This window comes from Silene latifolia, chromosome X, assembly GCF_048544455.1.
Source record: "Silene latifolia isolate original U9 population chromosome X, ASM4854445v1, whole genome shotgun sequence".
NCBI lineage: Eukaryota > Viridiplantae > Streptophyta > Magnoliopsida > Caryophyllales > Caryophyllaceae > Silene > Silene latifolia.
In genome coordinates, this window is record NC_133537.1 from 156,604,293 (window position 1) to 156,676,381 (window position 72,089).

Here is a 72,089-nt window from a genome sequence, read left to right on the forward strand (position 1 = left end):
GTATGTTCACTGCTTAATAGCCTCTGTGTTCCTGACTTGGTGGGTTTATATCCAAATTGGGGCATGACCTCGTTACTTATTTTGAGAGTAAGTGGTCAGCTTAAGTACTAGCCAACCCTTTGGTGGACTCCTTAGGGTACTCACTTTGTTTTAGAAAAATTGTGGGTCTTGGGTGCGGTGGTGTGTATCCGCATGTCTAGGTCTGCGCAGATTTAGTACTAGGGTTGTGTTGTGTCTTGGCCATGTTTTGATAGAACCTCTGAGCCAAGATACCGGTTCGATTACCTTCCCTACCTCGTGGTATAGACTCGAGTTACAGAGTGACTATTGACGGGACTAAGAACTTATGCCTGTCTTTGATATATTGCCCTTTCTTGTTTGATGATTCTATGAATCATAGAAGGTGAGATGCAAGCCGGCTATGGTTGATAGAGTTTGGATTCCTGGATGTTATGTGATTCACATGATAGTGTAGTATGAGTCGGTCTAGTATTCACATGCTAGGACTATGTGTTGTTATATTGTTGTTCACATGATAAGCACGATTGTCTAGCATCTATATGCTAAGGCAGTGTGTGATTCGTATTCATATTCTTATGTTTACATGTTATATTAATTATGACATTTCGTGTTCGGGGAGAACTCGGAGTTACTCCCCACGATTGTGGCTTTCGTATTTGTATAAAATGCGAATGACAGGTTGGTGATGCATATATGGGGTACATGGACGAGCTAGCGAGCAAAGTAACCTTGGAACCTAGATTGGCTTTATTTTATTGTGACCCTTAAACACTTTTTATGTCACATACATTTTAGGGACATATGTCTCCCTCTTTACATTTGGTTGTATAATTTGCTATTCGCGACTTTAGCGATGGTTATGTTATGACACTTCTAGTTAGACCTTGTATGTTTGACACCTTCCAATTTGGATATCTTTATAACAGTTCAGGTTTTAAAATTACGGGTTTTACCCAATTGAACCTATTACAAACATATCCATGCGGTTTTATTCTAGAATTACGTGTTTACTTTTCCGCGATAATTGAGGGTGTCACGGTTGGTATCGAGCATATTTGCTCCCGACGCACGTTTGTGCACCCCAATATAAATAACTTGACCTTAAAATAATAAACTTGAGAGATGGGTAAGATGGGTAGACTTAGGACCTTATGTTGTAGTCTCTTTGTGTTTGCTCTTTGTTAGGTACTAACTTTGTTTGTTGATAGTCATTTAATAATTGTTGCGTTCTTGGATCAATGACCGTGAGCTTATCTATAGCTAATGGAGTTATTACCCTTATTATAAAAATTTTTGAACTAAAGGTTTTGAAAATATTTTAATGTTTTTCACCGGTTTTAACGTCAATTAGTGTTAAAGCTTGTTATTGGAGACGTCTGATAATTAGTTTTATCATTTGTTGGTGTAAAAATGTATTTTTATGTCTTTGAATTGGAATATTGATGTTCTTGAGTGATCGCCAAGAGTATCTCCGTTCCATTGAGAGGACACTTATATTTTAAGAAGATCAAGATTTAGTGCCTATTCTTTGAGGATTGAAGATTTGTTCAACCTTTGAAGAATGCTTCTACTTCCTTGAAGATGTTTCTCGTTCTTTTTGTATCTCGCCTTATTCTTAATCTCTTGGTGCTTATCCTCCTTCTAAACTCCCTTCTGTTTTACTTTAAAAGCTAAGCTTGTACTCCTAACTTGTCTTTTGTTCCTTGCTTATCCTCCCTTAACGCCATATGATAGTACTCTTTCTTGTGAGGAATGTTGACTTGGGTTGGAAAATTCGACTTTTGAGGAGATTGTTTGTGTCTGACCCTTAACCCTGGCTTTGAGAAGTCGTGATGTTAGAAAGACTTAGGTAAGGTGATGAGACATACTTAGTGATTCTTATACCTAGTTCCTTGACAAAGTAAGTATAATCGATTGGTGGATTCTTTGTGTTAGGAATGAGTTGCCTATGTGATTAAAGTTATAGAACTTGGCTTTGTTGTTTATGTTTGGGATTTGAAAGCTTAGTAGGTTGAGCGTCGTCACCTTAGGAGTAAACATGAGATAAGTTTAGAATATGAATTTGGAAGAAAACCCATTTTTAGATGTTAACAATCCCGTATAGATTGGGAATGTGATTTGGTGTTAGTTGTTTCTTGAGAACTTTGTTGAGAAGTCTTTGTCAATTCATTCTTTGGTTTTTAAAACATTGAGGTTGTGTCGAGTGCTTGAGATAAAGAGATGCTTTTATACTTGAGTGGTAGATTTGATTTAGGGAAATCCTAATATGTGATAAGATAGGTGGAAGAAGTATCTAACTGATTTATCACCCCTTAAGCGAGCGTTTATTTTACCTTGACCCTTGTTTGGGATTTGGTCGTTTTGTCATGAAGGTACAATACCATAATAGGCGTGACCTTGTTAGAGAGAACCTTAAGTTTTAGGAAGCGTATGGTTTAAGCCTTAAAATCCTCTTTCATACCTTTAATCGTTTTCCTCCCTTTCGTTCATACTTTGGTTGGATTTGATTCTTAAGTATAAAAGTTTACTCGTTATTTCCTTGTCTTGAATACCTTCCTAATTCTAATATCTCTTACTGGTTGGTAACTAGTTATCTTTATGATTCGACTCTTTTAGTCTCACACTCTGATATGTTGCTTAAGTTTCCTTGTTGTCTAAATTCCCTTTCTCCTTGATCATAAGCGTTACCGTTCATACCTCATTTCCTCGCTTCATCTTGCTCCTCCTTTAAGTTTGACACTCGTATCTTGTGAAACTCTATCTTTGACATCCTTGTAATTTTGACTTCAATTTCTACCCTATGAAATTCATTATAGCTCTCTTGAGGCTTAAGTTTGAGCTCTCTTAACATACTTTGTTTTTATGCTATCTAAGTTACTTTCCTTTTTGTACAACTTCTAAACTTTCAAGCTACCAGTTTCGATTCATTTTTAAAAGTTTATGTCACTTCTGCAAACCTAACCTATTTTAAAGATTTGAAAATGAAAATTCGATTTAATTCTCTAATTATTCTTTGAGTATAGACTTCTTTATCATGGTTTTGAGTTGCTAAACCTGAGATTTTTGTAAATTTTATCCAATTTCTATTCACTTTGATCTAATCATGATGCCTTTGTTAAAGTTTAATATTATATTTCAGGAATTTAACTCCCCTTTTAGTTTAAAGGTGAAACCTTTATTTCTATTTTGGCTTTTTGCAAAAGAAAATTTGAGTAGATTACCTTTCTCTTATTTTGATTTTAACGTTGATGGGATGTTAGGACTCGTTATTAAAGGCGTCTAATAACTTGCCCTGCGCTTATCGGCGAATGATTTTTATTTTAAATATGTCTTTGACATGAGAAGTTAGCGCTCTTGTGTGCACGACAAGGGCAATTTCGTTCCATGAATGAGACTTATACATTTGAAAACTTTTCATTAATGTTTCTGAAAGTATTTTGATTTTCGATTTATACAAATGATTTGCCTTTGACCTTATCTTGGATTTGGAATGTGATGTTCTTGAATGCGCAACGAGAACACTTCCGTTCCTTTGATGAGAATCGGTTATCGGAAAATTTTATTTGAAACTTTTGAAAGAATTTTGATTCTTACGATAAGTGACCTTTTAAATGTTTTGGTTACCGATTCCAATTTCAGTTTTATTTTTATAACCTTTCATTTATACTTTCAAGTTTCGAGGACGAAACTTTTTAAAAGATGGGGTGATTGTAACACCCCGTATTTTATTAAGTTGGATAAAATTCTTTTAATTGCTATTTTGAATTTAATTACATCATTTAACGATTTATATATATATGCTTAGCTAATATTAATTAATTTCATCATAATTCGATACGTTAATTTTAATAATCATTAATAAGTTTATTTAAAGTTAGTTCGAGTTTATTGAAGTTAGTTCGAGTTTATTTATTTAATAAATTCCGTTTCTTTACGAGTCCTTATGAAAGTTGTTTTAAGTGAACCCGAGATGGATTTTGGGAACAAAACCGTCCAATTAGCTATTTTGAGCTTATTTCACTAAATTAGCAATTTTTTATTAATATTCGTTAGTTTCGTAAAAATCGCTAATAATTCCGTTTCAAGCCGATTTCTTATTATTTACGTTAACTAGCTGAGTTTATTTTATTTTCACTCATTAAATTTATTTATTATTGATTCCGTTTTATTACTGAAACTTTTACTAAAACCTAGGTTAAATTTAACTCAAAGCGGTTTTAATAACTATCGAAGTTTCTTAACAACGAAGAAACGTACGTATAATAAATAGCGGTCGGCAAGTTTCACGCCTCATTTCTTCATCCCTTCACGTCTTCTTCTTCCCTTCTTTGTTCTTCTTTTCCTTCGTTTTAATTTTGATCTTCAAAATTGACACTGATGCTCCGTTTGTCATCCGTTTTCAACTATTTTTGTTCCATAGCGCTCCTTTTCGTTCTTCGTCAATCCGTTGTAAGTAAAATTCATTTTCGTCATGTATTTTTACAAACCCATTTATATTTTCAGCTTTATTTATTATAAGACGGTTGTATGTACTAAAATAGACGGTCTGGTAGAAGATTAAAAAGGTAACGATAACGGATTACTCGATTTTACTTGTAAAATATGTTTATTTCGAATGTTGGTTAGTCTGTTTTATAATTGAGACGGTGTATAATTATATATAGGGATCCTTATGGATGTTAATTAGTCAGTTGTATAGTTGAGACGGTGTATACTGATATGTGGAGATGATTGAGACGGTGTATACTGACCTCTAGGGATCATTTGGGATGCTAGCTAGTAAGTGGTATATTTAAGACGGTGTATGCTGACATGTATGGATTGTTTTGGGTGATAATTGGTGTGTTTTATAGTTGAGACGGTGTATACTGACATGTAGGGATTGTTTTGGACTGATTTGGACTCTGTGTTGGGGCGATTTTTGTAGTCTTTAGGGTCTGTTTTTGAGTTGCTTTATACTTGTGGATTTCCGCTCTAAAACCGTTTTAAATCTTTGACTTAGTTGGCTCGGCTAGGACTGTTTTTAGGCGCGAGAATGGAGTCTTAAGGGGACGATTGGTACTGTTTTGGGCGGCGGGACGAGAGAGCGTCATCGTGGGTTTTCACTTTGCATTTGAGGACCTGGAGTTGGGGTCGAACTTAGGCATCTTTTGGGTTCTGTTTTGGACTGATTTTTGGGTCGGGTTATGAAGTAGTGTGAAGGGTGGCTATGGGTAGTCGGGTGGTGGTCGTGTCGGACCGGTGGCCTAGCGTGGCTTTGGCCGTGGCCTAGCTAAGTCACGAGTTTGAGGCCATGTGTAGTTGGTGGTTAGGCCGAGTTTGAGGTTGTCATAATAACTTTTGAGCCGTGTCCATAAATTGTTTTGACGCTAGTTTGGTTTATTTAAAATATAATTAAATTAATTTTCGTCTCATATTTTATATAAAGATAATTCGTTAATATCGTCCTTTCACATAATTATTTTAGGTGGCTCATATGTGGTTGAAGATGAAGAGTAATTTTGGGTTTTAGAAGCTTTCTCAAGTTATTACTTGTCTCTTTGCTAGCGTAAGGTAACTATTCCGAGTTACTCGACGAATTAATGTCACATTAGTAGTTAATGTGTGCCTGTTGTTTGTTAAGTGTTTAGATGATTGATAATGTGTTACTTTCGTTTTTCACAAGATAGAAATTAGAAATAGCATGAGAACAATATTGCGATAAAATTTGTAATTTGGGCCAAAGCAGGCCAAGACTCTTGTGGACAGCGGGCCGCCCACGGGGGCGCTTGGTGAGAAACGAAACGAGCGTTTGCATTTTGTATGGAGTCGCCACCAATTTTTATGGGAAATTGGAACCGTTCGAATACCTCGTGTCATGTCAAGACACAAAGTAGAGACATGAACACTAAGCAATCGTTACCCTTAGCATTCTATGTCTAGAATGACTCTCGCGGATGCCAATGAACACGGGTGCTCACAGATATCTGGAGTAAGGGGTGAGGGTACGTATTAGGAAGCTCTTTTGATCGAACACCTAATCCCGCCCGCCTCGATAGCGGCCTCTACTAATGATTAGGGAAGTTATTCGTACTTGATATATCATCGGCTATATGCATGCAATGCAACATCCAAGTTTTAATCCTAGCATGTGAGAATTAATACTAAGTCGGTTGACAATTAGTTAGCAAACAATTGGGTCGAAGTAGGATTTAATGCTCATTTACATGTGAGAACATACAAATGATGAAAGAAAATTACAATAATTATGAATTACAATAATGAAAATTACAATAATTACATTGGAATAGGCGATTTATGTCGAAAATACCTTCAAAACGGATAATTTGAGAAAACAAATAAAAGAAAGAAAGAAAGAAATTAACGAACAGGACAGAAGTGATAATACGGATAATAGTTAATTAATACGTAAGCTAATTAAACTAGGTCAAGGCAGAAACGGAGTTCAGGGACAGAAATCATCCTGGAACAGCGCAGCAGATCGCCCTGGAAGAGGCGCGGCCCGATTCTTTGCGTCTGTGTTTCCATGGGTGAGTTCTCGCCGTGAAGTTTTAATCGCAAAACCGTTAATTTGAATTGATGAATTTAATGATGGATTAAAATATTTACTCGGACGGAAGTGATTAATAGGTTAATTACATGTGAATGATGGTCATAAAAGCGATAAACATGGATGGGATGAACCGGAAACGGATTATTTACATGAAATTATGATGAAAATATTAATGAGTCCTCTATTGAAATAAGTCAACTAGGCCAAATACAACGGATATACAACGAATATGTGACGAACATGCGAGTAAACAGATGAAAACTATATCAATGACGAATTCTTAAACTCAATATGAACAAATTGAATCTCTAAAATCCGGGTTTGAATTTAATGACGAAAACCCGCAAATATGGATTATTAGGGATTTAAGTCGGATTTATGATAAATTAAAACATACTAATGATGAATGATTATAATACCTATGGATTATTATGATATTAAGACGAAGAATTAACAGACGAAACAAACAAAGGAAAGAATTTGAACACGAATTACATAGGACAAACGAAGAAGAAAGGAAGCAGGAACTGCGGCAGCCTCACGAAGAGGCGCAGCAGAATCGCGCTCCTTCGAAGAGGCGCAGCAGTTGCTGCGTCCTTTCTCGACGGTTACTTACAGGAAATCCGCAAAAACAGGTTTTAACAAAGGGTTTTAGAAATCGGTTTTAATGGTATTTTCGACGTAAACCTTACAATGGATGATACGAAAAGTAAAATACAATAAATAAATAAGGATTATACACCCTCAGACTTACATGTTGACTTTAACGAGAAGAACTAAGATATCGATTAGTGATGCTCGACGCGAATGCAAAGAGAGTGCCCTCGTAAGAGGAAAACGATTGATTAATTAAGTGGATTGAGTGTAGTTGGTCAAATTGGTCGGTCATGCAACGGAGAGGCTGGTACCCGGAAAGATCCGAGCTTACGTGGTCGAAAGTTCAAGCACGTAGGCGCCAATAAGTAAGAACAAAGTCTAGAATGCAAAGGGAGAAGAGAAGGGCGGACACTCGCGTGAGAAATATGAGGAGCGAAGGCTCCTATTTATACTAATCACGTGAAGGAATTAGGGTTTCGGAGACTCTTTGGAAGTGAATCTCGGAAAGATATGAAAAAGATACGTGAAACATGCGAAAAGGGCTCGAGAAGAGGGTGCGGCTGACCCACTGCGTCTCTTGGAAGAGGCGCAGCCTTTCTTTGCGTCTATTCCTGTGGAGGTTTCCTCCTCTTTGAAGCAAGATTTCGCGTTTGAGTTATGGTAGGACGGAAATAATTCGAATATCTTTAATATCTTATATGAATATTACGGGATATTATTTGCCAAAAGATAAAATTTATGAAATTTGGAATCGAAATATCAGGAACATTCGAACATTCGACTCGGGATTTAACAGATTATCGGGAAATAGAGACGGTTTTTGACCGGACTCCGAATGTACTCTAATTACCGCCAAAACGACCGTATCGGTGCGTAGATGACATATAAGAGGTAGACATTTAATATTTGAGCAATCACTTGACGATAATCTTACGAATTGTCACAAATCGTTCGCGTATCAAACATGCGGCCCAATCATCACCGGGTGGTTTGCGGGAGGTGCGAAATGAGGTATCTCTGAGCCCCCACTTTGACCGAGGCTTGGACAAGGCGAAAGTCAAAGTATAGCCATCAGTTCAATCGAAGATTACAACTCGACGACTATGGCGACGCGAGGCGCTCAAGGGGTCCGAGCCAAGGACCTGTCGTCGGGAACATTTTAGAGTCTGTCGACTATCGGGAGGGTCGTTTAAAGTCCATTAGACTACGTAAGGAGGCTCGCCTTGACCATAAGAAGAGACCATACCCGAGACTCTTCTCGAGATGCTTTCGGAGTTGCGTAGGAGCTAAGGTTGAGCATGGGAGCTAAGGGTAAGACCTAAAGGGTATATAAGGATTATGCTAGGGTATGGGGCCCTAAAGGAAAGCATTGACGGGAAGGAGGCCTAACAATAAGGTCAACTTAAAGGTGGCTAAGGTTTGGGTATAGGAACACGGAGAACGACACCTGTCGAACTCCGCGAGGAAACACAAAATATAGTGAGGGTAGCAGGACGTCGGTAGAAACTGCTGGGGCATCCGCTTGCGTCGGTCTCAAGCGAACTCTGGCAAAACTTGAGGTTGAATCTGCTTGCGTCGGTCTCAAGCGAACTCTTGTTGGGGAATATATTGACGATTAGGAACATCTTGATCGCCATGGAAGAAATCTTGAGTGAGCAATATCGCAAAATATCGCCTTGGCCGGATATAAGGATTTGAGCAATACTGCAAAATATCTTTTCTTATTTGGTGAAATGCGGGTCGGAACGAAAGAAAATCGTCGAAATGGACCAAGAGAGTAAAATAGTATCGAGGAAGAGGCGCACCAAAGATGGGCCCACAAATAACGAACTTATAACGAATTTTTGAAAATCCATGAGGAGGGAAACAGAAGGAAGAGGCGCAGCAAGAGCTGCGTCTCTTGGAAGAGGCGCGGCCTCTGCGTCTTTTCCCAATTTGGCTTTCTGCGTAAAAACGCGAAATCGAGGGATTATGTTCATTTGCATTGAAACATAAATCACTCATTTCCTCTCAAATCTTCACCATTTCCGCCAAGGTTTGATTCAAAAGCTTGCTTTAAACATGACTAATCGAGGTATGTGTCTTGATCTTGCATTAATCTTCTACATTTGTCGAATTTTGAGTCGCGAACATTAGGGTTTTCGACCCTTTTGATCGAAAATTTGGGGCTTTTCCCCAAATGGATTTGCCTTGCCAAATTGACACTAGAAATGGATAGGAGGTAGTGTTAGGAACACAACCATGCATTCGCTTCGAATTTTCATCAACTTTTGAGCCCTTGAGTGGAATTTTGAGACGGTTTTACAGCTGAACCGTAAATTGCTTCGAAAATAGCCTTAGGATTGCCCATTTGCGATGAAATTTGATATTTGGGATCCTTGAATGATGGGTAAACTTTCTACCATCTCGGAATTTTGGTTTGTGACAACTTTTTCAGGACACCTTTCTAGGGCATAATCACCGTTATAGCGAAATGCTGCCGAATTTTCGACTCGAACCCGGAACTAGGCTTCGAATTGGACTTGACTTGACCCAATTTATCACATGAGTGATCGGGTTGATGGGAACATGGCCAAGGATGGCACGGGAGGAGCAGTTTCAGGGCTTTGAAGGCTCGAAAACCTCTTAACAAAGGCTCGTCGTCATATGACGCGGCCTGAATTTGCTTTGCAGGTGATGAGGCTTCTACTTCTGGGAGAGCTCCCATGGAGATAGACGCCACTGTTGTTGAGGAGGCTTTAGAGCAGGCCTTCACCGCTGCGGTGATGGCTGCTGGAGACGAGGCTCACGAGGAGGAGGCCGTCGAGGAGGAGGAGGCCCCGAGACGGGCCAACGTCGGGCGAGGAGGTCGTCAGCTGAGAGGAGCTCCTGCGTGGGCTGAGACTTGGGAGAGTAGGCACCTCGTGTGGGCTACGAGAGGGTCACTGTCCTGGGACGGTGAAGAGCTTGGTAAATAGGAATTCACTACTCACACCTGTCCTCTTTCATTCTTTTTGTCCAAATTTCTTTCAAATTTCATTCAAAACTAAAGATAGCTTTGTTTCAAATCATAATAGGAGGCCGGGAACATCAGGTCGTTTTCGGGTTACACGACAGCGATGGAGCACTACGAGCAGCTGTCGGCGGAGGAGAGGGCCATGATCGAGCGTGGAGCGTTCGGTCCTCCGGTTCGTGTCCTGGAGGGATATCGTGAAGAGGAAGTTGCGGGCTAACCTTAGCCTGGTCCGCGCTTTCTTGGACCGATTCTGGGATACGACTTCCACGTTTCACCTACCTTTTGGTGAGGTGGGAGTCACTTTGGAGGATTACGGCATGATTTCTGGTCTGCCGTGTGGGGACCGAGGAGATGGTGTGGGAGGCGCCATGAGGGCGGACTCGGCCGAGGCGAGGAGATTGATCGGATGGAACTTGTCGCCGAAGGTGTTGCGATGATCGGGTTTGGTGCCCGTTCTTACGTTCGAGACTACTGCGGGGAAGACCCCGCGCCGGTGACGATCGATGGGAGGGAGACGGCTCCTCCTCCCCGCACACCGAGCAGAGGGCTCGCCCGTGGCTTTGGTGGTTTTCGTCTTCGATTTACCTCGGAGACAAGGGCGAGAGGTCGTCGACGAAGCTCCTTCCCTTCCTTTCCGACCCGAGTTCCCTAGGGCGCCGGGACCGGGTCATCGCGGTTTTGCGGTCCTCATCCGCTTCATGAGGGCCATGGTTCGTCCGGAGTTGATGGAGAAGGGACTTCTCCCCGGTGTCGGACGGACTGGACTCTTGTTGGAGGTATGAACCTTTAGACCAAAGTAAATTCCTTTCTTTATCAAACTACGAAAGATCGTCATTGATTATTCTTTTTACAGCGTGGGTGTACTCTTACTTCCCGAGTCTCGCGCCCAAGAGGACGGAGCCGTTGGAGAGGGCCTATCCAGTGGTGAGGGATTGGGTCATGTCTTGGGACGAAGAGCAAGCGTTCTTCTCACAATGTCTACCGGCGGGACGTGAACGCTCTTCAGCTGAGCAGCGTGAGTATCCCATTTGTATTCATTTATTCTTCTTATACTTTGCTTTTAATTGATCATAGGAATGATCTGTGCCTTTATATTGTCATAGTGGGTGCCGGACTCGGGCGGAGTACGTTGGAGCGCCTCCTTTTGTCGCCGAGGTCCTTCGACCTAGGAGCCCGAGTCGGTTCTTTGTTGAGGACGTCGATGGGTCTGTGTGGTACTGGGCGAGCGGTTGGCTCGTCGGTGCTCGCGGGGACGCGTTGACGGTTCCGTCGATCCTCCCAGGACGATGTTTAGGGAGCCTTCGAGGCCGAGAGGAGGCGGACTTGGTGGTGCCGTGGCGACGACCTTCTTCCTCGTCTGGCGAGGACTACTCTGCGTTCCTTTACGGGAGGTTGGCGATCGGCCGGTAGTGGTGAGTAGTATTTTTACTTTTTTCTTGATTTGATTTCGAGAATTGCGACGAAAGATCATCGATTAACGAGAGCTATTTGTCTTTGCAGGAGGTCGAGGCGGCGGGCATCGAGCCCCTAGAGTACCCCGAGACCCTCGAGTACACCGACGCGATGGGGATGACGACGATCTCCGAGCGCGTGATTTTGACGTAGCGTGACGGATCTTTGGCCTAGGCGGCGGCAAGATCGATTCGGAGGGTGAGCCTCTAACTTGTATAACTTTTGTGTAAGAACACATTTGATTGAGTTTGCTCAATTTCTTCCGAGAATTTCTTTTGATAATGCGCAGTCGCGCCGTCCCGGTTCGCGTGGCGCTATGTAGGGTGGCCAACCTGCGAGCTATCGCCATCGAGGCACTCGTCGGTGGTCGAGGTCGTCAGGTATGAACCTTATTTGACTTTTGATTTTGATTTTTTGATTTCCAATTTTGCTTGAATCGATTGACATGAGCCAATTTGTTGTTTGTTTTGGCGACCGCGAGCTGGAGCGAGAGTTGACCCAGTCTCGGGAGGAGACGGCTCGCTTGCTGAGGGAGCTCGAGGTTCGGGACGCCGAGATCGCCGTTCTGGTGGCGAGAGTTGCGGAGTTGGAGGGCGCCCAGCAGTAGTTTTGTGTAGTTTTGTAGACTTGTACATTTGGACATTTGATTTTGAAACATTTTTGGACTCTGTTTGGGGCGCAAGCCCCCAGTTTGCTTGGTCTTTTGGACTCCGTTCGGGGCGCAAGCCCCCAGTTTGCTTGTACATTTGCTTTGTTTGGTGTATATACGATGGCCTGAGTGCCTTTGTTGCTGGGTTGTGTTGCTTGTACCTGCAAGTTAGTTCTTGAACAGTTTGGTAGACAACGGTTTACGTCAAATCATCTTTCGCCGAAATTTACATAGAAATTACGCAAAACATACATTTTATATTCATAAGGCCTTTAATCAGCGCAAAATGAGACGCAAAAGATCACAAAAGTGCAAAAATTTTGCCGGAAATGACCGGACGGTAGGGAGGGTTACCCCCTAAAAAAAGAAAAAAGAGAAATCTATAAGTTTAGAAGATGAAATTAAATAAAAGAAATCAATATACACAGGCTAAAATTAAAGTGAAAATTATGTTTAAAATGAAATATGTGAATGTGATATAATGGCATAAATGTCGATGTTGCCTCGAAATGCGTGCCCGCGAATCTAGGAGGCCTGAAACATGGTAAACTTCTCGTATTTACCAAAATAAAACCCCGCAGGAATAAGAAATCATGCGTTATATAATTAGGAAAGATCCAACGCGGAAATCACAGAAGTGAGGCTGGGGAAGAGGCGCAGCATGAGATGCGTCCTTTTGAAGAGGCGCAGCAGGCGCTGCGCCTGTTCCCAAGCTTGTCCGTTCTGGCGGATTTTTGGAAACAGCAATTAGTATAAATAGAAGCGTCGACGGGGCGTTAAATTCACACAAATCTTTCGTCTCTTCTTCGTCTATTCACATAAAACTCCCAAAATAAATCTTCAAAAAGAGAATTGTCATCATGAATACTTTGGAGATCCGCTTGAAGGAATGGACTAACGAATTTTCAAATATGGAGAAGCACGACATGGGTGCTTATAACTTTGGGTCTTTGTTGAGTTTGAAACTCATTAAAGTAGTAAAACCGTTCTTGGATGCTTGCCTTGACTATTGGGACCCGAATTATCATGTTTTCGCGTTCCCGGGAGGTGATATTTGCCCATTTCCTGAAGAGATTGCTGCTATTGGTGGATGGGACCCCGAACATTTACCTGCCATCCCTTCTACTTCACAAGGGTATGAGAGTAAATTCAGAGACTTGCTTGGATTGACTAGACTCGAGGTGGACCATTTAGTTACCCCGAAAGGCGTGAGAATGTTGGACTTTATAGACCGATTCATCAACAGGGCCGACCCTACTGTTTCTCATGTGGCCAGGAGGAGGGCATTTGGCTTTTGTTTGCTGCACGTGTACGTCTTCCAGGGACACGTTGATGAAGATTTGAGAGGTGATCCCCGTCTTTTGGGTCTTATTGAGCAAATGGAGCTGCACAGGAGCCCAGCTTGCTTGTGCTTAGGAGAGATCATTTTGGGTTTGGACAATAGGAAATCCAACCGCGATCTGCCGTTCTTGGGGAGTCCCGTCATTTTGCAGGTAAGAGACATCATTTTTTTTTTCGTTTTTTTTTTTTTTTTTTTTTTTGATGTCTATTGCCTGCTCTTGGTAGGTTTGGCTTACGGAACGGCTCCGATTGATCAAGCCCCCAGTTCATGCACTTTCCTATCATGCTCGTTCGATTGCGATGAGGACGCGGTTGTACATGGTGGACTTTACCCGGGTCTGTGACTATTGGAAGAACAAGCTGAAGAATGATGATGGTCCGTTGATTAGGTGGGTTGTCCGTGGTGGCACCTCAAGTTCACACCTTTGGAGTATCTTCTTTGGATCCCACTAGGTCCGTGCGCATTCCGGGATTGGACTTTATGGTATGCATCTTTCCGGAAAGACTGATGAGGCAAGTTGGGCTGAAGCAGAAGATCCCTAGGCTTGATACCGTCCCGCAGACTGCTATGGCACTTACTACGGAAAGCCGAAGAGAGTGGGCTATTAAATGGGCCCAAAGAAACATGTGGTTCTTGAGCTTCTCCACCAATGCTTTGTGGGTGTCGGATTCTTATCTGAGGTGGAGAAAGGCTGCAACTCCGGAAGAGCGCAAAAGACTAAAAACGTGAGCCGCGATTACAAAGGTGCGAGGGAGAGAAAGAGAAGGAGAAGCATCGACAGAGGGAGAAGAAGAAGCCGGGTTTCAAGTCATTCATCCTTCAAAGAAATCAAAGACTACTCCTGTCGCAGAGGTGGTGGTTGGCAAGAACGGAAGAGTCAGGCCTCGAGAAAGACCGTTGGTGATTAGGTCTGAAGTGGTGCAAGAGCGCCCGGCTCGAGGTCGTGACAAGAAATATGACAAGAATGACAAGGGCAAGGGGAAAATGGAGGAATAGCCCAAGTCTCTTTATTATTATTTTATTATTATTATTATTATTGTAATAAAAAGGAGGGATTTTTAGAATCCTAGCCTATTCTATTTTTATTATGTAACGTACTACTATTATTATTAGAAAGTGAATGAAATAAAAAAGGTTAAATGGTTATGAAACCGTTGAGATTTTCCACTTATTATTCTTGTCGAATTTCAAATGCAATGCAAATGTCCTTCTATTTACATTTTAGATATAATGGGTTGAATCCTGTAAAGGATTGCCTACGTATTCACTTAAAAAGCGAAATCAAACCCTTGCGCGTAGTTCGAGTAAATGTAAAAGAATAATTGTTCGAAGCAAGAGCTTGTAATGAACATAGGAAATAAGCATGAGCTTTTGCTTACTCTGGAGGTGCGAATTTAGTTTGTTTGATGATATGAGGATGACAAACTTGTCAAAATGCAAGAGCACAGTGACATTTAGCTTATTTCAGCTTGGCCAGGGGCCGTTTATTTAGTGCCACAAGAGCGACACATGGGTTTACGCGAGGCGCGTGTTTGTCCTATTCTAGGCATAGTACCGTTTCAATTGGTCAAGGTTTGTGGGGTTTGAAAACTCATTCCCATCTAGGTCCGTGATTCTAACCGCACCCCCTGGGAGTATGGATTTGACTAGAAATGGTCCGCCCAATTAGGTTTGAATTTTCCCCTTGGGTCGACAGGTAAAAGAGCTCTAACCGATTTGAGTACTAAGTCTCCTTCTTTGATATTTCTTGGCCTAACCCTTTTGTTGAAAGCTCGTTTGATACGTGCTTGATATGTTTGGACATTATGTAAGGCGCGTAGCCTACGTTCATCTAGGAGGATGAGTTCTTCATACCTATCCCTCTTCCAATCGGCCTCCGGGATTTGACTTTCTAGTAGAATACGCAAGGATGGTATCTCTAGCTCGACTGGTTGTACGGCTTCCATGCCGTAGGTCAAATAGAAAGGAGTAGCCCCAGTGGGCGTCCTGACAGATGTACGGTACCCCCATAAGGCGAAAGGTATCTTGCTTGGCCAATCTCTATAGTTGTCAATCATTTTCTTGAGAATTGTGACAACATTCTTGTTTGCTGCCTCTACCGCGCCGTTAGTCTGTGGTCCATAGGGCGAAGAGTGGTGATGCTTGCTATTGTATTTGGCTAGCAATTGCTCGGTTTCAGCTTGAAAGTGCGACCCATTATCGCTAATGATCTCATGTGGGCAACCATATCGACGGATGATGTTATTTTGTATGAATTTGGCCACATTTTTTGCCGTAAGACCAGTGTAGGAAGCCGCTTCTACCCATTTGGTAAAATAGTCAATTGCCACTAGGATGAAACAGTGACCTCCTGTTCGGTGGGTTATTTTCCGATTATGTCAATTCCCCATGCAGAGAATGGCCAAGGAGATGTCATCGTGTAGAGCAACGAAGGAGGGACATGTTGTACATTCCCGAAGATTTGACAATTGTGGCAACGTCTCACGTATTTGATGCAATCGGATTCCATTGTGGTCCAATAATATCCCAAACGTGTGATTTTCTTTGCCATCATAGGCCCGCTCATGTGAGGACCGCATTCTCCGTCGTGGACTTCTTCCATCACCTTTCATGCCTGTGAATGATCAAGGCATCGTAGGACTACACCAAGAGGTGTTCTTTTGTATAATTCTCCTTGCATCAGAATGTATTGGGAAGCTAGTAGACGTATAGCGCGTTGTCCCCTCTTGTCCATATCTGGTGGATAGGTACCATTAAGCTTGAAATTCAGGATTGCTTGGAACCAGGGTTCCTGTGCGATTTCCTCTTCATCGGTGATTTGATGGACATAAGCCGGCTCTGACCGTCGTTCGATACACAAAGGCATTTCTATCATGTGATCTGGCATATTTATCAGAGATGCAAGTTTCGCAAGAGCGTCTGCAAATTGATTTTCCTCCCGAGGTAGGTGTAGGTATGTTACATGATCAAAGAATTGAGCGACTTGGTCTATCTTAGCCTGATAGGGTGCGCTTTCACTTCGGATTTTCCAAGATCCTGTAACTTGGTTGATGATCAGTGATGAATCCCCATGTACTCGGAGGTTTTTAATGCCTAAGCTTACTGCCGCTTGTAGTCCAATGAGACAAGTCAGATTCTGCAAAGCATTGTTTGTCACCTCGAAGTCGAGTTTTGACAAAGAATCGGTGTATGCTCACCTTCGGAGAAATGAGCAACACTCCTATTCCGAACCCTCTTAAGTTTGATGCTCCATCAAAGTATAGGTCCCAGGAGTCTACATCAGTTTGAAGTATGTCCTCGTCGGGGAATGACCAAGTATCTATGGTTTGTGCGTCATTGATAGGATTTTCTGCGAAGAATTCGGCGACGGCGCGACTTTTATAACTTTCAGTGGCACATATTTGAGGTCGAATTCTGAGAGCATCAAAGTCCATCTTGCCAGACGTCCGTTAAGGACGGGTTTCTCGAAGAGGTATTTGACTGGATCCATTTTGGAGTATATCTTGACGGAGTAGCTAAGCATGTAGTGACGTAGCTTCTTCGTTGCCCACACAAGAGTGAGGCATGTCTTTTCGAGTTGTGAGTATTTGCACTCATATTCCAAGAACTTCTTACTTAGATAGTAAATAGTTCTTTCTTCGCTTCCTACAGTTTGAGCCAGCATGGCACCCATGGCGGTTTAATTCTTTGTGAGATATAAACCAAGAGGTTGATCTCGTTGTGGCGGCATGAGCACGGTGGTTTAGCCTTGATATCTCCTTAATTCGGTCAAACGCCTTTTGACAATCATCATCCCACATGGTATGGTCTGTTTTCTTGAGTTTCTTGAAGATAGGCTCACAAATCATCGTAAGTTTCGATATGAATCGACTTATGTATTGTACTTTTCCCAGGAATCCTCTGACTTCTTTTTCTGTTTGAGGTTGTGGCATTTCGATCAGAGCTTTGATTTTTGAAGGATCTATTTCTATATCGCGCTGGCTAACGACGTATCCCAAGAGTTTCCCAGATGTTACCCCAAATGTGCATTTCTGGGGGTTGAGTCTCATGTTGTACTTTCGTAGCCTTGCGAAGAACTTGCGAAGGTTCGCAATATGTCCCTCTCTTTCCTTGGATTTGACGATCATGTCATCTACGTATACCTCAACTTCTTTGTGCATCATGTCGTGTAGGAGTGTAGTTGCGGTGCGTTGGTATGTAGCTCCGGCGTTGATCAATCCGAACGGCATTACCGTATAGCAATAGATTCCCCATTGGGTGACAAATGCGGTCTTGTGCATATCTTCCATGGCCATCTTGATTTGATTATAACCCGCATACCCATCCATGAAGGATAGTAATGCATGGTCTGCAGTATTATCTACCAATATGTCAATGTGAGGTAGAGGGAAGTCATCTTTTGGACTTGCTTTGTTCAAGTCCCTAAAATCAACACAAACACGGATTCTCCCATCCTTTTTGGGCACGGGTACTATGTTAGCTACCCAGTCAGAATACTCGGAAACTTTGATGAACCCGGCTTTGAATTGCTTGTCAACTTCTTCCTTAATCTTTAGAGCCCATTCGTTCTCATTCGTCAAGCTTACGTTTCACGGGTTTGAAATACGGCTTAATCGGAATTCTATGCTCGGCAATATCCCTGTCGATTCCTGGCATGTCTTTGTAGGACCAAGCGAAAACGTCTTTGAATTCATTTAGGAGGTCTATGAAATCGGCCCTTTCGGTTGAGCTCAAGGTAGTCCCTATCCTAAGTTCTTTGGGTTCTAGTTCGGTTCCTACATTGATGGGTTCGGTGTCCTCTATTACAGGTCCCCCTTCCCCTTCCTGTAGTATTTCTTTGGCTACGTAGGGAGGTATTTCGGTCAAGTCTGGGTCTTGGTCATCCTCGTATCATCAAAAACAGAATTGCACTCAAGATAACACAAAGAGTAAGCGTAACCCGATTTATTCACATTAAGATTTGAGTAAAGTTGAAACAAAGAAGCCAATCGATCCATGGTCGGTGGTGGCAAAGGGACGATGGTGGGGCATTTCCCGAACCTCGTGACTACTCGAGGCTAAGCTAGGAGAAACGAAGGGAGTGGGGATGACAACAGAAGTAGACTCTCTAATGACTTCTCTAGACTCCGACTCGACTCGACTCGACTCCGACTCGACTCGAACTCGTCGTCTTCGGTTCTCCTTTGAACATCTCTCCTTCTCAAGTGGTGAGCTTGAAGAGTCTTCCTTGGTTGTTGGTCCATTTGATAGATTTTCTCCATCCTTTCTCCGCTTTGTGTCGGTTTCGTGATCAACGCGGTGGGGTTGAAGTGATCGTCAAGTATCATAGTAATGATCTCATCCTGCGACCCTAACGAATCGGTCTTCTCCAAACAATAGGCTAACAGCTTGTTCGTCTAAGCAAGGTGCTTGACGGGTTTTGACGGTAGGAACCGCTTTTCGGAGGAATGAAGTAGCAATCGTGAAAGATTTCAATTCCGGCTAACTTCCTCTCAAGATAATGCCAAGGTTCGGGAAATCCATGAAAGAGTTCTGAACTTCCTTCTTGAACAAAGTACCCATTTAAAGTAGGGAGATATGGCCTCATTTGGACTCCCACGTGCTTGCGGTTTTGGACTTGGGCTAGCATGTCGAGAACTTCTTCTTTTGTGGGTTTGTACCCACCCAAGTGGTATTCTTGTTGAGTTGCCTTCCTTGTATGGTGCGAAGGTATTCTTCCGAATAGGGTTCAAAGGCATTTCGGGGAAGTATCCCTGGGATTTGAGTATGTGGTTGACCACCAAGTTGGAGTAGGGATTATAGTATAAGGGTGCCAACTCACTCTCTATGACGCTTACACTTTGGAAGCCCCCAAGTTCGTATACGGGATCCGCAAGGACTTGTTTGTTTGATTGCTTCTCGATTATTGCCTTGATGGGTGACGAAGTGATCGTCACTACTTTGCCATTTAGTGGAATCTTGATCTTTTGATGAAGGGTGGATGTTACCGCTTTGGAAGCATGAATCCAAGGCCTTCCCAGAAGTATGTTGAATGAAGCTTCGATGTCCACTATTTGGAAGTTAACCTTCCGTTCGATTGGTCCTGTGGCTATGGTTAGGCTAGCAAGTCCTACCACTTTTCGTCGCGTACCGTCATATGCACGAACACCTTGATTTGTAGGAGTCCAATCCGACTCTTTCATGCCTAGTTTGTATGCCGTTTTGAGGGGTATGACGTTGACCGCGGAGCCATCATCCACCAAGGTCATTGGCACATTTTTCTTTAGACAGATGACAGTGATGTATAGAGCAAGGTTGTGACTAGCGCCAAAAGGTGGCAAGTCTTCATCCGAGAAAGTAATAGGATTACTTAGCTTAGGTGATTCTTGGAAGACCAAGTTGACTACATCTTCAGGAGTGGAGTTATGTGCTACATTCAATTTGGCCAAAGCTTGTAGTAAAGCTTGGCGATGCGGAAATGAGCTTGCCACTAGTTGCCAGACTGAAAGATCAGCCTTGGTCTTCTGTAATTGCTTGAGCAAATGATCAGTGGGGTCATCTTCGTTGTCATTTGGTGTGATGACGTTGGTTGGACCGTTTTGAGTAGTGCTTTGATATGGGCGACCCGAACGAGTTAGGTGATCCACATCTTGGTCTTCACCATTTTGGACTATTTCCTTGACTAGGGAGTTTTCAATGAGATATTCGTCCTCATCGTCATCGGCCCAAACCCTATTAACTGCAGCTAGTTCCTTCATTCTCATGATGTCACCTTCTAGTCGTATGATTTGATCGACTAGTTTATCAACCACGGTGACTACTTCTTGCATAGTGGCATTTTGAGAGAAGGTCAATGGTACACGTTCTTTAGGTATTGCGTTGGGATTGCGCAAGGTCGTTACCATGCTTTCTAGTTCCCACACTTGTCTATCTACACTCCTTGCCCATGTGATGAAGTCGGAAATGGTAGGGGAGATAGTAGAGTAGAGCCTTTCCTTCTCAATTGCATGAATTTCACTTTCGGTGGGAGAAATGAGGTATGAGCAATCTAAGGTAGATTCGTCACTTGTAATCACTAGAACTCCAAGAGGATTCTGAGTGTTGTTGGGCTTACCTCCTGGTGGAATTGGAAGTCGACCATCTTCAATCATATCTTGAAGCACGTGTTTCAACTTGTAGCATTTTTCTGTGTCGTGCCCTTTGCCCCTATGGTATTCACAAAGATGAATTTTCATCCCAAAACTTGGACTTCCTTTCGGGTTCGGGAGTAGGTCCAATGGGTTGGAGTTTACCTTGCTTCATTAACCTTTTTAGAGCGTTGGAGTACGTATCCCCAAGGTTTGTGAATTTCCTTGGTGGAGTAGTTTTCTTAGATGGCTCGAGAAGGTTAACTTCGTCGGTCTTGCTAGTAGAGCCGTATGAACGACTTGTGGACCCTTGATATCCTCGACCTACCGTTTTGGACAAGAGTCCTTTACGGATGTCATCTTCAATTCGCGTCCCTAATACGGTTAAGTCCTTGAAAGTCTTGATGTTTTGATATCTCAAATGGTTGGCATATATGGGCTTGAGATTATCCACAAACTTTTCCACAAGAGTAACCTCATCCGGGCGTTCAACTAGTTGAGTACTAGTCTTCCTCCACCTACTTAGAAAGTCGGTGAATCCTTCTTTGTCATTTTGGGTAAGAACCTCTAGAGTACGCATGTTGACTTGGATCTCGGCATTATCCGCATATTGTTTAGAGAACTCGATTGCGGCGTCTTCCCAAGTAGCGACCTTCTTGTGATCTAAAGTGTAGAACCATTGCCTCAGGATGGTGTCAAGAGATGAAGGAAAGATCCTTAAGAACATCTCGAGTTTGATGCCTTTGATAGACATGTAATCCTTGAAGGCGCAGATGTGATTCAAAGGGTTCTCATGCCCTTTGAACTTAGGGATATCCGTCATGCTAAAGTTGGTTGGCAATTTGGAATTGACGGCTTCATACTTGCGATTGTTTTCCCTATAAATGCCATCCCCCTTAAGGTACATCAATTGCTCCTCTAGGTATTGGAGTTTTTTCTCATTTGCGATCGTCCCTATGATAGGATTCTCATCCCTAGACTCGTCATCGGAATTACGTAGTACTTCACTTTCATGAGGAGGTAACCTTCCCTCCACGGAAAAGATACGGCCTTCGATAAGGTCAAGGCGGGCATATGTTTGGTCTTGGGTAATTTGCATTTGGGCTAGCGCGGCGAGGATTTGATCATTACTATCTTGAATTTGTTGGAGATTCGTTTCATCACTTGATCCGGGCATCTTGGAAACTGGATAAGAGATCGGCGACGAATCAAAACACGATCGACCATTCTATCACACTTGCTAAAAGAGGAAAAGTTTTGACTCGTGAAGTGGGTGTGTGCCACTTGTGTTGAGGGAGTTTTGAAGAAAGACAAGGTCTTTGAAAATGTGTGTCCTAGTCAACTGTAGTGTAGTTGTAGGAGTGGACTCGAAGTGAGGCTTTGAAATGGGCTTGTGGCCCGAATTTTGACACGAAAAACGGACAGAGTTTTGACCGGATTTTGCGCTAATTGAAGGCCCTTTTTTTTCGAAATTTTGTTTTGAAATTGGTTTTTGATTTTTGAAAATTCGTCATGATTTTGTTTAGAAGTGGTGATCACATAAGGTTTACACATTTATACAAGCATTATAACGGGATCTTTGAGTGCATTTAGAAGGGTTTTGGTTTAAAGGGTGGGTTGCCATACCGAACCATCAAACCCGAAGTCGTGGGAGAGGCTCGTGCCAAACAAGAGTAAGGCCGATTCTAGTCCATTTCCTCAAGTAGTGAAGGCCCTAGATACAAACAAGAGTAAGCATCATGGTATGGATGACGTCAATCGCTATCCATCCTTAGGCCCAAATAAGAATTAGGACCGTTTAGACGGGACGATTGGTCGAATGGGTTGGGTTGGGCCTAGGAAGGCCGAATTAAACGGTCTAGGAAGACCGATTTATGAAAACCGACAATTGTCTTGTACAAACTATTCCCTAACCTTGTTCAAGTTTCACCCTTGGCTACACGTAAGTGTATTTCCCAGTGAGTCGCCAAAGTTGACAGCTGGGCGGGCCGCCACGGGCGCTTTGGTGAGAAACGAAACAAGCGTTTGCATTTTGTATGGAGTCGCCACCAATTTTTATGGGAAATTGGAACCGTTCGAATACCTCGTGTCATGTCAAGACACAAAGTAGAGACATGAACACTAAGCAATCGTTACCCTTAGCATTCTATGTCTAGAATGACTCTCGCGGATGCCAATGAACACGGGTGCTCACAGATATCTGGAGTAAGGGGTGAGGGTACGTATTAGGAAGCTCTTTTGATCGAACACCTAATCCCGCCCGCCTCGATAGCGGCCTCTACTAATGATTAGGGAAGTTATTCGTACTTGATATATCATCGGCTATATGCATGCAATGCAACATCCAAGTTTTAATCCTAGCATGTGAGAATTAATACTAAGTCGGTTGACAATTAGTTAGCAAACAATTGGGTCGAAGTAGGATTTAATGCTCATTTACATGTGAGAACATACAAATGATGAAAGAAAATTACAATAATTATGAATTACAATAATGAAAATTACAATAATTACATTGGAATAGGCGATTTATGTCGAAAATACCTTCAAAACGGATAATTTGAGAAAACAAATAAAAGAAAGAAAGAAAGAAATTAACGAACAGGACAGAAGTGATAATACGGATAATATTTAATTAATACGTAAGCTAATTAAACTAGGTCAAGGCAGAAACGGAGTTCGGGACGTAAATCATCTGGAACAGCGCAGCAGATCGCGCCCTCTGGAAGAGGCGCGGCGATTCTTTGCGTCTGTTTCAAGGGTGAGTTCCCAGGCCGTGAAGCGAATCGCAAAACCGTTAATTTGAATTGATGAATTTAATGATGGATTAAAATATTTACTCGGACGGAAGTGATTAATAGGTTAATTACGTGTGAATGATGGTCATAAAAGCGATAAACATGGATGGGATGAACCGGAAACGGATTATTTACATGAAATTATGATGAAAATATTAATGAGTCCTCTATTGAAATAAGTCAACTAGGCCAAATACAACGGATATACAACGAATATGTGACGAACATGCGAGTAAACAGATGAAAACTATATCAATGACGAATTCGTAAACTCAATATGAACAAATTGAATCTCTAAAATCCGGGTTTGAATTTAATGACGAAAACCCGCAAATATGGATTATTAGGGATTTAAGTCGGATTTATGATAAATTAAAACATACTAATGATGAATGATTATAATACCTATGGATTATTATGATATTAAGACGAAGAATTAACAGACGAAACAAACAAAGGAAAGAATTTGAACACGAATTACAGAGGACAAACGAAGAAGAAAGGAAGCAGGAACTGCGGCAGCCTCACGAAGAGGCGCAGCAGGAACTGCGCTCCTTCGAAGAGGCGCAGCGATTCTTTGCGTCCTTTCTCGATTTGTTACTTATCGGAAATCCGCAAAAACAGGTTTTAACAAAGGGTTTTAGAAATCGGTTTTAATGGTATTTTCGACGTAAACCTTACAATGGATGATACGAAAAGTAAAATACAATAAATAAATAAATAAGGATTATACACCCTCAGACTTACATGTTGACGGAACGAGAAGAACTAAGATATCGATTAGTGATGCTCGACGCGAATGCAAAGAGAGTGCCCTCGTAAGAGGAAAACGATTGATTAATTAAGTGGATTGAGTGTAGTTGGTCAAATTGGTCGGTCATGCAACGGAGAGGCTGGTACCCGGAAAGATCCGAGCTTACGTGGTCGAAAGTTCAAGCACGTAGGCGCCAATAAGTAAGAACAAAGTCTAGAATGCAAAGGGAGAAGAGAAGGGCGGACACTCGCGTGAGAAATATGAGGAGCGAAGGCTCCTATTTATACTAATCACGTGAAGGAATTAGGGTTTCGGAGACTCTTTGGAAGTGAATCTCGGAAAGATATGAAAAAGATACGTGAAACATGCAGAAAAGGGCCTGAGAAGAGGTGCAAAGACCATCTGCGTCTCTTGGAAGAGGCGCAGCGCTCTTTGCGTCTATTCCTGTGAGGTTTCCTCTATTTGAAGCAAGATTTCGCGTTTGAGTTATGGTAGGACGGAAATAATTCGAATATCTTTAATATATTATATGAATATTACGGGATATTATTTGCCAAATGATAAAATTTATGAAATTTGGAATAGAAATATCCGGAACATTCCAGAACATTCTGACTCGGGTCGAGGGTTTGTTTTTGAGGTAAGATTGGTTGTTATTGGAGGTTTTATGTTATGCCTTGATATTTGTAATTATCATTTCACATGTTGGTTGTTGGATGCTTTGGATGCCTTATGCTTGAGTCTTGTTTGCCTTTAGCCATTGTAGTTTATTCTCATGGACTATGATATTGATGGTTAGCTATAATTTGGTTATTGATGACATTGAGGATATGGTTGGATTCTCTGCTGAATAGACATTTATATAGCCTTTCACATGATAGAATGTTAGCATTTATGTTGGTAAGTTGGACTCTTTGCCCCTCTTATGGTTAATTGGGTATCCTACTTGTCTTGTGTGGTGTGGGCTAAAGTATTCAAGCTGGGACTAGCTGGGACTAGGTCCTAGGTGAGTATTTCGGCCTTCATCATAGATAGGTCATTATAGTCTTTGACGAGTGTATGTTCACTGCTTAATAGCCTCTGTGTTCCTGACTTGGTGGGTTTATATCCAAGTTGGGGCATGACCTCGTTACTTATTTTGAGAGTAAGTGGTCAGCTTAAGTACTAGCCAACCCTTTGGTGGACTCCTTAGGGTACTCACTTTGTTTTAGAAAAATTGTGGGTCTTGGGTGCGGTGGTGTGTATCCGCATGTCTAGGTCTGCGCAAATTTAGTACTAGGGTTGTGTTGTGTCTTGGCCATGTTTTGATAGAACCTCTGAGCCAAGATACCGGTTTGATTACCTTCCCTACCTCGTGGTATAGACTCGAGTTACAAAGTGACTATTGACGGGACTAAGAACTTATACCTATCTTTGATATATTGCCCTTTCTTGTTTGATGATTCTATGAATCATAGAAGGTGAGATGCAAGCCGGCTATGGTTGATAGAGTTTGGATTCCTGGATGTTATGTGATTCACATGATAGTGTAGTATGAGTCGGTCTAGTATTCACATGCTAGGACTATGTGTTGTTATATTGTTGTTCACATGATAAGCACGATTGTCTAGCATCTATATGCTAAGGCAGTGTGTGATTCGTATTCATATTCTTATGTTTACATGTTATATTAATTATGACATTTCGTGGCTGGGAGAAATCGGAGTTACTCCCCACTGGCTGTGGCTTTCGTATTTGTATAAAATGCGAATGACAGGTAGGTGATGCATATATGGGGTACATGGACGAGCTAGCGAGCAAAGTAACCTTGGAACCTAGATTGGCTTTATTTTATTGTGACCCTTAAACACTTTTTATGTCACATACATTTTAGGGACATATGTCTCCCTCTTTACATTTGGTTGTAAAATTTGCTATTCGCGACTTTAGCGATGGTTATGTTATGACACTTCTAGTTAGACCTTGTATGTTTGACACCTTCCAATTTGGATATCTTTATAACAGGTTCAGGTTTTAAAATTACAGGTTTTTACCCAATTGAACCTATTACAAACATATCCATGCAGTTTTATTCTAGAATTACGTGTTTACTTTTCCGCGATAATTGAGGGTGTCACATATACTTCCTTACAACCATACATATCAATCTGGCCTCTACAAAATCAACCTCATTAGAATTGCTACCTTTCTAATATACCATCACCCTTAACTACTAGTCACAAACCATAACACTACCACTGTCCGGGCATCAAACCTCTTACACTCATCTCTAAACATCACGATTTCTTTCTTATCTGTGGTTAACATCCCAAATAACGAACATCAAATCCATCAACAACATTACCTCAACATTCTTCCCAATACTATCCTTAATTGTATAGTCACCCGACTCACCACCAAAATCTCGTATCGTGCAAATTCTTTACCCAACTTTTACTTTCTTTAATTCCTCGAAACTCATGATTATCATGTTGTCCTGGAACTTCTATATATTGTAAACTCAAATCCTCGTGATAGTATCATACATCTCGACAATTCCTTACTTTTATATCACATAACCTCGGTGAACATGTTCCTAGTTTTACTCCCCTCATTCTTTTCGTTTACCCTCGACAAAATCCCTTAGTAATTCTACTCTTCGTTATTTCTATCTATTTCCCTAGTGCCCCGGTTACCTTCTCATTGCTCCAAAACTCACATCTCATTATTTTATATCGATATCATCTCCCTCTTTCTTACCATCGATCTTTTCTTATCTTGCTATCACTCACCCTTGCCATTAATCTGTCCATAGAATCAACGTTTAATGTTCAAACAATTGCATCTCCCTTTTTTTTTACATCTCTAGAAATCAAAATTCCTTTCATACCGCTAATTGCCCAAAGAAATCCCACAATAGTTTCACCTCTTAATAGACCAAATCTCCCAAACTCACTCACTGTCTACAAATCCACCTCGCGACATGTCTCCACAAAGTTCACTATATACCACTCTTCTCAACCCCTTTAAAACGAACTTTCACTATGTATATTATTAACCCACACGACTCCTAACCATCTCCCTCCATAATTCTTTACACATCTCAAGTTGGCACTATCCACATCCTTACTCTCAATCCTTTCATTCTCACGTTCCTTAGACTCACATCATCCCTTGCCCATATTCACTTACTTTTACGTTACTCAACACACAATCATATCACTCATCTCATCTCATCTCAGAAAACATGCTCTATGTCTCAATTAAGCCATAACGATCTTCCTTTTCTTTTTCCACTATCTATCGCAACCACATATAACTCATGTCCTCCCACCGAATTCATACTCACCACAGGTGCCACTCACCACACCACAAGATTGGGTAACTTACGCGTCAAGACCAACATACATGTAAAACAATGCATAAAGAAGCAAAATAACGCCTTTGAATTAAACATAATATGCAACGAAGTCAAAAGATAAGCATATGACCCAAAATAGGGGTCACTAGATCGAGTACAGGCCACTCGATCGAGTAAATGACTTACTCGATCGAGTAGGTGAAAGTCAGAGACACATATAACAAATTATCCGGGGCTACTCGATCGAGTAAGGGGTACTCGATCGAGTACCAAGGTGCACTCGATCGAGTGAGGGCCACTCGATCGAGTACCCTACGCATTTCTCAAAGACTTTGTCCAGTTTTCGTAAAACAGTCATAACTCACTCGTTTCTTGGTCGTTTTGGGCGTGTGACCTATCGTTAGAATCGTAAAAGAACAAGCTATCGCCTCCAATTGGAATCACATTAAAATCATTTATAAATCTCAAGTTATAACAGTTTAAAGACAACCTATTTATAATCGAAAAACACAACTACTTGATTTTACTTCCAAACAACTTAAACGACAACAAGGTAAACAAAAACAACCCAATACTCATAAAAACAGTAGTCCCAATCACATGTTACTATTTTCGAAAGCAAAGCAACAACATTCATCATGCAAATAATTTATTTAACTTGCCAATCATGACTTACCCACATGCTTTTATTCTATCACTTTTCGTAAACAAAACATACTCATACATTACAAATCCTATTTCCATGTTACTAATACAACCATATTACAAATAAACTTCGTCACTTAAACATATTCATAATCACAAAATTCATATTCTCATGCAATTGCCACTCCATCTTTTCCAATCAATTCATCCATTTCCGCCACATTCTTCATACAACATATACATATGAACAATAGTAGACATTTATAAGAAATCATTATATAAAATTACACAAACAAAATTATGTATAATCATATCATATATGAACTACTTCCTTTTTCCACCACATTACTCACCATTCTCATACACTTTTCTAACAATTCCAACCAACATTGTAAACCAACTATCATGCGACATGCTTTCAACCAACAACATATGAAATCACATCATCACCATCTTTTCTACACATTCCCCATTATCCACATACGTACATCCACTGATTCAAGTCACACATCCCTATATAGATATACAATTCACAAGATAAACACATAGCGATCCCGACTCATATCCTATGGTGACCGGTTCAAAATTGTAGGGCGAGTTCGCGACTTTAGTACGTCTCCCAAGTCTTTGCATTAGCTCCTACAACTTCTACCCCGGGTTCATTTTAATTAGACTCCCTAGGTTCATTAGATTCAGTGGTTACAGGTTTCAAGATCGTCTCTCTGATACCATTTTGTAACACCCCCATACTCCAAGTGCCTTACCAGGACCACTTAAGGCATGGAAGTGCTACCATCTCGGTTACCCGAGGCAATGATAATCATAAGACAATAAAGAAACGTACTTTAAAAGTAAATATAGTTTAAATGATTACATGATCAAAACCAAAACTGATAAACTGAAATGCAACATCCTCAGACGGTCTACTACTAAAACTATAAAAGCTTTAAAACATCGTCTGACACAGCAGAAGACTTCTAACTGCCACGTGATGACTCATCCCAGCTATCTCATGCGCGTCATTGATGTGACCATAATTGGCGCATATTTAGCCCCCGAATTACCATCGTTTCCATGCTTTTTAGTGCCTATTTGGGTCATTTCTTATCTTTAGTTCTTTGTTTTGCATATTCTTTGAGATTTTGATCCCTTGGTAGGAAAGGAGTAAGAATCTTGCATTTTCGTGGCAAAACGAGGCTAAATTGATTGTATTCAATGACCAAGCATCAAGGAGAGACAAGACTAGAAGGCCTTTGTACATATCATAGTAGAAGAGCAATGTTGAGAAAAGGATCCTTGAGTCCCCGAGGAAATCCCCAAGGAATTTATGAAGAAAAGGGAAGAAAAAGAAGAAGAATTGAAGATGGCCAACAATCCGAACGGATTGTACCAAATCCGTCCGTCGGCCCAATCCGAGCGTCCCACCTTGGAATCCGCTCGGATTCCCCAGCACAATCCGAGCGTCCCTCTCCTGAATCCGCTCGGATTCTCGGCCCAGATCCGGCCGTCCGACTCGATCCGCACGGATTTCAAGACAAAGACGTTTTTCATTCTTCAAGCTACGAAAAGAGAAGCCCTTCTCTCGGAAAATACCGGCTTTTCCTTGCTCAACTTAAAAGTGTAATTACTAGTTTAGCCCTTAGTTAAACCTAATGCATCCTCCCTAATTTTCACTATAAATACCCCATTAGGCTAATTAGAGGAGCATGTTCTTCTTATCAATAATTAGGGTAGTTAATATCAATCAAATCTCTCTTTAATATTGTAATCAAGTATTAATCAAGTATTAATCATGTTTTAATCCAAGTTTTAGTTCTTTAATCTCTCTCTTGTTCTTCCTTTATTTTGGGTAATTGAAGATTATTTGGGTTATTATTGGGAGATTGACAACCTCTCAATCTAGGATTCAAGTACTTCTATTATTCTTGCTTTATTATTGGAATCATTAGTAGGTATAATCTCTTAATCCCTTTTTAATTATTGTTAATTACTTTCATTTATTCATCATGTTTCATTATGTTAGTATGATTGACAACCTTTCTAGCATGATCAACATGATAATGAGTGAGTAGTCTCTTAGCTAGGGTTTAATGGGTGATTAGGGAAACCAACATGGGGAATGATTCATGCTTAAATTAATATGCTTTCATATCTTATTTGCTTGCTTGTTTTGATCTTAATACATGCACATGTTATATTTGATGAAATGCTAAGCCTATGAATCCTTGCATTTACTATCATCTTCTATCCTTTCAACTTGACTTGTAAGACATAACCCAACTCGAGTCTTGTTAGACCATGCATGTGTTGAGTAGGAAAGATTAAGTCGACTTGTAGGTGTTGTACAATCTAATCGATTCGGGACCCAAACTTTCCTAGGATTGTAAGATATAACCCAACTCAATCCATCACAACAATAATTGCTTGCTTATAATTTGAGAACATGTTTGTATGATCATATCCCATGATTCCCCTATGAACCCATGACACCCTAGTGCCTTTAATCAATTGTTTACACCCCTTATTTTATTCATCTTGCTAGTTTATTTTCATTGTTATTTTAGTTTAGTAACCTTCTACATCAACCCAATTTGTGACACCCCTAGACACTACTAGTTACAATAGAATTCTCATTTCAATACCCGTCCCTTGGGATCCGACCTTTACTTGCCTCTTTACTAATTGTAGAGTTGTTTGTGGAGTATAAATTGTGTTTTGTATCGACCATTGACCAACGACCACATATGCTTAATTGTGAACACGAAATGGACTCGATCAAAAATGGCGCGTTGCGGGGACGGTGTTTAATTGATTTAAGATTTCTTTTATTGTTATTAGTTGTGTCTTTTTCACCTTGGGGAAGTAAAACTCCTCAAGGTTTGTTCTAATTGTTTTCGAGTTGTTTGATATTTTGCATGTCTAGAAGGTTACAAAGAGATTTGTTACCTTTTGACCGTGAAATCGAAAGAACCTTGACGAATAATAGGAGACTTGTTAGGAGGAATTTGGGAGGTGTTGGTGAAGTTGTTCAACCCACTAGTGAGTTTGTCAATCCTTTCGCAATAGAAGGAGAAGAAAACCCATTACACAATATCCCACAAAATCCACCTACAATGCCTAAATTCTCGTCACACTTTATACCCACCGAGGAGGATCTACCAAATGGTACTCCTACACCGCAACATCTCACCGGTAATTTTATTGCCAAGTCCGCCTTCATCCAACTAGTTGAGAGGAGCCAATTCGGGGGAATGCCTAGTGAGGACCCTCATTCTCATATGGAAACCTTTTGCGATTATTGTGAAGCTATCTCTCAAACGGGCGTGACTCAAGACCAAATAAGATGGGTCTTATTTCCTTTTTCGTTAATCGGCACCGCAAAGCAATGGTTGAAGGGCCTTGATAAGGCCACCCTTGGAATAGATTCTTGGAAGAAGCTAGCTCTAGCTTTCTACAAAAATTCTACCCACCAGAGAAGACTAACATGCTAAGAGCTCAAATTACGGGTTTTAAGCAAAGGGATGAAGAATCTTTGTATGAAGCTTGGGAGCGGTTCAAAGGTATTTGTCGCTCATGTCCTCACCATGGACTTAGCGAATGGTTTTTAGTGCAACAATTTTGGAATGGTTTATATGAAGATTCAAGGAACATTCTCAATATGGGATCAAATGGAATGTTCACCGAAGTTGATGACAATCAAACATGGAACAAGATTGAGGAAATGGCGGTCCATAATTCACAATATAGTAGACCTCGCAAGGCTACTAGAGGAGGAAAGTATGAAGTGGACTCTGTTACTCAATTGGGTGCTCAACTTAGTGCTCACATTGACACAATCAACTTGAAGTTTGAACAAGCTATGGCTAGACTTGAGGAAAACTCAAAAACATCAAAGCATCATGTCAATGCCATGACGGCATCCTCATCAATCCCAAGTGGGATATGTGAGAATTGTGGAACTTTGGGCCATGACTCAAGTGAGTGTAGGGGAACAACCGAACAAGTTAATGCTTTCCAAGCTTACAAAAGTGGTACCCCTTATTCAAATTTTTACAATGAAAACACCAAGTTCCATCCAAATCTCTCATACAAAAGCCAAAATGTTCAAAACCCTCAAACAACATACACTCCACCACCCATGAGAAATCAAAATCAAAGACCCTTTTACAATCAAAACCAAGGTTACCAAAATCAAAATCCATACAATCACCAAAATGACCAAGGTTTTGATGTCCAAAAAGCGGTCCTCCAAATGCAAAAGAATCAACAAGAATTTTTCACCCAAATGCAAAAAGATAGCCAAGCAAAAGACACCACCATCAACAACATTCTAGCTCACACCAAGATGTTGGAAACACAATTGACTCAACTAGCATCTTCAAGCTCACAAAGACAAAGGGGCAATTACCACCTCAAAGTAATCCCCTAGACATGAAACGGTTAGTGCCATTCACTTGAGAAGTGGTACAAGATATGAAGCACCAAAGGAGCAAGTTGAGAATGAAGTTGTGAAAGCTAGTGAGAATGAAGTTGTGGTGCAAAGCCCCAAAGAAGGGGAATCATCAAAAGAAGAAAGTTCAAAGAAAAATGAAGACAAGGCCAAAGAGAAGGAGCCCATTGTGATTAGACTTCCTTTTCCAAGTCGTCAAGCCAAGCCCAAATTTGATGATCAACTTGGAAAGTTCATGGAAATTGTGAAGAACTTAGAAGTCTCAATTCCTTTCACGGAATTAATCAATCACGTTCCGCCTATGCAAAGTACATGAAAGATATCCTCACAAAGAAGAAGTCGATCCGGAAACTTGAGACTATCGCCTTTACTAAGGTAAGTAGTGCAATACTTCAAGGGAGTTCACCTCCAAAGATAAAGGATCCGGGAAGCTTCTCAATACCGTGTACCATTGGCGACACGACGATCAACAAAGCCTTATGTGATCTAGGGGCTAGTGTGAGTGTCATGCCGTACTCGGTAAGTAAAAGGTTGGGAATGGGAGAGCTTAAATGCACCAATATCACTCTTCAAATGGCCGATAGATCGACGAAGACACCATTAGGGATATGGGAAGATGTTCCGTGCGAATTGGGAAGTTTTTCATCCCGGTGGACTTTGTCATTGTTGATATGGAGGAAGATTCCAACATTCCAATCATCTTAGGAAGACCTTTCCTACACACCGCGGGTGCGGTAATTGATGTGAAACATGGAGAGCTCACTCTAGAAGTGGGAGATGAAAGCATAACTTTTAATCTTGACAAGACCATGAGAGCTCCTCGTTTACATGAGCCATGTTTTATGATTGATCATTATAGCCGAAAAGATGAAAGGAAGAAATCGGAACTCCAATGGAGGAAGAAAGTTGAAGATGCTCCATTCAAAGAGCAAGTGAATTGTGACAAGGAGAGCTTGCAAAGCTCATCAAAATCAACCAAGGAAGAAGAGGATGGCCTCATTGGCCAAGAGAAGAAATTGGGAGAGTTGTCTCCATCTAAGCAAGAGATTTTCAATGATCAACTCAATGAAGTTTGTGGTCTTTGGGACGACGAATTTGAAGGGATCTTTAATCCCTACATTGGGCATGCCATCGATCATGATCAACAACAAGGGCCACGGTCTATTGAGGACCTCTACCATAACAATGAACAAGCTTTTGATTACTTCTTCAAGGTGTTGAGCAACATCAACAACACCTTGAACATGCCCCTTGACATCTCATCAAGAATGAGAGTTTGGTGGAGTCCTCCCAAACCACCACTTGTAAATATTTCTAACTCCCTAACTTACTTTTCAATTTTTGTATTGCATTTTTGTCATTTTTGGATTTTTATTTACTTTGATCAAAATAATTGTCATGTAAGAGAGAAGTGAGGGAGGGACTAATGATTTCAATTGATGTGTAGTGCTTTACCTTAGTGTGGGGATGGCAATTGCCTAGGCTATTCATGCCTTAGTAGTGCCCCCACAATGAAGAACACAAGAAATGAAGAAGAATGGAAGAATGGTAAAGGGAAATGCATTGTGCACGAATGAAGTGAATCCGGGTACAACGAGAGAAGAATCGAGCGGATTCCGAGAATCCGCCCGTCTCAAAGCAAATCGAGCGTCTGTGAGAAGACGCCCGTCTCTGGCCGAAATGAAATTGCAAATTTCTTGACTGTTGAAGAATCCGAGCGTATTTTCGAAAGACGCCCGTCTCTCACGTAATCCGTCCGTCTTTTATACAAGACGCCCGTCTTGAAGCTGAAGAAAACAAAGAAAAATCTCTGGACTGAAATCCGTCGTCCCGCACAGAATCCGCCCGTCCCTCAAAAGAATCCGAGCGGATTCCCGGAATCCGCCCGTCTCTAGGCGGGATTTTGAAAATTTTGAAGCCACAGAATCCGCACGGATTGCGCCCAATCCGCACGGATTGTCCCTGCGTCCTGAAATTGTCGACTTCTTTATAACCCACCCCACCTTCATTCATTCATTCATTCATTCACAAACACTACCCTAAACATCAAAACCCTCATCCTCTCCATCACAAAAACAAAAACCCTCAACAAAATCCACCAAAATCAAATCAAACCATCCTTCAAACAACAAATCAATCACTCCATCTTCAATAACAATCAAAACCAAGAACAAATTCTTCAACCTTTGAGTCGATTTTTGATTTCATAAAGGCAAAGCCTTTCACCTTCAAATCGATTTGGGCATTCTACAAATTGAAGATTTTTGATTCTTTTCTTGGTTAGTTCATCAAATGGCAAGGACAAAGGGTGCAACAAAGGCAACAAAGGCACCAAAGGCAAAGGCTCTCTCTCAAAGGCAAAAAGCTCTCCAAACAAAGAAAGCTTTGGCAATGGTGGTATCAACACCAAACTTGAAAGTGCAACAACAACAACAACAAACTTCTATGGGAGCATCACCTTCTACTCCGGTAATCGATCAACTCTTGCATTATCCGGAGGTAACTTTTATTTCCGATACCCATAGAAAGACATTTGCTAAGTTTGCTATGAAATCAATTCAATCCACCAAATTCATATGTAAAGATGCTTTGGAGAAATTGGGTGTTCTTGAACAAACAAAAGCCTTTTTCAATGCCATGGGTTTGAAGAAATTGTTGAAACAAAGGAAGTAACATACCCCTCCCTTGTCTTGGAATTCTTAAGTTCTTTAAAAGTCACCAAAGTTGAGAATAGGGAAAATCTTGAGTTTCGTCTAGCTAACACTAGTAGACGCATTACCTTTCCGGAATTGGGTGAAATTTTGGGTCTTAGCGATGAAGAGAAATATTATAAGCAATATGGGAAGTATGACCCGAGCCTCTTTGGGAGGCAATCTCCAGGAAGAAATTTGATGATTTTCATGCTTGTCGTGCTCTTTTGGTCCATCATCCGGGCATAAGAGTATGGCACAAAGTTGTGGGAAATACCATAATTGCTAGGAAAGACACCAATCATTTCACAAGACTTGATTTTATTCTCCTTGAATCGGCTTTGAATATCGGAAGAATCCATACCAAGCCTTACAATTCTTTGAGGCTATTGGTTGATAGATGGCTCCATGTTGATAGTGGGAAGAAGGGTACAACCGTTATTGTTAATGGCGGCCTAGTCACGGTCCTAGCCAAGCACTTTGATCCTAATTTCAATAAGGATAGCAAGTACAAGGCAAAGGAAGGTGGCCATCTTATTGATATGTCTATCATGATTAACAAGTTCAAGTGGGTTGCTCACAATCCCCTTGACACCAAGTATGGGTGGCTTACTAGTGAGGCTCGATCATTCACTTTACCCGCGAAGATTTGTCGTCTAAGTGTCCACCGGACCAACTATTTACTTCCCCTATCCGAAGAAGCCGAGTACATCATTCAACAACAAAAGGGTGATCATGAAGCTCCCTCCTCTTCCATTGTTATACCGCCTTACCCCTTTGTGTATGAAGAGTTCAAACCGCAAGGAGTTGAAATTGGGAAAGACTATGTCACTCTTCTTATGCAAGCCATGCACAAGCAAGCTTATGAAGATCGGAAGAATGCATATTTGGCTCAATATCCTCCCCTCCTACATCTAGCTAGGCAAGGACTCCTTGATCCATCTTGTCCTTTGCCTAGTTGGGCGGATAGAGAAGCCTTGTTTCCGGGTGCATCTAGGGACGAAGTGGAAGACAATGAGGTTGTTGGAAATGGTGAAGAAATTGATGATAATATTGAGGAAGAAGCAAGTGGAGATGAAGAAAGAGATGGTGATGATGATGATGAGCAAGATAATGAAGAAAGTGATGAAGAAAGTGCCAAGGAAAGTGGCAATGTGACCACTTCTCATGAGGGAAGTGGTGATGATGATAGCATGATGGAAGACTAGCCTTGGAGACTCCTACACTCCCATGGTTTGTCTATATCTCTTTGTATTTTATTTCATTTTGATCATTGTTGGTTTAGTCCTAGCAACATCAAAGGACTCACACCTCGGTTCCATTGAGGTGTTCTTACTTTATTGTTCCCATTTTTGAAAATCCAAAATGACAATCTAGTTTCATGCATAGCATAGTGTGTGCATGAACTATACCCATCTTTGACATTAGCAATAGTGTCTTATTTGGTTTGGGGAAGTTAATGCATACACAACGGGAGGTAATCTAAATTATCCTCTCCGTCATAACAAAAACCATGCATCATGTAGTATAGCTTAGTGTAGAATTGCATTTAGTATAGAAATCATGCATCATTTTTGCATAATTTCCATCACTTTGGCCATTGAGGACAATGCCCATATTAGTGTGGGGATGGGAATTCTAACACTTAACTTTTATTCAAAAACCCATAAAAATTGAAAATTTTCAAAAATCATAAAAATTGAAAAAATTGAAAAACCAAAAACAAGTTCATTTCCTTTGTATATATTGTCTTGTATATATTGTGTTTGTTTTATCCTTGTTCACTTTGATTGACTACGCCACATCCGAGACATGAGGATATTGAAGACCGCATGGTATGATCTTTCCAATCTCCTTTTTCCTCTTTATGTTAATGACTATGTGGCTTTATTTTGATTGATGCGGTATAACAATGTGAACCTAGGATTGCATTTAGCTTATATGCCATATTAGTTGGTAGAATCATTTGCATTAGGATGTATATATGCTAGTTGCATCATGGCATGTAGTTGCATGTTAGAAAAATTTTGCGAAACCGTCTACTTGGGAAGCTTGACAAGTGTATATAGGCCCTAGTAGATGCTTTTTATTCTTAAGACTTTGCTTGTAGAATACTTGTAAAACACCCTAGGATGTGTCATGCTAGTATCCTTTGACCCATGGTTTAAGGCCTAGTCGAGAGTACCTTGTGGTGTGATAACTCCTTGGCTACCGTTTATTCCAAGGTGACCCTTGAAACCATGCATCCATCCATCCATCATCCATGTTCTACCACATTTTTGTCATCAAAGGGAATGGGCACAAAAAGAAATCAATTTGAGTTCAAAGAAATGAAAAATGAAAGAAAGTTTGCAAAAATGCATCAAATGAAAAGAGGAGCAAAAATAGAACTCCTAAAAGCTTCAAATACAAGGCACCCTCGTTACTAATTGGGGTGACTTTGAAAATGTTCAAAAGAAAATGCAAAAAAAAAAAAAAAAAAAGGTTGTCAAGTATTGAAAAGCCAAAAATCAAAAAGAAATGGCAAAAGAAAGTGTTCTCAAATGTCAAATGCCACAAGAAATTGGGGGAAAACAAAAATGAAAGCAAACTCCCAAAGTGAAACTCAAACATCTATTGATCCCTTTATCCATCATATCCATTTTTGTGCATGGTAGAGAGGGGACGACCCTTCTTCTTGTCTAGGCAAGAGGGGGAATTCCGCGATCCTCCAGTGTTTCTAACACCATAGGGAGTCTACTCTTGACAAAAGCATTTAACGATTGAGGACAAAGGTACCCTAGCTTGACACATTTTGGAGGTGATTTATTGGTATCCTTCTAGGCTTAGTAGTTTGAACAAATTGCATCTATAAAGGAGTGTGTACCCTTGAATTGCTTTCCTTGTAGATAATTTCCGCCACTTAGATGAGGAAAGTGGCTATTCTTTTGTAGATGCATCCATTACTTGATTTTGTGTGCTTTAATGTTTGGATGTGTCGCCATTTTGGCAAGACCCACCTTGCCTTGCAAGAAGGCATCCTACCTCATGGTTGTCTTGTTGTGAGTTGAAGGGGCGGAGTGAGACCCGCTAATTGTCTCATATCGGCTATTATTATTAGGTTAGGTTAGTATTGGTCCTAGTCTTTGTCACCTCTTTACTCGGGACGAGCAAAGGTTCGGTTTGGGGATATTTGATGTGACCATAATTGGCGCATATTTAGCCCCCGAATTACCATCGTTTCCATGCTTTTTAGTGCCTATTTGGGTCATTTCTTATCTTTAGTTCTTTGTTTTGCATATTCTTTGAGATTTTGATCCCTTGGTAGGAAAGGAGTAAGAATCTTGCATTTTCGTGGCAAAACGAGGCTAAATTGATTGTATTCAATGACCAAGCATCAAGGAGAGACAAGACTAGAAGGCCTTTGTACATATCATAGTAGAAGAGCAATGTTGAGAAAAGGATCTTTGAGTCCCCGAGGAAATCCCCAAGGAATTTATGAAGAAAAGGGAAGAAAAAGAAGAAGAATTGAAGGCGGCCAACAATCCGAACGGATTGTACCAAATCCGTCCGTCCAGCCCAATCCGAGCGCCCCACCTTGGAATCCGCTCGGATTCCCAAAGACAATCCGAGCGTCCCTCTCTTGAATCGCTCGGATTCTCACCAGATCCGGCCGTCCCGACTACGATCCGCACGGATTTGAAGACAAAGACGTTTTTTCATTCTTCAAGCTACGAAAAGAGAAGCCCTTCTCTCGGAAAATACCGGCTTTTCCTTGCTCAACTTAAAAGTGTAATTACTAGTTTAGCCCTTAGTTAACCCTAATGCATCCTCCCTAATTTTTACTATAAATACCCCATTAGGCTAATTAGAGGAGCATGTTCTTCTTATCAATAATTAGGGTAGTTAATATCAATCAAATCTCTCTTTAATATTGTAATCAAGTATTAATCAAGTATTAATCAAGTTTTAATCCAAGTTTTAGTTCTTTAATCTCTCTCTTGTTCTTCCTTTATTTTGGGTAATTGAAGATTATTTGGGTTATTATTGGGAGATTGACAACCTCTCAATCTAGGATTCAAGTACTTCTATTATTCTTGCTTTATTATTGGAATCATTAGTAGGTATAATCTCTTAATCCCTTTTTAATTATTGTTAATTACTTTCATTTATTCATCATGTTTCATTATGTTAGTATGATTGACAACCTTTCTAGCATGATCAACATGATAATGAGTGAGTAGTCTCTTAGCTAGGGTTTAATGGGTGATTAGGGGAAACCAACATGGGGAATGATTCATGCTTAAATTAATATGATTTCATATCTTATTTGCTTGCTTGTTTTGATCTTAATACATGCACATGTTATATTTGATGAAATGCTAAGCCTATGAATCCTTGCATTTACTATCATCTTCTATCCTTTCAACTTGACTTGTAAGACATAACCCAACTCGAGTCTTGTTAGACCATGCATGTGTTGAGTAGGAAAGATTAAGTCGACTTGTAGGTGTTGTACAATCTAATCGATTCGGCTCCGGGACCCAAACTTTCCTAGGATTGTAAGATATAACCCAACTCAATCCATCACAACAATAATTGCTTGCTTATAATTTGAGAACATGTTTGTATGATCATATCCCATGATTCCCCTATGAACCCATGACACCCTAGTGCCTTTAATCAATTGTTTACACCCCTTATTTTATTCATCTTGCTAGTTTATTTTCATTGTTATTTTAGTTTAGTAACCTTCTACATCAACCCAATTTGTGACACCCCTAGACACTACTAGTTACAATAGAATTCTCATTTCAATACCCGTCCCTTGGGATCCGACCTTTACTTGCCTCTTTACTAATTGTAGAGTTGTTTGTGGAGTATAAATTGTGTTTTGTATCGACCATTGACCAACGACCACATATGCTTAATTGTGAACACGAAATGGACTCGATCAGTCATATAATACCTGTTCAATAACTGCTCACCACCCCCGAATGGATCACCACAGTTTTTTAAAACATTAAACGGGGTCAGTACTGATTACATAAAAAACAAATGCCACGAAGAAACAACGTCACAAACAGCTCAAGCAGTTCACACAAATCCCCAGTCTCCATCTCCAAACTCCACACAACTGACTACACACTAAAGTGTGTAGTCCTGCCAGAGTACCCATCGCAACAAGTACTCCATGCCGCCAGTGGGGGACCGCAGCCGTACCCACCAAATCCCCGCTCATCTCCATCGAGCGATAAACCCAAATTCCTTAATGTGCACATCCCTTCTGTGGCGGGTTCCACAGAAGGTGAATAATGGACGTGAAGCCACTCCCGCAAGTGACTCCACTCAGCCAGGGACGCGCCCCGAAGAACACAGACAGTTACACAATCAATCAACAATATACAGCCAACAGCCGTCAAAATCAACCAACAATATAATTAACCAATAATCACAACAACAATCACCACACATTATGTAGCCAATACTGAGTAGGGAAACCCTACGGAATGCAACACAAACATCAGACGATCTAGCAGCTGTCTCAAAACCTTTCATCTACGAACCCTTCTCCTATACACATAATCATACAATCACTACCACATCAACATAAACATAGAAAACCTCCAATCCCAAAATTAGGGTTTAAACAACCTTAACCAAATGCTATAAAATTGGTACGTAGGACTTACCCTTGACGCAAGGATCACAATGATACAAAGAACGATGAAATCCGACCTCTCAAGCTCCGGGATTTGTCAGTAACACGGATGAATGCGAAGAACGTAACTTAAATCTCTTTTCAATGTGATTAGGTTTGTAAAAGTGTATTGTAAAGATGACGGAAAGATTTATATATATTAATCCGTGTTATTAACAAAACCCGACAAAACATCACCCGTAAACCGGGCTACTCGATTGAGTAACTGACCTACTCGATCGAGTGACGGCTACTCTATCGAGTACCTAAGGCAACTCGATAGAGTACCCTACAGGTCAGAAACTATTTTAAAATGCAAAACACCCTTACTCGACAGAGTAAGGCCTACTCGATAGAGTACCCAGAGACTCATAAAACCGTAGTATTACAGACAGTTAGGAATTTTGAGAATCCTCTAAACAATTTGCGATATCAACTTAAGCGATGAAGTGCCATTTATTTAATTTACGAAGATATTTTTTCTATTTGTAATTTCTTTGAATTTATTAATTTCTCTTATATTAATCCATATAATATAATAAAACAACAACCAAAACATGTTTTTTTCCCTCCAACATCTCACTTCCACCCTAAAGATAGTATTTAGGATTCCTTGAAAATAACCCACTAACTAAATAGCCCCACACATGAAATTTCTTTTATGTTGCTAGCGTGAGATTTATACCACCATGATTTTTTGTTACTTTTACTAACTTCTCTATATTTTAAGGTCTCTCTAATATCATAGTTGATTTTAAAAATTTGCGGTTTTTTTAAATAATTTTCATATCCTATATACTCCCTCCACACACCTCTTTTCAGCCCATTTCAATATATTAGAGAAATTGGGTGAAAACTCATGTGTGTCAAAATCTGAACCGACCCGAAAACCGGCCGTAACCCGACCAGTAAATAACCCGCAAATAACCTGGTTTTTTAACCCGAACCCGAAGAATACCCGAACCCGTTTTGACCCGTAAATAGCGGGTCGAAACCCGACCTGTAACGGGTTGACCGTTGGGTCAAGGCAATATCTTCCTTAAAATTGATAATATCAAATAGGTATTGATTTATAAACTTTTAAGGAAAGATATGTATATATACGGAATACCACGTTATCACTTTGAACCATATGCCCAGTCATCACATCAAAGTGGGTGCCACGCCGTCTCTTTCACCATATTACGTCGATCAGTATTCTACGTCAGCGCTGCCATGTCATTATTTCAGGCGACATGCCACATCATCACCTTGAAGTGTGTGTCACACCATTACTTTCACTGTGTTAAATCGAACCGCATTCCATGTCGGCACTGCCACATCATCACCTCGATCATATGCCACGTCATCACTTCGAAGTGTGTGCCACACCGTCACTTTCATCGTATTACGTGGAACCGCACTCCATGTCAGCACTGCTACCTCATCACCTCGGCTCACATGCCACGTAATCATTGTCATCTTATTTAAGTTGACTGTCGTACTTAGCGAGTTAGTGAGGGTAATGATGATGATGATGATGATGATGATGATGACGAGATGGTGATGGCGAGAATGGTAACAATTAAGTTGACTAAGATGAGCAAGAGGAGAAAAAACGTATAAATGGTAGGAATTACGATATAAAAGAAGTTTTAAAAAATGACAGAAAAAGATGTTGATCGACCCATTTTTTTTTACCCGAACCCGGCCCGCAACCCGTATTAACCCGTTCGTATAACGGTGTGATATTAAAAATATTAAGCAAAAAATGTTTAATCTTACTAATATCATATATTAAACTATATAATAGTAAAAATTTAAGAATAATTATGTGTTTATAAGTAGAATTAAAGAAAATGATTTTTTTTTAAAAAGGCGTTAATCTGACCTGACCCTAAACCCGACCCGAAACTCGTATAAACCCGACTCGTATAAACCCGTATTGTTCAAACCTGAAATAGACCCGACCCATATTTTACCCGAATCCGAAATGACCGAACCCGTAACCCGTCCGTTTGACCCGTTTGACAGGTCTATGTGTGGAGGGAGTAATATATAAAATAAATTTATTATGAGATTACTTTATAATTTATAATACAAAACTTTACAACGGGCAACAAAATAGGTGAAAACACGGTTAAAAATAAATCGAGTACACTTATTACAAGAATAGATGCAAAGTTAAATAATAAAAGGTCATTTTGTGTCATTATTAACAATATGAAGGTCATGAAAACCCATAAATTGGCACTTTTCCGTCCTGGTCAATTGTTATCTACTCCCTCCTATTCACTTATTTCTTTCTTCTTTCCGTTTTCATGATAGTCGGATTTTCTTCCCTCTTTCCTTTTTTGGAAGGTTTTGTGTGGTTCAAATTCAATTGTATGTGGGGGTAGAGTATTTTATGTGGTCCAAAATCATTTTCTTATTTTTTGTGCAAAATGGAAGGGGAAGAAATTAGTGAATAAGAGGGAGTATTTCCGTTTCGGGGTGTATCACTCATTTGTTATCTATTTCTACTTTTGGTAGGCAAGTGGACAAGTGGAGTATGTGATATGGACATGTGAGAAAGCTCCTTTATTTATCATTATTTTTCTCTTCTTTTTCTCATTTTCTTGGTCTTTGTGCCGAAATAAATAGATAATAAATGACCGAGACGGAGGGAGTACAAATTAGTGTGATATCAATAACTTATTTAGAGACCATCTCGGATCTTTCAATTTTTTTTGTTAATTAATGGCAATTTATATGGATGAAATTTGATTATAAGTAAGTTAACATTGTTTAAACATGAATAAGGGGTCTATATTAGTGAGTTTCGATTGGGATATATATTTAGCATTAACGAACATGAATAAGGGGTCTACAATCTAGAGTGTCTTTGGCCAATTCTCAATCACAAATTATACTATGAGACCGTTGTATGATGTGACGACATAAAAATGACCATTTTATGGTAACAATTCAGAATTTTATATTAAAAAGTTACGACCACTATTTTGTTATTAAAAGTGACCACTTTTTAAAAACAATCAATTTTTATATAAAATGAGCACTATTTCTTATAAATTGGTCACTTGTATCAGTCTCGTCATACAACGGTCACACACAATAATTACGCAATCTGAATTGGAACCACAAGCAACACTTTATGTACTTTTTATGATTTAATTTAGTAAACATTAAACCATTGTCTTAATAAATAGTAACTCGCGGTTAGCACACAAAAGTGTGAAAAAATTGTTTTAAAATCGAATTGCACGTTATAACGTTATTTATTTCTATTAGTAGTGTAGTTAATCAGGGAATTTTCAATGTATGTGGATCTTCGGTTACTATTTGAAAAACGTATGAATTGTGAACTATATACAAAGATTAAGTTGGTGGATTATCTCAAGTTTTCGATTCATAAAATTTGGAACCTTCCCAAACAAATGGTAAACGGGGGGTTCAGAGTGACTATGAAGGAATTTACATATTGAGCTAAATCGGGGTCGAGATATTTTGATTTTTTTTTTTGGGATATTCTACGGTGTACCCCTGAGTTTTTCGGTTTTCTATGTTGTACCCCTCTTTTTTTTTTAATTCTACATTCTACCCCTAAACTTCTTACTTATTTCTCCATTATAACCTCGTTTAACTCTCCATTAACTTTATCACTATCAAACGACCGTACTTTGATCTTTATTCTGACTTATTAATGTTATATCACCATTCTATATGAGAAACATCACAAATCACTTTTGATAAGCACCAACTACTATTAAAAATATTTGTTATGATTCATGACATGATAATGGAGATTTTTTGAACTTTTAGTTAGTTTCGTATACTATTTCTTGGGCTAATGAGTAATTCGGCGAACTAATAAGTAAATGAGTAGGTTATCGAGATGATAAATAGACGATTTAATAGGTCATTTAAGAAACTAAGTTAGCAAAGACAATAAATAAGGTCATGGTATAGACTAAGATATAGAGTTTAGGGGTACACCATAGAATATAAAAAAAAGGAGGGGTACAACGTAGAAAACCGAAAACTACGAGGGAACACCGTAGAATATCCCTTTTTTTTGTTGAGCTATGTCGAATTACTATCAGCAACACGCTTGATAATTCGGTTTTTAGTAGTAATGATTAGGCTATTAACATAAATATTTATTCATGTTTCCAAGTTATAATCAATAATTTGAAGTTAAACTCTTCACATATGCTTAAGAATATTTTACTCATATTTAGATATTTTACGTTTAAAAACATATTATTTTAAAATTACTTTAGATGATGTTTAAAAAATGTTCATATATGCTTAAGAATATTTTACTCATAATAAGATATTTCACGTATATAAACAAATTATTTTAAAATAACTTTAGATAATGTTTAAAAAAATGTTTACAAATATACCCGTGCAACTTTACACGGGTTTTAAGCTGTAGACGGTATATAATTGTATCCGCGAAAGTGGTAATTAGGCCCCTTAACTTTGTTCAATTGTGAAATTAGGCTCCATAAGTTTCATTTGGAGCAATCAAACCCCTTAAGTTTCACCAAAGGTGAAATTCAACCCCATTTCTTAATTTTCACCAAATTCTTATATTAAAATCACTTTTAATACAATTTATAAAAAATAAAATATTTTGTTTTATAATTTTAGAACTTTTATATTTATATTAAATATTGAGAATTGATTTTTTTTTTAATTTTATAGTATATAGACAATTTATTATATATGTATGAATACCATATAAATTATAAACAATTTACTAAATATGTATGTAAAAGTGTTCGTCAATGAGTAATAAATAATGTAGATATTCGCAAAGTTGCAATTAGTAATATTTTGTATTTAATAAATTGTTTAATACTAATATAAAATATTTTTAATTAAAGTTCTTGTGAAAATTTTAAAAATGAGGTTAAATTTCACTTTTGGTGAGACATAAGGGGCTTGATTACTCCAAATGAAATTTATGGAGCCTAATTTCACAATTGAACAAAGTTAAGGGATTTAATTACCAATTTCGGATAATTGTATCTCACATCATAGCACCCAATAATTACGTAGAAATTAGAAATTAGAAATTAGAAAGAGCATAATAACATAATAAAGCCATAAGATTGCGAGGCTTATTAGTTAATTTCCCTTCCATATATGCTCAAAAATCCCTCCCCTCATCTCTCTCTCTCTCTCTCTCTCTCTCTCTCTCAGTTTCCCTCTTCTCTTCTCTATAAACCAGATAAACTCCTCCTTCTTCCTCTTCTTAATCTAATCTCTTCTCCTAATCATCATCATTATGGTTTTTCTTAACACCTTCATCTACTAATCTTACTCTACTTTCTTTTCTTATTTCTTTTTTATATTTTCTTATTTCTTCAGAAACTAGATTGTGGCTTGCGTCTTCGCACCAAAATTATACACAACTGTAAGTTTACACCGATCTTTTTTTTTTTTTTTTTTCTAATTTTTGTATTTAAAGTATTGATTTGTTCATTATGTTGGTTAGGAATGATTATGGTTTGCTTAATTTTCAAGTTATGCAATTTTATCATCTTTATGATCTGCTATCTTTCTTTTAATTTAAGCTCTTTTTGCTTTTCTTCTATCTGTTTAGATCTACTTTTGTTTTCAGTTCCGGTTTCTGTTTTTTTTTTTCCTTCTGATTTTTGTTTGATTGTTATTTTGTTGCACTTGCATCAAATTATTTTGATTATCGTTCTGGTGATTAAAGAGTAAATTAAAGAAAGAGTGCAAAATATTAGAGCTTTGATTTGTTGTTTCAGAGAATTGATTACAAATTTGCTTAATTTAAAGCTGTTTTTGGTTTTATTCAAAATCCGTTTCGGGTTTAGCATATGTACATTCATTTTGCTGCCACTTGTGATGCTAAGTTGCTGTTCTTGGTTAAGTGCTGCTAGGGGATTTGTATTCACTATGATTCATTTCGCTGCAATCTGTAGTTTGCTGTATCTTTTAGGAAAAAAATGTTATTTTTATGTTATCTTTCCTTTTTCTGTAGGCTGCGGATTGGGGAAAATTATTGTCCTTATTTGCTAAGTTACATAGATAAGATGTTAATCAACTTAGATATCTGTGTATAAAACGTAATGCGGTTCATCGAAATGTGAATGTTCTCCACTGATGGAACTTGCTTAATTTCCGGGACAAAGACCTAGATAATCACAAATGGTAGGTGGTGGGGTTACCACTCAAGGCAGCATGCAGAGGTTAACTACTAATGATGCCTTAGCGTATCTGAAGGCAGTGAAGGAAATGTTCTCCGACAAGAAGGAGAAATATGACGAATTTCTTGAAGTTATGAAGGATTTTAAAGCTCAAAGGTTTGATCATTGTTGAGCCTCTGTAATGTGTCAAAACACTTGTTATCCTATCATGCACCATGTGTAACTTATCAATCGCGTTTTTGTTCTATTAGAATTGACACTACTGGTGTCATAGCAAGGGTTAAAGAATTGTTCAAAGGGCACCGGAACTTGATATTGGGATTCAATACCTTTTTGCCCAAGGGGTTCGAAATTACCCTTCCACCTGAGGATGAGCAACCTCTAACGAAGAAGCCAGTTGAATTTGAAGAAGCAATTAGTTTTGTTAATAAAATTAAGGTATCCTTTTGATCTTCGAATTCAATATGTATAGGAAAGAAATTACCGTAACATATTAACTTAACAGTGGAATGTTCGAAATTACCGTATCATGTTATTGTTTTATAGATGTTTAACTTAACTGATCATACGCTTCCTGCTGCAGTTGCGATTTCATGGTGATGACCGCGTTTACAAGTCATTTCTTGATATTTTGAATATGTATAGGAAAGAAAACAAGACCATCAGTGAGGTCTACCAGGAGGTATGTTAAATTGGCCTCCTACTACTCATTTAACTTATAGAAAGAAGGGAATGGAGGGGTATTGTGGTCTTGTTGGTTTAGCAGAAACTACAAATATTTTATACTCTGTGCAGGTAGCTTTACTATTTCAGGACCATCGGGATCTCCTTGAAGAGTTCACCCATTTTCTTCCAGATACCTCAGCTACAGCTGCTACTCAGCATGCTCCATCAGTTAGGAATGCTATGTTCGGGGACAGGAACTCGGCCATGCCTACAACAAGACCAATGCATAATGATCGGGTATTTCATAGTGGATTCTACATTTTACAACTTGTTTGTCTTACAAATTGTTACATAGGGTAATCTTACCATGAGACTTGCCCATCTATAGTAAGCCCAATCTAAAAAGTAATAATTGAGTTTTAAATTTTGTTTTGATAACCTGGTATTTTATGATTGGAACCGTCATGATAAAATATCATGTTGTCGAAATAAAATATAAGGCTCCCCGACCATTCCTACAACAAAACCAATGCATATTGATCGGGTATTTCATCTACTTTTTACAGCTTGTTTTTTACAAATTTTTATATAGGTTAGTCTTGCCATGAGACTTGCCCAATTATAATAAGCCCAAACAAAAAAAAATATTAATAATTGAGGTTTTAAATTTATTTTGATAACCTGGTATTTTATGGAAGGGGAGCCTTGGCGCACCGGTTAAGGTGTTGCTTTGTGACCGTGAGATCACGGGTTGAAGTCCTTGGAGCGTCTTCTTGCCAAAATGGCAAGGGAAGGCTTGCCCCTATTACACCCTTGTGGCGGGACCCTTCCCCGGACCCTCGCCTAGCGGGGACGCCATCGTGCACCGGGGTGCCCCCTTTTTTTTAACCTGGTATTTTATGATTGGAACGGACACATTTAAGTAGGCTGGTCCGTCGTGATAAAATATCAAGTTGTCGAAATAAAATTTAAGGCTCCATAAATACAAGTATTATCTTTTCTTGGGCCATATTTTACTGGGCACGTCTTACCGTATGACCGTCATATAAGAGAGTTGAGACTTTTTTTTATCCTCCTGATTATGTGCTTTCAATTTGCCTTTTGCAGAAGGATCGGGAATTCACCATTGATGGGTCTGATGCTGAAAACGATAAATTAAAAGTTGAAAGGGAGCAGAGGAGGCGGCTAGATAAAGATAAAGACAGGTTATTAAACAGATTGGTGGAAACTGTATTACAAATGGTGTCATTGAGATTGAGCTGACAACCAATATCTAATAGATGTTATCTGCTTACAGGGGTGAAGGCTCTGTTGCTGACCATGCTGCTGAAAATTATGGGCCTCGGGGAGTGTCTGGTACTTCTGATGATAAGAATGGTCTGAAAAGTATGCTCCTTACTTTACTTTGAACGCTTGTGTAGTCATGTGAATGTTTGATCTTGTGGTCCTTCACTTCTAGTGCTGCATAATGTGTGTGCGTGTGTGGCTGACTGTTTGCTCACATAATTCTTTTATTTAACCATGTGAAAATAATTTTTTATAGCTGCTCTGTTTGCATTAGGTTTTTTCCTAACGGACCTCCACATGGAAAGAAAGAACCATGGTCCGGGGTTGCTAAGTAGGAATGCCTCTGCGGGGTCAAAGTGGATAACCCCACTTAGTTTTCCCTGTTGAAGCGGATATGAGTAGTATTTTTACTATTTTGGCTAGTAGGACAGGTACAGGGATTAAACATTATACCTTCCATCATTTCATGGTTGGTGGGGGCCTGAGTAGACTTTCTGTTGTAGCTGCTTCATATCACTTTACCCATCTATTAAGATAGTTAATATTATCATGGCTGTATTGTAAATTTTACCTTTTGAAAAATCAAAACTACTATGAGTTTGTTATGTTTTTAGATATTTAGTAAATAAATAGTGAATACAGTTATTAATTAGATAGCTAGCGGGTAAAGGGACCGATATGGCTCTAGTTCTTGACCCTTGCCCCACCTTGCCCTGCCCCAGGACATCCCTAATGCTAAGTGCTCTTTTGCTTTACTACGTCTTTGATTTTCATTATGTAAGCTACCTGCATAGCATTACAGAGGAACACGTAATAGTGTTTAGTTAGTTTGAGAAGTGGTATATCACCATTGTTCTATTTTTCTATAGGTCATTACTTATTACTACCAGTATTTTCCATGTTCCATTTAAATTTATTTTCGAGATCCTCATATAGGGAATCTTGTTGCAGCTGTGTACAGCCAAGAGTTTGCATTCTGCGAAAAAGTCAAGGACAGATTGCATAATCCTGATGATTATCAAGAATTTTTGAAATGCCTTCATATGTATAGCAGAGAAATAATCACTAAGCAAGAACTACATTCTCTGGTACGAATTTTACAATCTGAACTTAACTGTCATTGTACTCAAGCCATTTTCATTTCTTCATGTCCTGCAAAACTGTCTAAAAAGACAGCTCGAAGTTTTTTAAGGCCTCTGTAAATTTTCTTAGATGTTCTTGAGTACTAGGGTATTGCATCGTTAGTAGTACTATTGTTTCTCTACCTTGTCTCAGGTACGTGATATACTTGGAAAATATCCTGAATTAATGGAAGCATTTGATGTGTTTCTGACATATTGTGAAAAAAATGGTAAATTTGGAACCTTTCTCCCACTAGCTAATTTTCTACACTTGTAAGGTTTGCGTCTGACGACAGTTGTGGTGTTTTACAGATGGCTTCCTTGGCAGTGTGATGAGCAAAAGTATGTATTTTGCCTCTTCCGTTTACTATCTACTTATTGTGTTCAATTGGTTATTCAACTGTACTGCCTATTGCTGTTACCTGCTGGTGGTTGCCAACATTACTTGCTGTTCATTGCTTGTTTTAATTTTTTAGTATTTTTCTGACCTCTTATGAATCTGGTAGGCTGAGGTGCAGTTAATATGAAGTAGTCTTTAGTCTTGCCAATATAATCAAAGTATCAAATTTTCACTTCCTTCCAGAATCTTTGTGGCCGGAAATCTCCTGGAGTGATGGTCCTTCAAAATATGTGAAGGCTGAGGATAAAGAGAGAGATAAAGAACACGGAAGAGAAGACAGAGATAAAAATCATGACTGTAAGGAAAGGGACCGGATAGATAGAAGTGGTTATGTGAGTAAAGAGGTCGCAAATCTCAGAATATCTTCAAACTCGAGCAAAGATAAGTATATAGGAAAACCTATTCAAGAGCTTGACCTTTCCGACTGTGAGCGCTGCACACCTAGTTATCGACTTCTTCCTACGAATGTATGGATCTCTCTTCTATATTTTTCTCATAAGTGCCGTTGTTATTTATCCTTTTCAGTACTTTTATTGTATACATATGTGCAGTATCCGATTCCTGTGGCAAGTCAAAGGACTGATCTGGGAATAGAAGTACTGAACGACCACTGGGTTTCTGTAACCTCTGGGAGTGAAGACTACTCTTTTAAGCACATGCGAAAAAATCAATACGAGGAGAGCCTATTTCGTTGTGAAGATGACAGGTTGATATGTCGCATTGTTTATTGCTTTGCATTTCTGCCTTTATGGTTTTTGTGTGGCGACATGCGAAAATATGGCATTGGGAGCAGAGTGGAGAGATAATCCATGTGGACGAGAGCGTTTGAATTCATTGTGTCTGTTATTATTTGAGTTTTTTTTTTCTTTTCTTTTGTTTTTTTTCCAAGTTTCTTCTCATTTAGTTCTGCATCTAAACATCATTGTCTCTCATTTCATAGTATTTTTCTCTCTTTTTTTTCCTTTGCACTTTCTTTGTTTTGTTTTTCTGGTCAAGTCTTTCTTTAATCCTCTCTCAAAATGTTCTCCATATGTTTATGCCTCTCTGTTTTACTCCATTCACACTCTACTTATATAACTTATTGGTTTATCCCTCTTTGTTTTGACCTCGTATTGATAGTGAAACGGGATCGATGTTAGCCGACTTTAGGATTAAGGCTTTGTTTTTTATTTTTTGCAGTGTCAAGTAACTGAATAATATACGGCGGAACAGACCATTGTTATACTGTCTGTATCATCTTGCTTGAAATAGCTATGGTTTATCATCGATTAGCATACGTCCTTGTGTTGAAGTTCGCCTCTATTACAACTAAAACCCTGAAGCACACTTACACAAAAAAGGGCCAACTAATGATCTTCCTTGTGGAACGCGTAAATCTACTCTTGGAGCATTATAACTAACAGCAGCTCTTATGCAAAATTAAATAAACATTATGTATTAGTGCTCAATGGACATGCTATTACTTATCCATTGATTTCACTCAGGTTCGAACTAGACATGTTGCTGGAGTCCGTCAATGTTACAATTAAACGCGTGGAAGAGCTGTTGGAAAAAATCAACGATAACAAAGTTAAAGCTGAAAATCCAATCCGAATAGACGAACATTTTACTGGTAAATTCTGATCGGAATTTCCATAAAGTTGTCTGAATGATAATATTTTGATTGCGACATAATGTTGACATACTTCTTTTGTGCCAACAGCTATAAATATGAGGTGCATTGAGCGGTTGTATGGTGACCATGGTCTTGATGTCATGGATGTATTAAAGAAGAATGCAACTCTTGCTTTGCCTGTTATACTAACTCGTTTGAAACAGAAACAAGAGGAGTGGGCCCGATGCCGCGCTGATTTCAATAAAGTGTGGGCTGAAATATATGCAAAAAATTATCACAAATCACTTGATCACCGTAGCTTCTACTTTAAACAGCTGGATACTAAGAGCTTAAGCACAAAAGGTAATCTTTGTCATTGCATAACTTGGAAAACTATGATCCCGTACCTTATGGCACAAGGGTTTATTGCTTATCAGTTCTGTGATACTGATGTTTTGGTCATATGCATAGTATGTCATTTAGAATCAGAGATCTGACAACTTATTTCTCACAGTGAGCTGTGTTCTATTTGATATTAACATATCACAACTTGAGCATCTTGCTACTGTGATGAACATCATATGGCTAACCAATGCCTTGTTTAGTAGTATCTACTAATTCTACCCGAAGCTCATGTATGCAATCTGCCAAATTCCTCAATGCCCCTGAAACCCTACTTTTTTAGAGACTTATTTTTGTGGTTGCTCTTATTGCAGCTTTATTGGCCGAGGTTAAAGAACTCAGTGAGCAGAAGTGCAGAGAGGATGATGCACTCCTTGCTGTTGCTGCAGGAAATAGACAGCCAATTAATGCCCATATAGAATTTGAGTATCCTGATACAGAGATTCATGAAGATTTATATCAGCTGATGAAATATTCCTGTGGAGAGGTCTGCACAGCAGATCAACTGGATAAAGTGTTGAAAATATGGACTACATTCCTAGAACACATGCTTGGTGTGCCAACTCGGGATCAGGGAATAGAGGACTCCGAGGATGTTTTGAGGGTGAAGAATGAGACGGATAAAATTGATGGTCTTGCTACTGGTGATAGCAATGGAAGTCCTAGTAGCCGTGCTACTACTACTCACAAGCACTCCCATGCTTCAAGAAACGGAGATGAATCTAGTCCCCCCGAACAATCAAGTTATGTCAATCTTGCTAAAGATGGATGTCCTGATGCCAGTAATAGTGCCTTGCTTCAAATTAGGTCTCAAAATAATGGCACCATGGTTGGTCAAATATCTGGTCTTATCAAACCAAGCCCTTCTAACGAACGGTTGATCAGTTCTAACGTGTCTCCTACCTCTGGAGCTGAGCAACTTCATGGAAGAAACAATGACAACACATCTGGTCTGGTTTTCAATTCCCCTCAATGGACGACAATATGACTTCAGCTAATTGACAACCAGATTGAGAAAATATTCTACCCACTTTGCTTTCGTGCTTTGGCACAATGAAATGCATATCTAAGAATCCGTTTTAGTGCTCACGCTATTTTACTTCAATTTTTAACTTAGCCTGTGTGTCGTGTGTCCGGACACTGACATTTTATTTTAGGCCAAAACCATGAAAATTTCCAAGATCTAGTAGTGTCTGACTCTCGACGCCGTGTTGCGTCCTACACCTGTAGTCAAGGTGGAGTATCATTGGGCCCAAGGATACTGTGCTGTAAAATCTAAACAAGAACAAGTTAAATATTGTTAGTCTAAAAAAGTTCTAAAGTAAAAGGAACATGGGCAATTTTATTTAACTTTTATGATCTTAGTTTCGCTTTGTCTTATTCTACTATTTATTTGGCTGAGAATTTTCTTACTTTTTGTCCAGGTCTTGGTTCAATGCCATTTAGATCTGGGAATCCAGCTGATAGTAGCGGCCGTGAAAGATCAAATGGTAGAAATGCGCCTTCATTGGAGGTATGTTGTTAACAAATATTTCTAGCATGTTTAAACAAAGATGATAGGGGTCTACTTGTGATATGAGATGCCTTTCCTAGAGCGGCTTTGTGTAAACAGCAGAGGATGTTGTTGAAAGTTATGCTGTTTCTATCAACCTTGCCTCCATATATTATTTGTCAAAGGCACGCGGCTACTATTTTGCTTTGGTGATTCCACAATGTGACTAGTGAACTCTTGTCTGCGTTCAGTTGAACATTTAGTCTTGTTTTCTTATCCTGTAGCCTGCTGATTCTACAAGAGCAGTTGCAATGTCAAATGGGGGTGTCACAGAAGCCAGTAAAAACATAAGATATTGTCGAGACTCTAATGGACATGCCAGAGCTGAAAGAGAAGAGGGCGAGCTATCTCCAAATGGAGATTTCGAAGAAGATAATTTTGCCGAGCTTGCCAATAAAACGAACGACAGTTCCACAAATGGCCCAAATTTGAGAAGACAGAGGGGCAACTTACATCATGCTGATGATGAAGGTGAGGAGAGCGCTCATAGGTCATCGGAAGAGAGTGAGAATGCTTCAGAAAATGGGGATGTTTCTGGTAGTGAGTCTGGTGATGGGGATGATGGCTCCCCTGAACATGATGACAATAAGGCTGAAAGCGAGGGAGAGGCTGAAGGAATGACCAATGTGGAAGAAGAGGGAGATGGATCATTGCTTCCACTTTCAGAACATTTTTTGCGAACTTCAAAGCCCCTTGCAAAACACGCACCTGCATCGTTGAATGAAAGAGCAAAAGGTTCCCGTGTCTTCTATGGAAATGACTCCTTCTATGTTCTGTTTAGACTGCATCAAGTAAGAATCAGTTTTTCATTCGTCATTTTGTCCGTCTCACAATAAGGTTCACACTTCATTCATCTTTAGGTATTGTCTGGGCAGTGTTATCCTTAGAAAACATAAATTTTGCAAGAAATCCTCACTTGTGCCCACCTGAGTTCTCTTCATCGTTACTTTACAATAAATTTTGCAATAAATGTCGCTCATTTCGTTCCCACTTCAACAGTCCTTGTTACTATCCTGGGCCCACCTGCACACCCCTCGTCAATATTCCTTTTAACATTTGTTCCAAGATGGGTGTGAATCTTATTGCGAGACAGAAGCAGTACTTAGCTATTCTTATGCAGCCATTTTCATCCCACGTTACCTTTTTTGGCTAGACTTTGTATGAAAGAATACAGTCGGCAAAGATTAATTCATCAACAGCGGACAAGAAATGGAAATCCTCAAGTGATACTGCTCCATCTGACCTGTATTCAAGGTCTGTCCAATATTGGAACTTTTTATTTAGCTGATGATCGTAATTCTATCTGGTCGTAGTGATGAATAACTATATTAGCTGATCTTCGATGATCGTAATTTTATTTAGCTTGAGTAAAATTCCTTTTGATTCTTTACAGGTTCATGAATGCTCTATATAGTTTGGTTGATGGCTCGTCTGACAACACTAAATTTGAGGATGAATGCCGGGCTATTGTTGGTACTCAATCATATCTTCTTTTTACATTGGATAAGCTTATATATAAGCTTGTGAAGCAGGTCCGTGTGGGTTCTCTCACTTTTTAATCTGTTACATTCTTCATTTAATACAACTAATTTCTGATGTTTTAATCTGCCTCAGCTTCAAATATTAGCCTCAGATGATGTCGACAACAAACTTCTTCAGCTATACGCATACGAGAGATTAAGGAAACCTGAAAGATTCTTAGATATTGTCTATCATGACAATGCTCGTGTTATCGTCCATGATGAGAACATGTATCGTGTTGAATGTGTATGTCAGCATCTATGCTTTCTTTGTTAATTTTGGTTGTTTCCATTTCACATGTAGCTAAAGACTCAATAGTCTTTTATGATGGAATAAAGCAAAAAGCTAATTGAACTTGCCACACTTCTTTTTATTAGCAATCATTTTATTCTATTCTCGACACAATTTTCAATATGGTTCATGTGGAAGTAGCCTATCTGTGTCAACAACAGAGGGGTAAGAACTCCAATACCCCGCCATCTGTCGGAGCGCCGTTGTATTGATGTTTTGATGGTTTTGTGTTTTATGATTAGATATGTTGCAGTCTGCAATCTTCCCATATGTTCACTTATTTTGGTTTTATCTGCAGTCATCTTCACCTACTCGCCTGTCCATCCAATTAATGGAAAAATGTCAAGATAAGCCAGAATCGACAGCTGTTGCGATGGACCCAAACTTTTCAGCTTACCTACATGAAGACTTCCTCTCAGCTGTCCCAGACAACAAAGAGAAGCCTGGCATTTTTTTGAGGAGGTATCTAATGTTTCCACTACACAACTATGTAATATTTGGTCTGTAATGTTAACCATTTCCTTCGCAGTCTCAAGGATTCACTGTTTTTTGATTACGTATTGTGATGGAATGTAGTGGAGTGGCTCATAAATTGGTGAGCATATGTTTATTGTGAATTGTACGTGATCCATCAATTCTCGAGAAATTTTCATTATGGGTCATCAATAACAACCACCTCCTAGGGTTGTATACATCCAATCCCGATCCCCCCCATTTGTGGTAGTCCTTAAGGCTGGAGGCTGGGGCTATGTTATTGTTGCTGCTGCACTTGCTTTGAGTCAGTGGGATTTAATTGAAGTGGGATATAATTGTAGCAGGAATAAACGGAAGTATGGAAGTGGAGAGGAAATCTCAGGCGCCTCAGAGGCAATGCAGGGGCTCCAAATTGTGAATGGTCTAGAGTGCAAGATAGCGTGCACTTCGTCCAAGGTACTTTGATCATTGGAAGAGATAGACATTTTGAGAAGGTTGTCCTTTTTTGATTGCACATGGTAATTTGTCATGTGGTAGGTGTCTTATGTATTAGATACCGAAGATTTCTTGTGCCGGAGGAGAAGAAAATCGAGAAGATTGCATGTGACTGGTGCATGTCATGACCCGGTCAAGTCATTGAATGACTCTTCTCAAAGATTAGAACGATTCAGAGGTTGCTTGCAGGCTCGTAGATCCATAGTATTACTCCCATAACTTTATTTTAATATGGCTTCTAGAAGCAAAGGATTGTTCAAGGAACAAAGAATACAAATCGAGGATTGGAAGCTGCTTTTTCAGCTCAAATGATTATTCCCGTTTTTGGCATGCTGAATGACGTATCACGCAGTGGTCTTCCGCCATCGACTCCATGGCGATGCCAAGTTCATTGTTGCATGAAAGGGAATAATCAAGTCTTTGTGAACAGTATAGGAGCGCCAAGTTGGGAAAAGAAGAGGTTCTTGGGCTGCTGTTCAAATATCCGGTACTGCTTAATTCCTTGCCTTCCGACCAAATAAGGTGAGCTTTCTAGCAGTTGAAGCAATATTTGCAATATTTGTAAATAGTGGTAATACCAATTCATTTCATTTACACTTGCCAATTTTGATCCACTCAATAGTGTTCCAATCCCTTTTTTGGGTAACGCTAATTGATGTAATTTTGAATGGATTTTAGAATTTAGTGGGAAAATTCTCAAGCTTTTACCCTGGAGGTCTGTCCTTTTATTGTAATCGGATATTTGGTCGTCGGTTTGAAATGGCAAGACTTAACAAACTTATTAAAATTGCTCCATCTGTGGCTTTGAGGGCGTATCCATGTATGTGAGACTGTGGGAGTGGTAATAGAATTTTATATCCGGGTCCGGTCTCCGGTCCACCATTTTTTCCCATTCCGGTTTTGATCTGGTCCGGACCGATGCACAGCCATGCGGGCCAGCTCTGACCACCCTCTTTGCCTCCCCCCACACTAGCCCACTGTGGTCATGCATACAAATGAATCTTGCCCAAAAGCGAATACTTCACACTTTGTGGAAAGGAAAAGTTAACTCATTTTTCACTCCATTTTCGTTACGATGATGTTTTACATCGAGATTAATTACTCAAACTTAATCATCCCTTTGACAAACATCCGCTATTCATGTTCTAATTTGAAAGTTGTATTTTGGGTTAGACGTAGAAGTGTCGGTGTTGGACAATCAATTTTGACACGTTGAAATTTTCTTTTTAATAACCATATCATTTTCCTGTTTAAGACGTAATTGAATGAAGCGTCCCGCTAAAACTAAAAAAAGAAAATGGATTTGCGTTTGCGGCTTGGCCAAGTATAAAAGAAAACAAGAAGTCTTGCTTGTGACAGACACTATCCATCACAAGCTGAAGACGGATAGTGTCCCTCTTACAATAAGGCAAGTGGGAGGGCAAGTGGGAGGGAAATGGACCACCTTATGGATAGTTCCACTTGCATATTGTGAGAGGGGCACTATCGTCTTCAGCTTGTAACTAGGGATGGCAGTGGGTCGGGGACCCGACCCAGACCCTGAGGGTCGGACCTTAATGGGTCGGGTATGGGTCTCATTTTTTCAGACCCAATGGGTATGGGTCGGGTATGGGTCTTAAGAAAATATTTGGTCAGGTAAGGTCTAAGTTATGAGACCCATACCCGACCCTTAGACCCTTTATTAAAGAAAAATCAAAAATCAAAATTACAACTTTTCTGAATTCATACTGACAGACTGTAGAAATCCAACTAAAGTCTCTTTCTCTTCCTTCATCCCATAAAGTGATAAAACCCAACCAAACTCTTCTGACAATACCACCACTCCACCACTGACACAAGAAAACCACCACCACAAAAAGACGATACGCGATCGACAACCACCTCTCGTAATAGGCGACCGACAACCACCATTAACGGCAGATTAATAAACTCATAATGTTAAAGTAGTATGAATTAATTTTTTTTAATATTATAGACCCCCATGCATTTGTTAATCTTGTTACTAAAGTGGTCAAACTCGGACCGCAGTAAACCTGCACCTACCCTTACCCATAGGGTCCGGGTATGAGTCCTCAAATTTTAGACCCTTGCGGGTCTGGGTCGGGTACGGGTCCATATGGAAAATCTCGGGTCGGGTCCGGGTCTAGGCGGACCCTACCCATTGCCATCCCTACTTGTAACAGATAGTGCCCGTCTTCAATGAGATTTTGTGAAAAGAAAATAAGTTGTATGTGGTCCCGTGTGTGCCGGTGAGCCAAACTGTTTGAAAAGGTTTTTTGAAGAGGCGACATATTTTTTCAAAAAAAAAAGGTAACATTATTTCATATACATCGTATATTACTTCCATGATCAACAAAACCGTGCTCCCCAACAACGGCGCCAAAATTTGATAGGCTATCGCACACCTAACAAAAATACCCTAGACTTGGCTAACAAATTAACATAGTAAAGTAGGAGTCGAACACAAGGAGACGGGAATTGTGTAGTGAATAGCTATGAGTAGAATTCTATCTAGGTCGGTTTCGATTGTTTGTTGGGTTTGTTTGGTAAAACTTGTATTAAGAAGATGTAAATTAATAATGCTAAAAGAGTCTAGGGGAGTCGGGTCACACATGCAAATATGTAAACGCCCATCTTAAATTAGGAGTTGATAATAACGTTAATTGTTTAGGTCTAATGACAACCACCGAGTTCTAGTGAGCTCTCGCTATGACTAGATCGGTCTACTAAAACATACTTAGTCTAATTCAATTTCGTGCCTCTCGACTTATAAAAGTGAAGTAACAAATTTAATCAAAGATAGTGATTAATTACCAAAGATTAGCAAACGATACAAGCATGTGATAGAAACGATTAAACGATATCATAGCATCCTAATTCAACAATTACAATTACTAATTATGCATGGATTCCCTATTCCCTAGACAAAGTAAACTACTCACTCATATTGGAAACTAAACTAATAACATATGAAATGGTAAACATGATGATAATGGAATTATAACTAAATGATGATAATGTAAATATTAGGAAATAATTAAAATAACTAAGGAGTGATGATAACATATGATTAGTAAATAACTATGATGAAATATATGAATGAGAATGCTAGAGATAAACTATGATGATAAGAATGTGATAATAAAGTGTAATAAACTAATAATAATAAGGAAATGCTAATGATAACGAAAACAATATAACGATGATAATAATAAATGAAACAACGGAATAAAGCTAGAATCAAAATTACCGTAACAAGGAAATAGAGCTTGAGTAGGAAAGAACACAAATGAGAAACTCAAACTTGAATGGAAAGATTGAATTATAACTTGAAATGCCTAAGTAAATTGTTTATAACATAAAGGAAATGCTTAATGAAATGTAAACTAATTCTGAAAACTAAGAGAATTTGTGTGCTTAGGAGTATGAAGAGTGTAAGAAAAATATTCCCTAATGACGGATTAAGCACCCTTTATATAGGAATAGAGGGTGAAACGTAAAACTCATAGGGGAAGGTCACCCACCCCGATCGGGGACGTGGTAATCTCCGTTTAATGCTTTTAATCCTTGATTAATTAGCAAATGGGATCCAATGTTGCATATTGATGCTCCTAAATTCTTCGAGTTAGAGCATCATTTGGAATCCTAAGCTTGTAAGTCCACTTGATATTTGGACTTAATTTTGGGCTTAAATGCTTAATGAAATGTAAACTAATTCTGAAAACTAAGAGAATTTGTGTGCTTAGGAATATGAAAAGTGTAAGAAAGATATTCCCTAATGACGGATTAAGCACCCTTTATATAGGAATAGAGGGTGAAACGTAAAACTCATAGGGGAAGGTCACCCACCCCGATCGGGGATGTGGTAATCTCCATTTAATGCTTTTAATCCTTGATTAATTAGCAAATGGGATCCAATATTGCATATTGATGCTCCTAAATTCTTCGAGTTAGAGCATCATTTGGAATCCTAAGCTTGTAAGTCCACTTGATATTTGGACTTAATTTTGGGCTTCATTTTCATTCTTTTATTTGTGCATCAACCCATGTTCATATCTTCATGGTCGGGATTTCTTTGCTCGGAATTCCCAAAAACGTCCTTCCATGGTCAAGTCTTATTTCTTTTAGCCTCGTGAACTTTAGTGCTTGCAAATTTGACGGGAAAAAGCTACCAAATGCTTCATTTCCTACAAAATACAATGAATACAAGCAAAGACACCTAGAACACGGAATTAGCTCACAAATACACTAAAAAAAGTGCAATAATAAAATGAAACCGAGCTAAAATAGGGGAAAATCGTATATAAATTAGACACATCACCCAATTAATACAACCATAAGAATAAAAGGAGTCATAAAGTCAAAAACTAGATAAGCTAATGTGTCGACAATCTAAATGTGAGACCGCTCCCCAAAAGCCACCAACCACGTATATGCATGCTACCTGTCATACACTCCTCCCCATATGGGCGTAAATCACCATATGGTTCACCACAGATATTTGAAAACCCAAGTCTTTGCTTAATAATATAAATGCTCAATGAATGCTACTAAGAAAGACAAAATGATCATATGATGGATGCTACGATAACCAACCATGATTTCAACATATATATATATATATATATATATATATATATATATATATATATATATGAAATGCATAAGATCATCCTCCGAGTACTCATCTCCACATCACCGGTGCCAGGGACACGCCCACGACATCACATACCAACACTAGGTACTCGGAACAAGTCCGTGGTACGGGGCCCGAGAGAGACTCGGGTCCCCTGCCAGACATCGTGTCTCAATCACACGAGTCCCTTCAAAACTCAAGTACTAAATATGCACATCCCCTTTAGAGTGGGAAGCTCCAAGAGGTGACTCAAGCAGAATACGGTTTCCCAACCGCCTTCCGTCTCCACAACCACAACCAAGTATTCTCCATAATCCTCCAACACCAATCAATTCAACAATCAACGCAATTAATTCACAACAAGAAGAACCATTTAATCACACCAAGCATAATATGATACAATGCTCAATCCTTCATTAATTCACCTCTTTTCATGTAATTGCTTCCTAACATGTTATAACCATTTGTATGACAATTAACCATGCTTACTCCCTTCACCATATGCATAATTAATACAAGACCATATCATGTCACAAACCCTAATTATCAATAAACATGTTATAATCCAACTACCATGAGATAAGTGTAATTAATGACAATAAATGCATAATTAAACATCCATATTATTAGAGCTAATTAGGGAAAATCCTACCTCAAGATTATCTTCACAAAGCCTCAAGCTAAGGCCTATAAATGCTCCTCAATGAATCTTCAAATGTTATAGATGAACTAGAGAGAAAAGAAGGCAATAACTCTTCAAATATGGAGACTAGATTTTTAGAGGATACGTTTGTGGTTATTTGTGAGTGTTTAGAGAGTGGTAGAGATTAGGTTGGGAGTGATTTTAGCCGCTTTCCAAATTTCACTATCGAGGCCTCCACTCGGTCGAGTACGGTCATATAAAATGTGAGGTATTACAATCTTCCCCCCTTAAAAAGAACTCCGTCCCCGAAGTTCACACCCGACACTATAATTACCAAAAATTCTATGTCCCTTATTGCCCCAAGGGTGCATGGCGGTTGGTCGAAACAACATGCAACTAGTATGGTATGACTAACTAAAATGCTATGAGGTGAGGTGATGACAATCTAAGGAGAAGAAAGAAGGAAAACTTGTACTTCTTGTACTTGCGTAATACGCCCTACCCCTCTAGAAATACGGTTACAACCTCGTAACCAAACTCATACATGTGCGAAAAGGTGAGGGTATCGTTCTTTCATGGTTTCCTCGGCCTCCCACGTGGCCTCCTCTACTAGATGGTGAGACCACAATACTTTTACCAACACTGTCTCACCAGGTCTTGTCTTCCTTACCTTTCGGTCTAGGATCTCCTTGGGCGTTTCCACATATGTTAAAGCATCATCTAACTCGATCATTTACGCCTCAAGTACATGTGAAGGGTCACTTATGTATTTACGCAATTGAGACACATGAAAGACGTTGTGAATTCGGTCCAAGGCCGGGGGAAACGCTAAACGGTAGGCCACTTCCCCGACTCTACTCAATATCTCATAAGGCCCAATGAACTTTTGGCTCAACTTGCCTCTTTATTACTCCCCTCATGGGTGAAACCTTGAGTAACATCTTATCTCCCACCTCAAATTCAATGTCACTTCTTCTCAAGTCGGCATAACTCTTTTGCCTATCTTGTGCTGCCCTCATCTTCTCTCGGATTACATGGACTTGGTCAATCATGTCTTGGATCTTTGAGGACCCAACAAAATGGCTTCGGTGCTATCATCCCAACATATTGGACTTCGACACTTCCTCCCATACAAGGCTTCAAATGGTGCCATGCCAATTCTAGCATGGTAGCTATTAATGTATGAAAATCCGATCAAATGTAGCCTATCTTCCCAAGAGCCCCCAAATTCCAAGATGCAAGCTCTCAACATGTCTTCCAAGGTTTGGATGATTCTCTCTGTTTGGCCATCCGTTGCCGGGTGGAAGGTCGTACTCATCTTCAATTGAGTACCCAAAGAGCTTTGAAGCTCTTGCCAAAACCTTAAAATGAATCGCGAATCACGATCCGACTCAATATCCTTTGGAAATCCATGAAGCTTGATCACATATTTGCAATATGCATTTGCTAATTCTACCTTGCTCTAAGTGTCTTTCCATACTAGTGTCCCACGCATGACATAAAAGCATAGGACAACCCTTCTTCAAACACGTCTTTAAGGTCATTACCGAAACGAGTTTAACCTTGAGCTTGACCAAGTAACCCTTGTATGACACCCTAGCACCTTTGGGTCCTTTCAAAACTATTTTGTTTTGGTGACAATCTATATTGGGTTTGTGCTTATTTAGCCAATCCATCCCTAATATTACTTCAAACCCCTCCAAACGAAATCCAAAAAGGTTTGCCGGAAAATTTGTTTCATGTACTAAAACCGACACTTCTTTATACACCCTTGAACACACAATAGACTCTCTCGAAGGCAAGGACACATCATCATTGGGTAATTCACCCTCCCCCAAACCTAGGGTCGACACACGACTCTTAGACACGAAAGAATGTGTGACTCCCGAGTCAAATAAAATGAAACAAGGATGGGAATTCATAAGAAATGTACCGGAGACCACATGAGCATCCTCCTCGGCGCTTTTCTTGTCCATGGCAAAGAGCTTGCCACTAGCCTTGGGATCTCCTTGCATCGTACTTGCCGAGTTGGTTGGTCTAGCCCTCGAAGTGTTGCCTCCAATGTAGCTTGTTGCCCTTGATGGTGCTCCCCGGTTGAAGTTTTCACGGTTGTTTCCACCATTGTAGGTTGAGTTGGCATTCCTTTGGTTGCTCCATGCTCCCGAGTTCCGGTTGCTAGCTCCAATGTGGGAAGGGGTGTGGTAAGAATTTCCTTGCCCAAACCTCCGGTTAGGGCCCTTTGGAGTGCTAGTACACTCATTCCTCTTGTGGCCAAGGCCACCACAATGATAGAATCTCAAACCACCACCATCACTAGCGGCCCTTCCTCCATAGCCGGCCGACTTCCCAAAGCCACTCACTTGAGATCCTCCCGAATAAGACTTAGCTTAATTTTAGGTAAATTTCTTTGATTGGTTTCCCCCGCCTTCACTCTCAGTCTTCCTCTTTTATCCGAACCTTTCCTTGGCATCCTTAGTCATGTTGAGAAGCCTCTCTGTATTTCCGACCCTAGCATATACTTCCTTCACGCTAGACAACTCACCCGGTGGAGGTTTCTCCAAGATTTTCACGGTCAACCCTCCTTCGAACTTGAGAGCCAAATGAGATTGGCTAAGATGAAGGTCTTCCACATCGGTGGGGAGCTCGTTGAATCGGATATAGTAGTCTTGCACCGTCATTGCCTCGGTCATCACGAACATATCAAACTCCGCCCGGATCTTACATCTAACGTGCTCGGGAATGAACTTATTCCTCATCTCCATCTTGAAGTCGGCCCATGGAATTGTGGCCTCACCCGTTTCATCGTAGTAGGTGATGCGTGTCTTTTATATGATGTTTTACATCCCATTTTACACGCATTTCAGAGCTCATTCATGTAGTTTATGCTACATTTCTCCCTACTTCCGTCTACTTCCGTATTTTTGTACATTATTGCAGAAATGTGAAGAATCCAGCGGAAATCGAGCTAAATCCGTCCCCGAGTATCCTGCATTACATATGACGTGAAGTATTCACCCGAGGAACGAGCTTGGTGCGCAATTCAAGGCCCAAAAGACAAATCCACGAGATTATAAAAGACAAGTAGCAGCTCAAGCAGTCGATCGACCACTACCTTCAGTCGATCGACCAACCATCGGGTTCGAAGCTCTGTGACACGAAGACCGGTCGATCGACCACCATGATCGGTCGATCGACCAAACTACTATTCAGCACGAGAATTAAAAGAGCGATGAAGCATAAGCCCACTATGTTTTAGGTTTTGGAAATAAAAGTTACGTATGTTTGCTATATAACGTAACATAAACATTCAGTTGAGGTATCTCGATTTAGACTCAAGTTTTCATACAATAATATTTAGTTTTGGAATTAGGGTTTGGATTATTGTTAAGCATTGGATCTTTGGTTCTTATTCCTAATCTTTCCTCTGCAAATTCGGTATTCATCTGTCCTAATTTCAGTTTATTGTTCTGCTTCATCATTAGTATAGAATTGCTAGCTAGATTCCCGCGACCAATTCATTGTTTATGTTAGTTGTTTACTTTATCGTTTCAAGCATGAATTCAGTAGTTAGTTTTATCATCGTTATTATTGTTTTTACCCTTAGCATGAGTAGCTAGATTATTTGTGCTAGGATGTAGGCGAATTATAGCATAGGCGGCAATAGATTGAACACGACCTGATTCGCGTGTCAGTCGATCGACTGACCTCGTAAGGTTACCTTTCGTTTTAATTGATTTTAATGATGTATTTAACGAATCAAATGCATGCGACCAGTTAGATGCTTAATTTATGACTGACCCATTAGATCGAAAGATAGGGTAAGTTGTTAGATCACCAATTAAAATGACTAAACTGTGCTGAGGTCGAAAGATAGGTATAGTTTAGACCGTTAGTCACTTTTCAGGACGAGAGTTAGTATTAGTGACATTAGGGACCTATAGCGAGATCGAAAGATGCTATCTGTTAAGAGTGGACCGAGATGACCTCTTTATTTCCCGCCTCACATGTGTTTGATTGATGACTTAGTTTCTTTGCCGAAGCTATAATGAACCGACCATCCTAGTACCCTTCCTTTATCTGTTTAATCCGTCTTTTTAATTTACTGTCTTTATTTATTCTTAGCTATAGATCAATTCAAATCAACCCCCACAATTGTTACCTTAGACTATTATTAGACAACTAGAAATTACGTCTGCCTCCTTGTGGTTCGACCATGTTACCACTAGCCTAGGTTAGTCTTAATAGGAAATTATAAATTTTATTTTTGGTACTCACAACGACGGGTATCAAATTTTGGCGCCGTTAGGGGGAGGCAATAGTTCTAATTTTTAGTTGTTTTAATTTTAGTCTTTCTTAGTTTAAGGGACTTCCGTTCCTTAAACTTTTCTTATATTCTTTTTGTAGTTTCTTCTTATGCGCAGGTCACAGGGTGGTGAACTAGTACCATTCGATCCTGAGATAGAGAAATCTTTGCGCGAGTTGAGACGAACACAAAGGGTATTACCGACAGAGGAAGAGCTGAGTACTCTGTCAAGCTATTACGAGAACGAGCTTTTCGAGGAAGATCCACATTCTTCACCCGTTTCCACTTCTTCAGTAAGACAGTTACTTCTCAGAAATTCCAGTCATGGCCGAGGAAGCGAGTATAGCTAGTCATTCGAGCCGAGCCGATTACCGCAAACTTATATAAGGGGTTGAATTACCGAGAGATGCCAGGAAGTTCGAACCAAAGCCTTCATACATTAATATGGTTGAGAGAAACCAGTTCGGGGGAGCTGCAAATGAAGATGCAGCTAAGCATATGGAGACCTTTATTGACTACTGCCGTTCCATACCCCCACCAGCTGGCGTGACCCAAGACCAAATCAAGGAGACCATGTTTATCTTCTCCCTTCGTGATGCTGCAAGGGAGTGGTATAGAGATCTGGACCGAGCCGTTCATGGGATCACCGACTGGAATTCCTTGGCATTGGCATTCTACAAGAAGTACTTTTCTGCTTCAAAGACGATTGCTATTAGAGCCCAAATCACAAGTTTCAAACAAGGGCCAGATGAGAACTTCCACGAGGCATGGGTCCGATTTAAGAAGCTGGTGCGAACCATACCGCACCATTGGTTCGAAAAATGGAGCTTGTGCAATCATTTCTATAATGGGTTGTACGACGATCAGAGGGCCATTTTGGATCTGCGAGCCAATGGCCGGTTTCTTTGAGAACAGGGGCAACCAAGGGGTGGAAGATCATTGACGATCTAGCCACCCACAAGGCTGAGTATGGTAATTCCAGAGTGAACCAGAGGAGAGCTGCTGAATCTTCCTCTGTTGTTGCGCTTGAAGCTCTTACTACGAGATTTGACAAGTATGAACTAGGAGGAGCTTCAAAGGGGGGTATTTACCAAGTAAATGCTGTGTCAGACGGTCCTTTCGTCTGTGAAAGGTGTGGAGCTGAGGGACACATTTCGAAGAACTGCCCTAGTCCCTTTGAGTCTTGTGCTGCCTTTCAACACTATAGGCAGACAAACACCTACTATGAGCCGAATACCCATCCAAACTTGAGTTGGAGGAGCCAAAATGTCCTGAACCCAACTCAAGCTCATGCAAAGCAACCTTATGTACCTCCTCATCAAAAGCAACAACAATATCAGAAACCTCCCTATGTGCCGCAGCAGCAACAATCGCAAAATTCTGAATTTTCCGAGCTTAAGAACTTGTTGCTAAAGGAGTCCCAAGCAAGAGAGGCCGGGATGAAGCTACTAGAGAGCCAAATTGCTCAATTGGCTAGCAAAAGTAACACTCGAGCTCCGGGACACTTACCGACCCAAACTGACCAAAAGGAGACCTTAAATGCCATCACTTTGAGGAGTGGGTCCACCCTTGAGGGTCCTGCCATGGTCGAGGACGCTGTTGAAAAAGATGAGCCGGAAACAAGTCAAAAGAAAGCTTCAACGAATAAATCAAAGAAACAGGCGTTTACCAGGTATATCAGTCGATCGACTGATATACCCGGTCGATCGACTGATATGCGGGTTACAGGAGCTTCTGGAACTGTTCACCTCAGTCGATCGACTGAGCAAGGTGGTCGATCGACTGAGGTCACTGCTGATGTCGAGGAATTTCGTCCTTCAATGCCCGACAATTTGAGAGACCATTTGTTCCGGGGTTCGACAGTCCCGAAGACATTAGGACAAGACCCGAGTGCTGATGGGTCAGTCCCGGCCCCGAAGTTTGATCCGACGACGGTTAATGGCTCACATTTGAGACGGTCTGAAGAGGGTCAAGTTTCAACAAGGAGAAGGTGACGGACTTTCAGCCTAAGTCCACGGATACCGGCACGCGCGATTTAGAGGAGAGGGCTAAGGTACTTCTTACAGCCCCATATCCGGAGAGACTAGTGCCAACAAAAGAACAGGTATCTTTCAATAAATTTGAAAAGGTTATCCGTAGTTTGAATGTGCAAGTACCCTTCCTTGAGTTGGTCAACCAAGTGCCAGCATACACTAAATTCATGAAACAACTCCTGTCTAAGAAAAAGTCACTTGAACATGTTCATACTGTCGCTTTAACCAAAAAGTCATGCTCTTATCAGTCTCACACTGCACCCCATAAGTTAGAGGACCCGGGTAGCTTTTCTGTTCCATGCAATATAGGTACCTTCTCTATTGAGAAGACATTATGTGACTTAGGAGCTAGTATAAGCGTCATGCCCTTGAGTCTAGCTAGGAAGCTCAAATTGACTAGGTTCGCAGTAACAGATATGACCGTCCAGATGGCCGATCGCTCCGCGGTCCAACCCATAGGAGTCCTAGAGGACATCCCTGTCCAAATAGGAAAGTTTTTCTTCCCCGTAGACTTTGTGGTCCTTGACATGCCCGAGGATGCTCATATTCCCATTATTTTGGGTAGCCGTTTCGCACACGCTTTGGTGCGTCATAGATGTCGGTCTAGGTACCTTGACTTTCAAAGTAGGCAAGCATTCTATTGTCTTCGCCCAACCGGCTAAGAAAAAGGACCCCATGTGGCCTGTGACTTGTAATACGGTTACGAAAAGAAATCGTACTTTGTGCTTCCCGAATTGCCTGTCTCTATTATCACTCCGTGCTAACCCCTCCGCCCCGATTGGGAGCAAAAGGAGGAAGAATCTGTTGTTTTAGATGTTGCAGGAGCTGGTTTGGGAAGGAAGTCTTGCAAGTTGTTCCACTATAAAGAAGCCGATCATTCAAAGATGAGGTCTTGGTTGCTTCGAGCTATGGAATTGATGAGGTAGTTGATGACGAGCGGTCAAAAGCCAGAGAGTCTGGTTTGGATTCTGACAAGCCCGAAGAGATCCTTTGGGGAGATGATGAGAGTGTTGATCCGTTGAGCCATACGGACGTGGAGGCTAAGAAGGGTGCATTTTGCTAAGATAAGCACCGTTGAGGCTACCTCTAGTAGCGAAGGAAGCCGACGAAGTGGGCCATACCGTGGTCTTTCTTGATCAACTATTAGTTGATCAAGCTCTTTATAAACTTCATTTTATTTGCTTTTGTTAAAGACAATTTTTATTGCTTTTGTGTGCGCGAAACTTCGCATTTTATTTCGCTTGCTTAGGATTTTATATGCTTTAGACTTTATTCTGGGTTTTGCGCAATTTTGGGCGCGTATTATTGTGCACTTGCAGGTTTTTAGACCTCATTAGCTCAAGTGATTGAGCAAATACGAAGAAATAGGGAGTCTGGTGATATTTTCGATCGATCGGGCTTCATTGGTCGATCGACTGAGTTGCACTTTCCAGGAGCTTCTGTTCCTGTTCACCTCAGTCGATCGACTGAGCAAGGTGGTCGATCGACCAAGGACGCTGCTGTACCTATTCACGACCTCTCCCCTGCTGTGTTTGGTCGATTTGCGGACTTAAGGGAGTTTTCTACTCCACTTTACTTTCCGTCAAATTATTTATTTCTTCTGATTTTCTCATTTGTGCACAATTTTACCGCTTCAAAATTGTTTTCTCGGTTTTATGCGTGGTTTTGTTTGTCTTTCAGGTACCTTTTAGTAGCACTGCTGGCTACTGAAACCTCCTAGCTTATGCTGGTTTGGGGAGGTTTCCTTTGCCGCGCTTAAAGTCTTGTAAGTTCCCGATTTTCACTTCATGTCATTTTTCTTCATTTTCCCGCAAATTCCCATTTCTCTTTTCTTCATTACATGATTTTGCACAATGGGGACATTGTGCGAGTTGGTTTGGGGAAGGGTTTTGCGTTGCATATCATTTGCTTGCATTCACGTTTACATTCTGTCTTGCATTGTTCATTTCATTTTATATAATGCAAAATTCAAAAAAAAATTGAAAAATTTCAAAAATTTCCAAAAAATGCACGTTTATTTTAGCATATAGGTTGAGTCGGAACGGTAGTATTTCAATGATGACATTGCATTTGCCCCTGTTTTATGCCTGAGCTTTGCTAATTGATATGTTATTAGTAGAATCGTATTTGCATATCTACGAGTTTTCGTTAAATATCTTGCTGAGCTTGAGACTTGACTTAAAAATTTGGCAAGCTACATCATATTTCTGAGATTTAGAGCCTATAACTGGTGTCATCCATGACCAGTTTATCTAGGATTGTGAGTAGTTACTCCTTATGAGACATGTCACATAAATGTGCATAAATATGAACTTAATCTGCTTAATACCTGTATGCATTCGGTTTGTGGTCTGTCGACACATGTGGTAGAGGTTTCCCTTTATTCATTTTGCCCATAAGCTCCACACTGCCAAAAATATCCTTTTTGTCCTATTTACTACATCCTACATTTAGCCTATCCTTTGTCAAGCTAGTAGTCTATGTTCTTGGGATTGTTACTTAGTTTTTGGTAGCATTTGCTCTTATTTGAGATTTTGTTGGGAAGATGAAATGAAGGAGGAAAGAGAGAAACAAAAGAAAAAAAAGATGAAAAAATGATTCGAAAAAGAAAGAAAAAAAGAAAAGAGTTCTATATTGTTTAAGCAGTCGATCGACTGCCCCTATAGGTCGATCGACTGAAGGTCCGAGAAAGAGAAAGAAATCAATTCGCATAATTCAATCTTTTATCTTATGGCGATTTTTGCTCCCATGTTGCGTCTTTATCTTATGGGAGTTAGTTGATTACTTTTATACTGGAAATTGTGAGATTTGTGCTTGCTTTAGCACCGTTTCGTTTGATTATGAGCAAGAAGTTGGATGTTGCCTTATGGTTCCGTTTTGGTACTAGCTTGATCACCTGTACCTCCACTTTTCCATAAATGTTTTGCCTCTTCTTACCCATACCTCACATATCCACATATATACCTCGGCATGTATCATGGTCTTTTGTTGGTTGGAATGCATATGTACGGTCATAGAGATCATTTTCATATTAGATTGCAGGCATGTTCTTATAGGTCGCAGTTAGGTGAGAGTCTTTACAAAATGAATTCTTTCTATTCTCTTATATATTCACCTGTGCTTATGTGTGATATGAGCGACCCGTGAGAGTCCGATTTGATAAGTCTCTATGGTTGACGGTTCATCACTTTTTAATGACTACATAACTCGTTTGCATGATTCATGTTACTAATTGTCTAATTGATTGTTAGTTATTGCATTAAATTGGTTTAGGCTTTACATGTTGCATTTCGCTCTGAGATTGAACTCGTTCCATTAGGTCAATAGATCGAGTCTAGTTCTTGCTTGGGGACAAGCAAGGGTTTGGTTTGGGGAAGTTTGATGCGTGTCTTTTATATGATGTTTTACATCCCATTTTACACGCATTTCAGA

The 72,089-nt window shown here is 39.9% G+C and overlaps 1 protein-coding gene and 1 non-coding gene across 15 annotated transcripts; one reads left to right on the top strand and one right to left on the bottom strand.

Moving 5' to 3' along the window:
* Positions 1–31,736: 31,736 nt before the first annotated feature.
* Positions 31,737–31,843, bottom strand: LOC141625980 (small nucleolar RNA R71). The gene has a single exon (XR_012535717.1). It is a non-coding gene; the product is annotated as a small nucleolar RNA R71 (small nucleolar RNA).
* Positions 31,844–46,192: 14,349 nt separating this feature from the next.
* LOC141623691 (paired amphipathic helix protein Sin3-like 4) lies at positions 46,193–57,829 on the top strand. Of its 14 annotated transcripts, none has more exons than XM_074439840.1 (23): positions 46,193–46,479; positions 47,074–47,395; positions 47,491–47,677; positions 47,823–47,921; positions 48,035–48,202; positions 49,013–49,110; positions 49,203–49,291; positions 50,144–50,280; positions 50,468–50,543; positions 50,626–50,655; positions 50,897–51,180; positions 51,265–51,419; positions 52,198–52,325; positions 52,416–52,670; positions 53,024–53,659; positions 54,134–54,222; positions 54,486–55,052; positions 55,415–55,515; positions 55,655–55,793; positions 55,876–56,028; positions 56,372–56,535; positions 56,889–57,003; positions 57,085–57,829. In XM_074439840.1, the coding sequence occupies exons 2-23, from the start codon at positions 47,241–47,243 to the stop codon at positions 57,259–57,261; spliced, it is 4,002 nt and encodes a 1,333-aa protein (XP_074295941.1). In that variant the 5' UTR covers positions 46,193–46,479; positions 47,074–47,240; the 3' UTR covers positions 57,262–57,829. The 14 variants fall into 14 exon arrangements, 11 of the variants coding, with proteins under 11 accessions (XP_074295941.1, XP_074295947.1, XP_074295943.1 ...); XM_074439846.1 differs by having other exon boundaries at positions 57,101–57,829; XM_074439842.1 differs by having other exon boundaries at positions 56,892–57,003.
* Positions 57,830–72,089: the final 14,260 nt, after the last annotated feature.

Bases quoted from the DNA above. Each gene is read 5' to 3' on its own strand.
- LOC141623691 (XM_074439837.1), top strand. From the start codon at position 47,241: ATGGTAGGTGGTGGGGTTACCACTCAAGGCAGCATGCAGAGGTTAACT. The intron at 49,292-50,128 runs GTATGCTCCTTA...ATCCTCATATAG, and splicing joins TGATAAGAATGGTCTGAAAA to GGAATCTTGTTGCAGCTGTG. The intron at 53,660-54,133 runs GTCTGGTTTTCA...CTTTTTGTCCAG, and splicing joins AAACAATGACAACACATCTG to GTCTTGGTTCAATGCCATTT.